This window comes from Phalacrocorax aristotelis, chromosome 4 (genome assembly GCF_949628215.1).
Source record: "Phalacrocorax aristotelis chromosome 4, bGulAri2.1, whole genome shotgun sequence".
Taxonomy (NCBI): domain Eukaryota; kingdom Metazoa; phylum Chordata; class Aves; order Suliformes; family Phalacrocoracidae; genus Phalacrocorax; species Phalacrocorax aristotelis.
The window spans coordinates 83,502,984-83,575,072 of record NC_134279.1 but is presented as its reverse complement, the minus strand read 5'-3'; positions in this window follow the sequence as shown (position 1 = coordinate 83,575,072).

The window sequence follows — 72,089 nt, the reverse complement described above, 5'->3', positions numbered from 1 at the left end:
TGTAGTGAAAGTCCTGTAGATATTTCTGGATATTTCCCATATCTTTTTCTATGGTTTCAGAATCCAGTGGCCATGAAAAACATGCAGTCCGAATTGGTCTTCTGAAGACAGACACCACAGAACCTCAACAGCACTTGAGATAACTGTTGGAAATTTAAAGTGATGGGCCTCACTGACACCACCACAGGTCCTCAAACTTTGAGGGTCTTAAAACCAAACCAGCTCTAGGCAAGAAACAAACATGCTGTATGCTTTAGAGCTTTACTGGAAATGGTTTGCCTGTTGGTTGAGTTTCAAAATTACAAGATCATGAAAGAAAGTTAGCAGCTGCGATATGACACTCCAGCAAGATCTCCCTCCAATAAGCAACTATGGTTTGGAAAAACAAAAGTTATGTTGGGTCACAGATGAAATCAAATGGAAAATCATAGGAATATTACTACAACCTCCCACATGAACCTAGGGGAAGGAAAACAGTAGCTGGCAGAAAAAAAAAGGTAGCATGCAGGTAACTCTGTACCCTTAAAATATCACAAACTTTATGATACATTGGGCAAGAATCTGCAGCAGGGAAAAGGCTGATGTAAATTATTTATCTCCTTTCCAGGATGCAGCTGAGAGGAGCAGAAAAACATGAATTAAGTGGAGAGAACATGCCAGGATGGTTGGATATCTTGGCATTTGCTTTAAGCTGAACTCTTGCTAACCCATCCCAAAGAGCTGTTCCCACTGCATGGCAGCTGTGCCCAAGCTCCAGTTAAACTCACTGAAAAAAATTAGTTGGTTCAATGGGCTTCATATTGGAGCAAACACTGCTCAGCACATACATGGGTGTGGGAAAGAAACAAGCCTGTCCTTACCCAGTTGCAGCTCCCAGACCTTTACATCATCAGGTGTGCACTATTTACACCATCGCCTGATTTATACCATGAGGTAATTTGGCCCCCGTAGTTATTGCTAGGAGGATTAAATGTATACCACCTGGGCTTTAATGAGTCTGCACAGGGAAAAAATGATATAATTTGGCTGGGAAGCTCAGTGTATTTATTCTGTAGCTCACTTATGCTTAGGTAGGCTGCTGTCTCTTGTAATCACCGTATTCTCCAGGTGGAACTAGTTCTGTTGTATATTATTCAGTTTGTTCAGGATAGTTTCTGGTTTTTGTTTTTAAAAACTTCAGCATAACTAGTAAGGAGGAAATCTCATTATATGCTAGGCTACTGGTATTACTTCATTTTAGTTCCTTTTCTTCTCTCCCTGTTTCCCCCCTTCTGGGAGAGGGTGTGAAGGTGGTGGTGGTTTTCCTACTTTGGGGTAGGATTTATTTTCCCCTTTAAATTTTCTAGCTGGAACAGTTAATTACTTGTGAGGAAGGAAAATAGAAGGGGAATGTTTGCTTTAAATTCCGAAATCCTGTGTGTAGTGGAGGGTTTTAATTTGTTTTGTTTTAAATCTGAACACTGCTTAATCTTGAATCCTAGGCAGTGAGTTGTGTTGGTCTTTGTCTTACAAAACTAACGTTTGCTATTCCCACAGAAAACCAGCTTGCTTCAGTTAACTAAGAAGCCTTCTGAAGATATAGTTTAACAGTGTAGTGATGGTTTGTTACTGTCTTGTGATGGATGTTCTCGTGGTCACAGGGAGGTTTGTTAACTTGGAAAAACTTTTCCTGCCAAAGGCACTCAGTGTCATCCTTTCATGGCTTCACTAACTCTCCAGACACCCCTTGGCTACGTATTCCATCCCCATCTCTTCTTGGTCCAAAGAGAAGAGGACATCCACTAGCCTCAGCAGCTCTGTTGGATGAAGTAACGGCAACATGTGCAAGAACAAATTAATGGGTTGTTTGCTGCCAAAACAGAAGGCTCTCTTGAGCTGCGTTCTCTAGGGCTTGGGGGCAATTTGATACCTGCATTGGTGACCTGCGTAGAGAAATACAGACTTTATGTATCAGATGTGCAGGTGGCATTGGCCTGGGCTGGAGGGGAAAGGACCTGCCAGCAGACTGGAAGGGAGTCCAAAGCAAACTCCACAAACTGGAGAAGTAGCCCGGAAAAATAGGTTGTGATCCATGGGCGCAAACAGAAATGCCTGTGCTTAGGTGAGGTTAACCAGCCTAAAAAAGGATGGACGGAGGCTGGCTAGGGATAGCACGAGGGGCAGGATCTGGGGTTTATGAGTCACGTTGTGAATATGAGTCAGCAATGTTCTGCTGCTATACTATCCTGGGATGCATAAACAAACTAATACTCTATAAGACATGTAAGCAGCTTTTCCACTCTGGTAGTGGAAGATGTATTAGCTGGCATATTGTACCTTGAAGGATCAGCGTCCTTTCAAAAAGAGATGGAAAGAGAAATGAAAGAAAAGCAATTTGGGTAGCAGAACGTAGTCCATGATGACCAAGGAGAAGACGGGGTAGTTTAGTGCAGTAAAGAGAAAGGCAGTCTAAATTTTGGCTTTTCCTATTGTTTGGGTGGTTGACTCTACAGTCTTGCCAATCTCCTTTTAGCATAGCTTTTGTTTCATTTCTGATGTCAGTGTTTCTGCAATTAAACAAAGTAACTCCAAGAAATACAGAGACTCTGTCCTGTGACATCACATTGGCATTCCTATATCTCATCAGGGTTGGAGCACAGACCTGTTGTAGGAATTGTAAAAATAAGCCTGGAGAGGTCTCTGAGAGGTCACTTGGCACAGCCTCCTTTCTGGAGGCAGGGTCATCTGTGTGTAAAAGGCCTCACAGGTGTTTGGATAATCTATTTTTAAAAAGCACAGGGACTTGGAATTCAATCCATGTAGTGGCATTCATATGTTAGTAAGCTCTTTCTACACCCTTCAGCTGTTTTTGTTGTTTTTTCTCTCTAGAGTCAATAAACTTGGTCTTTAAAATGTCTTTAAAACTTTGGTTTTTTAGACCTCATCTTAATATGAAGCATTAATTTTGTTGTCTATGTACAAGTTAATAACTTCATTCGCGATGCTGTACAGTTGTCCCACTGACAGCCCACAAATGCTGCTCTAGAAAGGCATGAGCCTCTCAAATCTTGTGCGATACAGAATCCTGGACTGGTGGGGGTTGGAAGGGGCCTCTGGAGCTCATCCCATCCCACCCCTGCTGGAGCAGGCACACCCAGAGCAGGGGGCACAGGGCCGCGTCCAGGCGGGGGGTGAATGTCTCCAGGGAAGGGACCCCACAGCCTCTCTGGGCAGCCTGTGCCCCTGCTCTGGCACCCGCACAGCAAAGGGGTTTGTCCTCCTGTTCAGGTGGAACCTCCCGTGTTCCAGCTTGTGCCCGTTGCCCCTTGGCCTGGTGTTGGGCACCGCTGAAAAGAGTCCGGCCCATCCTCCTGACACCCACCCTTCAGCTATTTATAAGCACTGATGAGATTCCCCCCTCAGCCTTCCCTTCTCCAGGCTGAACAAGCCCAGGTCTCTCAGCCTTTCCTCACAAGGGAGATGCTCCAGCCCCTGACTATCTCCGTAGCTCTCCCCTGGACTCTCTCTAACAGTTCCCTGTCCTTCTTGACATGGGGAGCCCAGACCTGGACGCAGCCCCCCAGGTGTGGCCTCACTGGGGCAGAGCAGAGGGGGAGGAGAACCTCCCTCGCCCTGCTGGCCACGCTGCTTTCCATGCCCCCCAGGGCACCGCTGGCCCCCTTGGCCCCAAGGGCCCGGTGCTGGCTCAGGGTCACCTCACTGCCCCCCAGCACCCCCAGGGCCTTCTCAGCAGAGCCGCTCTCCAGCAGGTGCCCCCCAGCCTGTACTGGGCGGGGGGTTGTTCCTCCCCAGGGGCAGGACCCGGCACTGGCTCTTGTTGAATTCCCTGAGGTTCCCCTGGGCCCAGCTCTCCAGCCTGACCAGGGCTCGCTGGGTGTCAGCACAGCCTCTGGTGCATCAGCCGCTCCTCCCAGTTTTGTATCATAAGCAAATTTGCCAAGGGTACACTGTCCCTTCCCCCAGGTCACTGATGAATATGTTGAACAGGACTGGCCCCAGCACAGACCCCTGGGGAACACCACTAGTGACAGGCCTCCATCCAGACCCTACCCCGTTGGTCACGGCCTCTGAGCTCTGCCGTTCAGCCAGTTCTCAGCCCACCTCTCTGTCCTCTCATCTAACCCACACTTCCTAAGCCTGTCTATGAGGGTGTGATGGAAGACAGGGTCAAAAGCCTTGCTGAAGTCTACCTGACAACCTTACGCGCCCTCAAATGGTAGAAGCTGCCTGTGTGTAGTCAACCGAATCATACCTTAGAAGAGCTGTTACCTGCGCACTGTTCACCCCTTGCACCAAGCGGGGCTAGGATTCGGGGAGAGAACGTATGTGATAATGCAGGAGCACATCAGGTTGCATACACACAAGTAGGCTGGCCTGCAATTGCTCAAGTATAGAGCATCTTCTGCAGGGGGTGGGAGGACAGTGTCTGCTTTGGCAGTGCATAGCTGTTATGTCCGTATTGCTTGGCAATGTGATTTCCTTTTCTTTCCTCCTCTGTCAAAGTAACTGTCAAATATTTTGTCTAAGAGACAAAAACTGATGTTGAAACGCAGATTTCCACACTAGCAATAAGCCCTAAATGTGCATGAAATCAGGACTCCAGGTCTGCCAGGAGCACTTGAGACGAGCAGGAGGAAGCCCCAACTGCACTTCTCAGAACATGACATTTCTGATGCCTGTTCTCGTGCAGCCAGCTGTAGGATGAACAGATGCTGACAGTGAGCTAAAAATTGCCACTTCAGCTCCTGACCAAGAGTGTTTCCTTGGAACTGGAAGGAATTCTACTCCCTGTTCTGCCAAGGCGTTTAATGTCACATTTGGACAGACTTCTGCCAGAGACAGGTCAGACAGATCCAGTCTTGTGTATATAATGGAGGCGTCACTCCCAGCCCCACTTTTCTCTCCCCATTTCTCTTTTGCCTCTTTTCCTTCTTTCTTACTATCAATGCATCTGCTTTTCCAGGCTCTGTCCTCTACCTTTCCACTCACCAAGCACCTGTGGCTTTAGTACGCTTGAGCTCAGGATCCAGGAGCCTTTTCCCAGTGATAGCTTGACTCCTCAATGTGGATGCAGATCCCCTGCCAAAAGATGGCTGTCTGGAGCAGGGATGATAGCAGAGAATTGCTTCCTAAACAGCTGTGCAATGAAAAAAACCGAAAAGCATCAAAATCAGAGCCAGTCATATCCAGTAAGGAGCACTTTGGGGTTGTCTGAAGTGTCTTTTCTGAGTGTGCGTGGGTCACTGTTTTTTTCCTCTTTCCTGCCTAAAAAGGAACACGGTAATTTGGATGAAATTATTTCAAAGCCTCAGTGTTAGAGGTTACTGGTTGCTAGCCCAGCTTTCTCCGGGACGGTGACACCATGGGGAATTCCCAGGCACTTCCCCAAAGTTACATGAATACGACATTGCAAGGAACATTTCTTGCATCTGATGAGTCCACCAGGATGCTTTCACCTTGCGTTCCTAATTCTTCCAGTGAATTTAGTCTGCTCAAGTTGGCACTGTGCAGAGAAAGTATCTAAATTCTTTCCCCACTGCTCTCATTCCAGGTTGACTCATCTGACACAAGCATGATGATACCTGTCCTTCCAAAAAAGTGTTAGTTAGCCTAATGAACAGCTTTACTTTCCCAGGTACAAGTGGAAAGGAAACTCTATTTTTTTTCTAAGGAAAAAAAAATCCACAATTTCTTCTTACCAATCCACTTATATTTTCATCGAAAAGCCAGAGAAGCAAATTATATTAATATATATAATCGTCTGTATAATTAAATGTGATCTCTGCCCAATCCTGTTCCCTGTTTATTTTCCCAGATCAGATGAAATGTGTGCTAGTGAACTTGTTCCAGACTGACGCTGGTCTAGCTTCCTGGAGTTTAAGGCGTACTGCAGGGTGGTTAGGCAAGAAAAAGGACAGTAACCTTGCTCAGCAGAGGGGCTGGGGGTGGTCAGAGCTTGCAGAACATTAGCAAAGTGAAAAAGGTTTCCTAAATTGTAAGGTTACTCTCCACTGTGACACAAAACAGAGAGGCATCCCATCTGAATCCATCTCAGCTCGCTGAGCAAGATCACATGTTTAGAGCAACAATAGTATACGATAAATTGCATTGAGTATCAGATTGTTTGAATGATAACGTTTACATTAGAGTGGTTTGCCCAAAATTCCTTTACAGCCAAAAAGTACTAAGTCCTGGACCATTTCATGTTACCTGCTTGCAAATGTATAGAGGCAGAGTTCTCGCAATTAGTGAAGGTCTCTCTATTAATCTAAAAAGGAGTTTAGAGTCACTTATGCAGCTGTGGACATCCACACTGCAATGCCTAAGCCTTCTGAAAATATTCCCAATTTAGTCTTTATTTAAAATTAGGTTGGAGAACCATTAGATGGTGGGAGTGTCTAGACCAATGGTTAAAAATGTATCCTGATACTTTCTGTTTAAAAATTACTATATTTGTCTTTCAAATATTTATTCCTTCAGCTTTTTACATATTTACATCAGACCGAAAACCATGAAAAGGGAAGATGGGGGGTAGCAGTGAGGCAATTCATATAGCGACCATCTGAAGATGGATTTGGTGGTGCTAAGCAGCAGATCACACTGATGGAAGCAAGAGCACTTCAATACCTTCCTTCGGTTTTCCCATCATTATGTGTGTCAACACCTGAAAAAACCCCGAAGGGTCACATTAAAGACATAATTAAAATGAAAATGATCAATTTGGTTTTTTTCTCAATCTATTTATCAAATACATTTAAATTACATCTAAACTTTCAGCCTCTGGGATTTAACTGAGCTGTTAAATCTCTGGCTTTGTTAGAATGCTTGCTGCATAATAAATTATTTCCTTAAATAACAGTATTAACTGTTTCCCCCTGTTTGCATTAGACAGAGGAGCTTTTTTTTCTCTTTCATTGCTCTTTCTACAAGTATTGGGAAAGCAAGTGGAAGAAGAGAAAAATAATTGGTTAGGAGAAGAGAAAGACAGGGCAATTAAGAGTTACATTGTTCAAGCAGATAGCCCGTGCCTTGCTCTACATGTGGCTGCGGGCCAGTGTAATCATTTCAGTCTGGGATGTGATTTTCTCCTGCTTGAGCCAATCCTTAATGTAACTGAAGTTTAACTGGGATCTCTCTTTACTGGTTTTACCAGTTCCACTGGTAATCTGCCCATAAAAACACATCCCCAACCAAAACAGTAACATCGCAGAAAACGAGTGGGATGCTCCTTTCTGGCTGTGGTTTTTGCTCCCTCCCAAGAGCAATGCACCCCTGTGCTTTGTTGTCCTTCCCCCACCACATCTTAACAGATGCAAAAGGTCCTACCTCTGTGACGGCTACAAATTTCCTTATTGTATGGCTGAGCACTGCCTTAGCACCGGCTGCTTCCCATGGCCCTCGATGTCAGCTGCATTACACAGCATGGGGTAGTTTAATATTGTCTTATGCTATACATTGGTTGTTTTCCATCTAGAACAAACCAAAATCCATAAGCAAGTTTAAACTGGTGGCAACAATTCCCAAACATGTGAAGTTTGCTGGGCTGCTGAGGTATCCTCAGCTTGTTGTATTCTCTTTGCCTCCATGAGTGAGTTTGTTGCAAGTTTAGGTGTTTTAACTATTAGGGAGGGAATTTGCCTTTCTTGTCTTACGTACAGACCTTAGAATGGGCAAAGAACACTCTGGAGATGTCTCTCCCTCTGTTGTCTCACAAGGCTTGTCTAGAAGGTGAGCTTTGGTTGGACAACCAACTCGGAGAGGCGTGGTGTTGGCCTTAGTCTCCTACATTGCTAAGAGCGTAAGATCTCAAATGCCAGAGTGGTGCCAAGAGCGTGTCTCCGTGTTGTTCCCTGTGACCTGTGCATTGTTCACATTGCTGTAGGTTCATGGATGGGCTGGAGGGCCCCCTTGGGACAGCCAAGATGGGGGCTGCCATTGCCTTTACTCCTCACCAGGTCTCTGCTGCTTCCACACGACTTGGATTTGGGAAGAGGGAGGAGAGGGAAGAAGCTACATGAAAATGCTCAGAATCCTTCAAAAACAACCTCAAAGATCTTGGGGGAGCTGGACAGTATCCCAGCCCTTTTCCTTGGACTTCTAGCCCTGCAGCCTGCAGAAGAGCCCTTGAGGGAAGAGAGGAGTTTCCTGATAAGAGGGTGATGGGGAAGCAAAAGGATCATGGCTGGCTTCCATTCCCCGCTCCTCTCGTGCACTCAGCTGCACAGCAGAGGAGAGTTTAGGGCAGTCCTGCCTCTCCAGTTCAAGGGGGCACAGAGTATCATCTGAAAGGAGCATGCAGCTCCCCTTTTCTCTTAGTGGGTGGTTGGGTTTTTCAGGATCATGGATGATTATTCTATTTATTTTGCCCCTGTCAAAAAAGGAAACGGGTCGGCTTCTGCCAAGTAACTTTACACCTAAGTATTTCCTTCTGTTTGTCTTAAAAACAGCTTAGTATGGATGTTACCTCCGGGTTGTGGGGTCACTGGGGGATTGGCAGAGGCTTTTCTGGGTTTCTCAGAGCACAGCACACTCCTGGAGGCCTGTTCCTAATTGTCTGGTGGAGACAAGGGAATACGGAGCCAATCCAAAAAACGCAGCACCGCAGAGTGGGGCTTTGTCCCTTAGACAAAGCGTGTAACTAACCAAGCCTGCTTGGGTGCCTTGCTGCAGAGACACGGCGAGGAGCTGTGTATGCATGCGTGCACACACATAACAGGTCATTTTTCACTTTTTGGAACATAAGCTCTGGTGTATGGAATCGCACACAGGGGGGTAATGAAACCATCCGGCCCAACAATGCTGCCTTTCACTGCATTGCAAGATAAAGGATCATTCCTTCCTGCCTGTCCATTTAAAGGATTTTGGGCTGCTGGGAGGTGCTGGATGGATGGGTAGTGAGAGGCATGTTTTATTTATTCATAGCACTAGCACCACATGGGTCCCTGAAACTTTTTTTGTGAAGATATAGCCCATTCTGGGTCCTTCTCACCACTATCTGTGCTTTCATCTGTGCAGTAAGGTTCAGGGAGCCATGTGCTTCCTCCAACTCCAACCTGAGTATGATCAAGACCTCATTTAGGTATGTTATCAGGCACCTCTGCAGTTGATTGTCTTATGAGGAAGGGTAAAATTCCACATAATGTGAACACTCAAGACAAGAGAGATGTGTTTGGAGAAAGTGGGTCTCACTTGGTGCAGTGATTCACTTTGCACAACTCACTGAGTAGCCCTGTTTGCTACAAGCATGTTCACTGATCAACCCCTGCAGGGAAAAGCACTTGTTGACATCCCCTGTCAACTGAAGAACAAGCTCTTCCAGCTCACAAAAGGGTTGGTCTCCACAGGGCTTGTCTTGGTCTAGGGTTTTCTGCATACTTTTTATCTTCCCTATAGTTGATTCCCTAATAATTGAAACTGAGTATGAAATCTGAGCCTTCTCTGTAAAACCCTGGCCACGTCCCCCAAACAACTTGATGAAGCAGAGCAAGTGCAAGATGCTACATTCAAGCATAGTCTCCCTTGACAACACAATGGTCTTCAAGCAGATCCCAAATGCCAAGGGGAACCCTGACATTTGATATAGTGATGACAGTTTGGTGCGTGTGGCTGCATTTCAAGTAATGAGGTGTGAAATGAACCCTCGTTGACCATAGCCTGAGTAAAGCCCAGTGAAATCTCTGCAGGCTAGATCTTCCTCCTCAAAGTGCTGCAAGGATCATTGGGGTAAAGCACAAGTGTGGCTTCTCTGCCTCCCGCCTATTTATTGTGAACACTTCTGCTGTTCTGACCAATATTTACTTGTTTTGTGATAAAACATATCACCAAGTGTGTCGGCAAGAAATAATCCACACCGTGATGAACTGCCATCTAAAGAGAAAAAAGAAGGATCAGAAATAAATCCATGGAAAGGAAAAGTGATGCTATGAAGGTGACAGATTGAAGGACCCACTTTTCTATGCCGTAATCCAGCATTTCATCCAACATAACTGTACACATAGCACATATTTGCTGCTCTCTTTCTCCTGACTGATGCTGAAAGATGCCAAGTTTTCAGTTTTTTGAAATAATTACATTCCTTCTCAAAGTGCCCTGTGGATCTGGAGGAGAAGCAGAAGATGTCACTTGCAACCTCGAAGGACAGCGAGATTAATGTAACAAACGGTCATCTCTGTCCATGGCTGTTATCAAGCTCCTAGGAACAGCTGCAAACAGCCAAGTTCAAAGACATACTGAAAACCCTGATAAGAAAATTGTTTGTTAGAGACCCTGGCTCCAGGCATGGTGCGGAGAGGTCTGTCATTCAGCTCCTAAAGGCGTCAGGATCTGCGTAGCTCACAGAGCGGATACAGATGCTTTACAAATCTGGAGTCTATGTGATGCTTTATCCATGCTGCCCACTCTGTTGCAAACTAGGAGGCCACAAGAGTACAGGGAGGTGATGGGAGGTGAGATTTACCTAGTGAGGTGGTGAAATGTTCCTTTCATGTCTTCTTCCTATCATTTTGCATTGCTTACACAGCACAAGACACCTACACTTTGCAGAGATCTTTTTTAAATCTTTATTTTTCCTTTTAAGCATGAGATGGTGCTGTACCAGGGTTGTACGGTGGGGATGGTTTTGGCTGTGGAAACAGCCATGGGGCAACGTGGCGTCCCCACTGCATCCCCTCCCATCCCCACTGCACTGCCCTGTCACAGCAGAGTGCTTTGACCATTTCTCTGACCCACGGGAAACGATATGAGAGCCACCCTTCAGAGGTGAAGCTTAGCAAGGTTGCCTCTGGTCTCCTGAAAGGTGTGGATGTCTTGTTTCTAAGATGACAGGCAATACTCTTTCTCCTGACACTAGGAGACGAGACACTTGGTGTAGCCCCCAGATACCTTCCAGAGTCCACTCGTGGATTGCGTTGCAAGGTGGCTTCTTTGGGTTAGGCTGGTGGAAGAGCTTTCTTCTGCAAACCAACAAGGACCGTCTCCTCACCTGCCCTTTCCTTCTTGAGGAATGTCATCTTCTCTCAGGTGTCTGTAGAATAACCCAGTAAGAGCCTTCAGAAATGCCAGTGGAGTCCTACCTTTTCTTGGAAAAAGCAGAGGAGATAATTTTTTACATGGACAGAGTAAGATTCAAAAGGTGGATTCAGACCTGCACAGCTGCGGGTCCTGGGCCCTGCACTACCAACAGGACTTTGTTGTTGTTCTGTTTCATTTCATTTGCTCATGAAAGTGTTGGAGCTGCTTGGAGAGAAGGGATCTTACTGAAAGCAGCAGCCAAAGGATGCTAGCAAGAATGAAGTCATAGATGTCAGGACTGAAAACTTTGGCACAGAAAGCTTACAGTGACTTGCCCAAAGGTATTTGAATTGCCCTATAAGGATAGACTGAAAAGGTTGGTACTCTTCAATTTGGAGAAGAGGATGCTGTAGTGGGTATAATTAAACTTTGGAAAAAGTAGATCAGTCAGCTGAATGCAAAGCTGTTGTTCACCAAATCCTGTAATACAAGAGCTACAAGGCAGTCAAGAAAACTAACAGATACTTAAAATAGATGAAAGGAAGTACTTCTGCACTGAGGGCAGTGAATGTCTGGAAGTGGCTGCCAGAGAAGGCAGATGGGATCAGCAAGGGATCAGACAAATTGGTGGACAAAGTAAGAAGTGAATTCTATAGGGACCAGGCAGGGATGGGCACTGTCACCTCCCTAGAACAACAGTTGTGGTTGCTGGGGGATCAGGGGGCAGAAGATGAGGGAAGATGGCCAAAAATAGCCATTGCCTCTGCCCAGAGCATGGGCTAGCTGAATCACAGGTTTGACCCCACAGGGTCTCTCATCTGTTCTTATCCACCAAGCCAAAGGACAAGCCTACAGCAGCAGGTCTGTGGAGTCTTAGCCCAGCAGGTCTGTGCCCGTTGGACCACACTGCCTGAATGAGGACTCCACCACCAGAACACCCCTTTGGCTCTCTCAGGTGTGCTTACACAGCTTCTTTCACCGTATCTTCCAAGCATGACCTGTGCTTAGGTAAGTATACCCACTGTTGTTTGGGCACACCTTGATGACACCCAAGTTGAAGATGCAAACAGAAACCAAAAGAGACTGGTCATTTCCCATGGTGGGTGGACATGGCGTTACTTTCAATAAGAATAAGTGAAGAGCCGAGGGCCATACAGGAAATCTGTAGCAGGGAACTTGACTAAAACCCCATGTTCTTGCTTCCCAACCTTATTCTTGAGTTACATTTATGCACCCCTTTGAACACCAACTACAGAAAGGATGAATCACCCCCTGGGGAGGCCAGCCTCCCTCCAAAAGTGTGGAAGAAATTTAGCTGATGAAGCCAGAATCTGCTCCCTGTAAATCTGGAAATAAACCCAAAGACTCTGTGGACTGAAACACACCGAAAAGCAGCCTCTGGCTCAGAAAGCAAATTCTTCAGCAGTGGCTGTTGCATCACTGTAGGAAAAGGGAGGAAAACAAACAGCTCGATGCCTATAAACAAGGGCTATTGTTAAATGTACTTGAGGATTTTTGTGGAGACAGCATCAAATTTCAGGCTTCCTGCTACTAAGTAAATTCCCTCTGATATGTCGAGGCTGCTGCTGTCTCCGAGTTTGCAAAAACAAAAAAAAAATTGTTACTATGTTAAAAATGTAATAATTATCTTCATTCCCTGCAGTATCTGAACTTCAACTTGCCTTGAACCAGCTCCGAGCTAGAGAACAAGCCCAAGAGAAACACAGATGCAAACTCCATGGCATGAAGAATCCCCCTGTTGCAGGCTGAAAGATGAGTGTATTTATTCTCCCAGCTAGACTCCAGTTCACCTGTGCTGTTTTGACCTGGTGCACTCTGTGTGTGTATAAGCGGGGCTGTTGGATGTGAATGGGTGCTGGTCCAGGTGTTAGGGGCCAGCAAAGTCTTCTCGGCCTACGCTCAATGCCACTGATCTGATGCCCTGTATGATTGCACCAGAGCGTCTTTTTGGATGTATTGGCATATTCATTAGAGGCCAGCTGGCCCAGACATATCCTGCGCCCTGTCATAGGGGATCGAGGGCACCCTCAGTGAGTTGCAGATGACACTAAGCTGGGCAGGAGTGTCGATCTGCTGGAGGGCAGGGAGGCTCTGCAGAGGGACCGGGACAGGCTGGATCCATGGGCCGAGGCCACTTGTGTGAGGTTTCACAAGGCCAAGGGCCGGGTCCTGCCCTTGGGTCACACCAACCCCAGGCAACGCCCCAGGCCTGGGGCAGAGGGGCTGGGAAGTGCCCGGCGGAGAAGGCCCTGGGCGTGCTGGCTGACAGCCGGCTGGGCATGAGCCAGCAGTGCCCAGGTGGCCAAGGAGGCCACCAGCCCCCGGGCTTGTGTCAGCACTGGGGTGACCAGCAGGAGCCGGGCAAGGATGGGGCCCCTGTGCTCGGCCCTGGGGAGGCCCCACCTCGAATGCTGGGCTCAGGTTTGGGCCCCTCGGGACAAGAAGGGCCTTGAGGGGCTGGAGCGCATCCAGAGAAGGGCAGCGGGGCTGGGGCAGGGTCTGGAGCACAAGTGTGCTGGGGGGTGGCTGAGGGGGCTGGCGGGGTTTAGCCTGGAGAAGAGGGGGCTGAGGGGAGCCCTTCTCGCTCTCTGCAGCTGCCTGAGAGGGGCTGGAGTGAGGGGGGGGTCGGTCTCTGCTCCCAAGTCACCAGTGACAGGACGAGAGGGAACGGCCTCAGGCTGCGTCAGGGGAGGTTTAGGTTGGAGATGAGGGAAAATGCCTTCCCTGCCAGAGCGGTCAGGCCCTGGCACAGGCTGCCCAGAGAGGTGGGGGAGTCACCGTCCCTGGGGATATTTAAAAGCCATGTAGATGTCGTGCTTAGGGGCATGATTAGTTGTGAATTTGGCAGTCTGATGATCTTAAAGGTCTTTTCCAACCAAAATTATTCTATGATTCTATGATGATACTGCAGATTTGCTCTGCTTTCTTCTCACCCTCTTCAAAAGATGCTTTAGCTAAACCTTGGCATGTCTGAGACAAAAGACTTAACTGATGGCTCTTTGAAGTTGTTTCCAGCCTTCCAGTAGTTTCATATAGCTCTGTTTTGTGAATTGGTTCATATAGATTCAAAATATAAAGTGAATTAATGTTTTTGTGGAGGGTCTGTAAATGTCCATGGAAGCTTGCATAGCAGAAGCCACCTATAAAGTGATGGTCTGAAAAATATCACTCTGTTTTCAGGCTCTCTGCTGCTGCACTTTGGAAAATCTACACCTCTTTCTCATTAAATGAAAAGCAACACTTTCCTGGGCTAAGAGGTTTCCTCAGATTAAGAGTTTTTTTGGTTTTTTTTTTTATTTTGGGTGGGTGGGAGGTGAGAGAAGGCATGAGAGATTATTGAGAGGAGTGCTGGAATAGAGGAAGGTTTAAAATGTATTTCCTGCACAGAGTGGCAAAATTTCTCAGCTGGCTTCTCCTCTGCCATCATTTCATAGCTGGGTTCAATGGACAGGTCATGGTTTATTCTCAGCTCTCACCTGTGTCCTGATGATCCAGGGATGTGGTGTCATTTTAGATGTAAGGGTTTTATCACAAAAACCACAGAAAAAATGAGATTGGAAGGGGTATCTGGTGGTCTCTGCTCCAAGTCCCAGCTTAAAATATGTGTGTTCCCCCCAGTTGGTGTCATCCACAGCCTTGCTAGGAGTGCAGTCTGTCCCATCACCTGTGTCATGAGACATCATGGAAAATAAGAGGCACAACATGCCTGTGCCAAGTTGCAGGGATCTTTTTTAAGGTTCTAAGTTGAGAATTAAACCAACGTGTCCAGAAAGGGGGACATGGTTTATTCACATTGGTATTTTCCATGAAACAATGTTAATGCCTCAGAGACACTGTGAGACACCAAAATAAAATATTTTTCATGCATTTGTTTTGCAGCCTAAGTATACTGAGGAGGCAAGGAAGGTTCATGGGAAGGCATTTACCAAGGAGGCCATTTGGGCTGCAGTTCACCATGACCACCCAAAGCACTCTAACTGGGGAAACCAGAGCTGTTTCCCCTCCATGGAGAAGAAGTCTCTGGGATGGAGAGTGGCGGCTGCTTTAACGGCCCTTTGCAAAACTCCACAGTAGCAAACTGAATGTAACTGCATCTTCCCCAGATTTATCCTGGGGGCTTTCTGGAGGGGCAGGGGGACAAATAACTTAGCTCTGGGGAATGGCACTTTGGAAACCCAGTGACCTGTAGTCTGGGGACCTCAGATCAGCTGTCTCCTTTGGCCAACCCACACTAGATAAGAGTGCTCCTGTTGGCATGCAATGCAGATCCTTTCTTCCCCTATCTGTTTCCTGAACCCCTTTGCTGGAAACCCAGCCTGACCTCACTTAGCTGGAAGAAGCTTAACACAGGCATCTGAGGGCTTAAAGCAAGACAAAAGCAGTTCCTGTAAAACCTGTCAGGACTGATCGAAACCATATTGGCTGCTTCAACTTGAAAGGCCTTAATCTCCGAGGGACAGTGCGACTGAGGGTTGCAGGATTCTTAGACCGGTTATCTGCCTTTGCAGCCTACATCTGGGTGGATTTAACCTCGATCCTGCTTGTTGAACCAGCCACTGGATGTGTGCAGCCCATCTCTAGATCAGGAGGAGGGGAGGCTTATGTTCCTGGTTGTCTTGAAAGGAGCCATCAATCATCCCCTCAAGAAAACACCCCTTGAATCTGAACAGCATCCATAGCAGCTGCTCGAGCCCTCATCCATTATTCCCCCTGTGCACAGAGATTCTGTTGTATTTAAAAAAAAAAAAAAGAAAAAGGAAGAGAAAGAAAAGCCCTACCAAAACCTGTAGTTCTTAAAGTTCATTCAGAAGACACGTTCAGGCGTATGAGATGCCCATGGCGTGTGGCCAGCTCAGGGTGACCTACGGGCTGCTCCCCCAACGGGACTCGGATTACACTAACCATCCTGTTCCTTCCAGACGGGACCATTAGTGCTCGATGCCTATCGATCATCCCGCTGGCTCTCCCACCAGAGAAGTGCGGTCCCATCTGTGCATCGGCCACGCTGCATGACTGCCGCCTCCCCCGGCCCCGTCTGTCCCTCCCTCTCCCCTGGCCGCCCCTCGCGACGTCGTGCCCCAGCTCCAAGCCTCGCTCCTCCAGGCGCTGAGCTCATCCCTCTTTCGTTACATGGTTTGTTTTTCCTTTTTATTTTTTTTTTTCCCTTCTTTTTTCCCCTTTTCACTCCCAGGCTGCTGACATGTAGATTTATAGCCAAATGTCAAAGCTCTCTGGGTCTTGGACTAGTTCTACTTACTCTGGGAAACTTCTGGAAAAAGAATTCATGGGCTGGAAGGGCTTAAATGCAACTGTGGCAGATTCAGCTCCTTGCTGTTAGCACCCTTCAGAAGAGCTGAACGCAGGCCAGGTGTTGCTTATTTTTCCTCTAGCTGCCCTTCCCCCACCAACTTTTTTTGTCCTCCAGTGGGGAAAAAAAGAGAAGTCTGGTGGAACCTCCACCTCCTTAGTCCATTTCTTCCCCTTTCAGCATCTTATCATGATTGCTTCTGGCTCTGCCGCCTCCCTCCCACAGCACCTCCTCAGCATCCCCATAAAACAGGCTGGGTGGCTGCTGGAATTTCCTTCCCATCATGACGATGACCATGGCAGTTAGCAGGTCCTAATTCACGCTCTCATGCATAGAGACTTGGCTACTGCTGCTCTGTTCTCACCAGTCTCAGGGTGGAAATTCCTTCAGAAGCCGAAGATCTTACTGCTGCCAGCCAGCAGGGTAATGATCCAGAGCTAGAGTCACCACGTTCATGGCTAGTTTAACAACTTATTTTATTTCCAGCACCACGCACTGCTTGCCTAACCCTCAGAGGTATCCAGTTTTAGACTAGAAGCCCCATTTTACCCTGAAAAGGTCAGACTCCTATTCTTCATTATGGTCTCATTTTCGACTGCAAGTCTAGCTCTGAAACCAGGACGAAGTGGGGGCAACTTGAGTTGGAAAGGCCACCAAGACACAGCAGACAGCACAACCTGGCCTTTCACAAAGGTGTGAGTCCTGCAGCTGTCCCTGATATCTTCCCCCAAGACCTGTCCTTCATACACTGACAAAGCAAAATCATGGTCTTCCTCCTGCTCTGTGGACCTATACCTCATATGACTATTCAGAGCAGGTAATTTCCCAGGGACAGACCTTGAGAGGAGGACACCAGAAGATCCCATGTCCCTCAGAAAAGTCATGCAACCACCTGCCATTCTGAGATTCAAAAGAAAAAAACCCAGAGGTTTCCACTTAAAGTGTGTTTTGTAACTCTGCAGACTGCACTGAGCAGGTCTCTGGCAACTCTCTGGGGGCACAGATGTTCAATGCACATATAGATATCTGCATTACACACACCTTAACATAGGGGTCTATGACCGGGAGCTGAATCCTATTCCTTAAGTAAGGTGGGAGGAATCCCAGCGGTCACCCTCACAGGAGTGGGCCACGTAAAATCCACTTCTGTGGCCCTGGGGAGATACAAGATCCACACTTATCTTCCAATTATATTGTATTTTGGTTTTATCTTTTTCATCACGCTAGTTAAGGTCCCAACCCTTTTATTCTGTCCAGTGGTGTTAACATCTCTCCTGCAATAGCTGCCCAGCTGAAGGTGTAACAGGTCCCTTGTTGAGAAGGTTTCAGCCCAAGAATAAATTCTCTCCTAAAATAGTCCAAACCTGCAGATGCTGCCATGCCTGCACTGGCAGGATTTGTTTCTTAGTTTGTATACTTTACCGAAAGGAGACTTATTCTTATTCGATTGCTCCAAGAGCTTCACTGAGCTCTGAGCCAGTCTGTGTGTGTTCAGCTCATATCAGACCTGGAGGCAATGATGGGATATGGGGAGAAACCAAAGGAATGTGGACGTGGGAGGGACTGGAAAGGATCTGGACTTCAATGCATTGTAACTCTCACCCCAAATTCAGCCCAAACTGAATTTTTTCTACTTCTGCTCTGAAGCACTTCACCCTGCAGAGCCCAAGGAGGAGCCAGCCCTGCAGGACCAAGGGGTTGGATGGAACAGGCTGGAAGATCCCATGATGAGCCACAGCCGAGACTGGGAAACCCAGGTGAAGGGAGAACCAGCTTGAGGGACAAACAACTCCACCATCGTCTTTTCTGCACGTATTACCGCCGATTCATCACTGCAGAAAGGGCTACTGTACACCGGTCCAGTCGCCTTGGCATTTTCCTCCTCCTCTTCTTTCTCCTCTGCTGCTTGACAGCCCTGGTCCTGGTGGTGTGCAAGCAGAAGCAGAGATTATCCTTTCCCCACAGCACTTATCCTGTTAACGTATGACATTATCCTGTTAACGTTATCATGTTAACGTATGATCATGGGCTGGAAGTTCAAGGAAACAATGTCCACTCTTAGCCAGCGTGACAAATGCTGTCTTAGCAGCCCAGCAGCCTTGTTATTGCCAAGGGTCTGCACCAAAAGATCTTTAGAGGGGACTTAAACCAGGGTCTGAGGAGGAATCTTTCTGGAAGTGGGGAGTAGCATGTGCTAAAGGTTTGAGAAGTTTGTGAGAAGTTCCACCATGAGCTACAGTGACACTGGCCAGGAAAGACCTTGGAAAAGGAGGAAGAAAGATGGGCTGGGCAGAGAAGAGGGAACCAGAGGGAGAGCAGATGCAGGTGTGGATAATGTAGCATGAAAGTGGCACAGGTCACCTCTGTCTTTGCTTGCCAGGGGAATATACATCGAATCCTTTAGATGACTCCTCATCTTGTCTTGCCCTGGCAAGCTACTTAAATGTTAGTTGGGCTTTCCCACACAAGAGACTGCTGTTTCTGAGGCGGACAGAAAGCTGTGCATTAGTCACCCTTACCTGGAAATCGTGCTTCTACCCAGCCCAGCTGATGAGGTGAATAAAATTACTTCATTCTATCCAAACACAGGTCAAACTGAGATTGTAAAGGACAACCGACAAAGTCACAACAGAAAACAAAGGAATGTCTTGTTCATGCCACCCAAAGGCAAACCACAGATGGTGCAGGTGTCGTTGTCCGAAAGTCTCCCCAGCAGTGACAGTGCGAGCACTCAGGCAGCACGATGCATAAGGCTGCAAACCTCACCACTGCCAAACAGGCTGCAGAACCTGTGTTGGCCTCCCTGCAACCAACACTAGATGTATCTTAAATCCTGAGACTTCTTAATGATAGTGAATATCAATACGCTGGTAAATTATCCCTTCCTGAGGAACGTGGATTCCTCGGTCTCCATCTCTTCCCATTTGCAGTAGCTGCCTCATGAAGGTCTTTGGCGGCTGTGCATGCTACTAAACATTTCAGCTTCAGTGTTCTACCAGCCCCTCAACATAGAGCCCAAAATCACACATTCGTCTGAGCAACCTCGCAGGGCATGATTTGTAACCTGGTTCACGCCAGTGGGAACTCATCTCATCCGAGCATAGGCATCGACAGCGTGGGTTTCCCTGCCTGTCATCTAGATTGCCATGGCAGAATCAGGAATTCAGAGGCTGAGATTAATCCAACTAATTTTAGGTATCTACATCAGAATGAGGTGAATCATGCCTTAAAGTTACTTTTTGTTTTCCCATTAACTATAAAAAAATCCCAGTCCATACTAGATTTGGGCTGCTGGCAAGATATCTTTGAGGAAAAGCCAGAAGAACAGGTCAACATTTCAGTCCGGACAGAAAGAGAGATGTATTGGAAGACAGAAGTGTATTTGTGAGTCATCAGTACAGATGGTGTGTTTGTGGATGAGGCTCCCAGAGAGACGGAGAGAGGGAGAAAAAAACCATGTGCAAAGCCCTATAAGAGTCCCGCAGGCAGCGAGTGGGGAGAGAAGGAGAATCCTGCAAAGGACATCAAGTAGGTGTCTAGAAAGGTAGAAGGAGAACCAAGAGGGGGAAAAGTAGTAAAAATTAAAAGGAACAAGATCTCAAAGAGAAGAATATGTCCATTGAACACGTGGATGGGGCTGGCAGGTCCACGCCGTCCATGCATCCAACGTGGGCTTGAAGCTTGGCTGGGAGGAGACTGATAAAGAGTGATGGGAGCAGTTTCAGAGATAGGCAGAAGATGGATGTTGGACTGGAAAAGATGTGTAGGAGAAGAGATGGGGAGAGCTGGGTTAGCCTGCAGGTTTGGGAGAAACCAAAGCATATTTGCACTGACAGGAAAGGGGCAGAAGAGATGAAAGTGTTGACAGAGGGCTGGAGAACTGGATGAAAGGGAGGGGAATAGGAATGGGGCACTGGGAAGGTGTCAGTGGAGAAGGCAAGGCCAGAGGGGATGAAAAAGCCGATGGCGAATGTTTATGCATGCAAAAAAAAAAAGGGTAAAAAGCCATGACCTGTGTCTAGTGACAGTCTCCGCTTTCACCATGGTTTGGCTATGCTGTGGAGCACTCGGGTATTTCCAGGACTGTGCAGTTAAGGTTTCAAGAGTAGCATCACCTTTGGGTTGCAGTATGAAACACTGCTGAAAGCTGGTCTCTAAAAGAAGTAGCACAAAATTGTTTTCCTCACAGAGAGGTTATTCCATAGAAGTGAGTTTCTCACACTTTCTCTGCACGTCTAGTGCTGCCCACTCTCAGAGATGGGGTAAAAGGCTTCAATTCTGACCTGATGCACTTGAGCAATCTTCCCGTTTCTCAGTGCTCATAACAAAAGTGTAAATTTATAGCTGAGACAACAGGGCAAGATTGAATACTAACCTTAGACTCCTCTTACTGTCACAGAAGCCTCACTCAATGGTCTTTATAGCCAAATCAAGAAGCAACAAAGCAAAATACCCCTATTCCTTTGTGTTTTTCCTTTCTTCACAAGATAAATACACCCACCTGCAGAAGGCAGGGTATTCCTTGTAGTAGTCTAAAAAAAAAAGAAAAAGGAAAAAACCCCATAACATTTACAAAGATTAATAAAATAGGCCAAATGTTCATGACTTCTGCAGGATCACATACAGAGGGCCTCAGCTCTCAGGGAGATGCTCTGCCTCTGTACAAATCGCATGCAGTGTCCTCTGCCCAGATCTGCCTGCTCTGTGCCACTGAGAGGGGCCTGAGCATGGCATGAGTCGACCAGGGCTGGACAGTGACGCTGGGGAACAGCCCAGTCACACGTCCCACCTCAGTATTAGCTGCCTCTCAGCACAGAATGAGGGAGAGCTCTGGGAAAGCACCAACATAGAGGAGAGAGCCCTCCCAGGACAAGTCTAGTCTCTGGCTATGGTGCCAGGGCTCTGATAAACTCAAGGTGATTCATTTGCTCTGCATGATCACAAGCAGGCTGATCTTTCTGCTCTCTTCTGCAGGTGAGCTATTCAGGTCTGCCTGGCAATTCTTGGTCATGGCAGCTGTGGTTGTTTGCATGCATCCCCTCTTCACCTTCCGTCTTCCCTGAGCAGGAGTGATGGCTCTGTGCATGTGTCTGAAACTGCAGACACCCGCCACTCACTGCTAGCCAGCGGCTAGCCAGAAAGCAGAGGGGGGGATGAAGCCACAAAAGTTGTTTGGGGTCATACATATATTTTCATGCATTTAATAGGAGGTTATTTCCTCCCCTCTCCCCCTCAGCAACAGACGTGATTGTTCTGAGAAGGGATTTATAGGACAATTCTGCCCTGCCTTCATCAAGCTCTGATCTGACCCTGGAAATAGCTCCCCGGCAGGCAGACTCCAAAATGCCAGATGCAGAAGCTGTTCACGTATCCCAAGGAGTGAGCGCAGCCCAAGTGTGAACAGATCACCGTCCCAATGACAGCCTGGCAGAATCCTCCCTGCTGCCCAGCGAGCCACCGGCCGCCCCGGGAGCTGCTGCCCGGAGAAGGGCTGCTCCTGGGGCTGTGTATGCTGGTGTGCTGCTGCTGCTGCGTGCGCCTGTTTGGGGATGCAATTTTTTATTTATTTGTTTAAAGGGGAGTATAACCAAGGTGATTTGGCTGCCCTCAGCCTCAGTAACCCACTTTCCTCCACATCTGAATCCTCCTTTCACTCTGCTGACATCCAGATGCTAATTTGTTCTCCCCCTGACCCTGCTCCTTCCCCTCCTGATTTGAAATTAGCTTACTAAAACATGTTTTCTTTTAAGAATCCACTGCCTAATCCAGAACAAACAAAACACATTTTCGCAAACCACCAACTGCATGAACTTCTGCCCTGGCCTTGACCGCACTCTCTCCGCCCCTCGCCTCCCAGCCCCCCCACTCCCACCATCACCATGAGTGAGGTTTCCAGGAAATTTTTTTTCACTGACGAATACAGTTGCAACAGCTCAGAAACTGTGGAATTTTCTGGCAGCTGCCGGAGATGTTATTTTATTTACTTTCCTTCTGCATGCACAGATTTGGAGCGGGTGGGTTTGGAGATGTGCGTGGAGAAGACGGATTTGCACACGTTGGCTTTCTTCGGCAGACGGTGGTGTAGGTGGAGAAAAGCCCTGAGAAGGAGAGATCTTCATTCTTATTAATCTTAGGGGAGGAGCTCTTAACGCTTATTAACTTTAAGGTTTCAGAGAACAGATGGTTTGGGACTTGAAGAATTGAAAAGAGACTGAGATGAGGCTGTTTGGACAAAAAAGTCAATTATTTCACCAGCACACAGGTCAACAGTTGCCTTTTTTTCAACATTTCCTATGAATAGCTGGGCTGTTTTGTTGTTTATATTTTTATTAAGAACTTCCCCACCCCCCTCCAGAACACACAAATTCAGTCCCAAAGAAAGAGGTTGAATGCCAGTGCTCTGCACCTCGATCCCCTCTTAAAAAACTTGTGACTTGCAAAAGAGGGGGTGAGTGGGGGAACGGTCCCCCTTCCTGCTAGGATTGTGTCTTCTGTGTATCCCAGCTGTGACTGAGGCCAGAGCAGTCTTGCAGTGGATGTTATCAGCTCCTCCATCTCTAGCCAGGTAAACACTGAGCATCGAGGATGTCCCTGTGCTCAGAGGAGAACCCTCTGCACACTCAAAGGTGAGGGGCCCCGGCTGCCCACCGCACACTGCTGCTGCACGAGCAGCTTCCATCCCTGCATCGCCTGCACCCTCCTGTGCATTGCCACAGCTTAGGTCACACAATCCCAGAATCCCAGACTGGTGGGGGTTGGAAGGGCCCTCTGGAGCTCATCCCGTCCCACCCCTGCTGGAGCAGGCACACCCAGAGCAGGGGCACAGGGCCGCGTCCAGGCGGGGGGTGAATGTCTCCAGGGAAGGGACCCCACAGCCTCTCTGGGCAGCCTGTGCCCCTGCTCTGGCACCCGCACAGCAAAGGGGTTTGTCCTCATGTTCAGGTGGAACTTCCCGTGTTCCAGCTTGTGCCCGTTGCCCCTTGGCCTGGCGTTGGGCACCGCTGAAAAGAGTCCGGCCCCATCCCCCTGACACCCGCCCTTCAGATATTTATAGGCATTGATGAGATCCCCCCTCAGCCTTCTCTTCTCCAGGCTGAACAAGCCCAGGTCTCTCAGCCTTTCCTCACAAGGGAGATGCTCCAGTCACTGATCACCTTGGCAGCTCTGCGCTGGCCTTGCTCCAACAGTTCCCTGTCCTTCTTGAACTGCGGGGCCCAGAACTTGACACAATCAGGTCATCAGATCCTGTTTTTCTTCCTAATACAAGTCATTCCCTGCCCTCTATAGCAGCCTGTATGGTGAGCTGGGAACAGCAGCCTGCCGTGGTGTGGTGCTAGGTGGGTGATATTTGCTTGCAATGTGGGTAGCTAGGTCCACAGCTATGATGAACTGAAATGAAATCTTTCCTTTGTAATGGATCTTAATGGATCTGTCTGAAATGGGGTAAAGTCAGGAAGAGCCAGAAAATCTGGTGTAATGCCTTCAAATCACAGACAGACTGATGGCAATTCCTGAGTTATGAAGTTGGCATTTGAATAATTGATATATTTTTCCTTCTTTCTTTCTTTCCTCCCTCCCTCCTTCCTTTCTTTCCACCTCTCTTTTTCTCAGTTTGTATCCCCTGTCCCTAAACTGCAGCAGTAGAACATTTCACTTCTGTGATGAAGTGTTGACTTTTCAGTGGCACTGTATGAAGCCGGCCGGTCCCACTGGAGACGCGCTGCTCGACCACAACAATAGATAGGTACAGAGGAGGCTTAAATGTTGTTTTTCTGTGGTAGCTGTGGCAAAGGGAGTGTGGTATTAGCTGTGTCATGGGAAGAGTGACAGGCTTAGCTCATCTAAGCCGGTATTACGATGGGAGGAAGGAAAGAGGGAAGATTACAGACGGGCGGGATTGAATTACTCTCTGAAACTTTTACCGCATTGTTAAAATAAGCATCTCCAAGGAGACACTTTCGTGGCCTAGAGATCTCAGTGTCTCTGCTCTTTGGCAGTGACCAATACCTCTGTTAATGATTAATACAAGTCAGGAATCATAGGTTATTAAATTCCTTCCTATGGCTCCTCTACCCTTCTGTAGAAGGGTACACCGAAAGTATCTGCAGAGTATTTCAACTCATCATAAAATATGACTTGGAAACAATTAACCCAAAGCCAGAGGTTTCTCCCTACCTGAGAGTCTGTAGCATACCTGCCTGCAATAGGCTTCATCCAAACCCAGGTTGTGGAGCACAACACAGAGTCAACAGATTATATTATTCAGCTTCAGTTAGAATCAACGAATAACATTAAAATGCTGAAAGAGAAAATTCTCACCTTTTAATCTATACATCTATAAAAAAACCAAAAGCAGAAATACAGCCAGGTTGTCAGGGAAAGCAAATATTGTTTTGCTAAATGTTTTCATATTCTAGAAATCCAATTTTCCAATGAAAAACAACTTCAAGGGAATGTTTTCTGCCTGTCCTGTTGTCACCCCCCCATTCAGAACAGCACACACCCTTGAGAAAGGGGATTTCGGGGGGGGTGACAAGGCACTCTGCCTGCCCCACTTGCTCCTAGCTGACCCTGCTCCATTTGTTTCAAATTTCATGCCTGCCAGGTTACTTTTCAGAGCTGAAGAGCTGTTTCAGATCATCTTCCTCCAGCAGCCTTAACTTCTATTTTCCAAGTGGAAGATTTTGTGTATTCATTTCCTGACTGCGCTACTGATCTCTCCAGAACATTTTCCTTTTTTTTTCCCCCTATCTATATCCTTGTCTCACTTTGAATTTCATTACTGGGATTTATTCCCCTTTCATCTCGATCCTTAATGAAGGTATTTAATAGTAACAGGTCAAATAGGTCAACCTCTTTCTGAGAACCCTTGATTGACAGGTCAAATGCAACCACTGCTCTTTATATAGGTAAATGCATATGTACATAAATACAGAGAGACTGAGCCGGTGGCACAAGAGGCTGGAGGGTGTGGGGTAAACTAATTAAATGCCGTGCTTTTGTGCAGGGAAGGTGACAGCAGAATAAATAGATCGATGCACAATAGTTTTGGCATTTTGTACAGATGTAGAAAACAATGCTCACAGCCCCTGGAAGGGAGAGGATTCAGGTAGACTGTCCTGAAATCTCAGCCTCTCTTTCCTTGCCATGGAGGAGAGAGAAATCACAGTGGTTGTAAAGAGCTCAGAGTGCTGTGAAAAGCCTCCCTAATGTAAATCCTAATAGCTTGGGTCCCTTTGCAGTGTCATAAGGCTGTATAAGAAAAATATCACTGGAGAAGCTCTGACTGCTGTGTATATCTGATGCAGGAGCAACCAGGGAGGTTTGCAGAGCCCCAGGTCATGGGGAACATCCCTCACCAGAGGTCTCACACCAGCACCAACGTTATTGCTTCTTGTGGCAGCAAGGACATAGGAGGGAGAAACCAGGCTCGCGTTGCAGGCTGGGCAGCCAGGGGAAGCCCTTTGGAGAGATCCTCTGGAACGTGATTTGTCCCAGCCCTTGGCAAGCACTGAGGAAGAGTGAAGCTGGTCCAAGTCAGTCTGGTCTGGCTGGCAGTGGGCACCTCCGGGAGGAAATGTTCTCTGTACGACAGCTCAGCCTGCTCCGAACCAGCACATTGCCAACATGCCGACTCAAGCACTCTTGGATCATCAGGATGGTAACTCATCCAGAGCATCCCGAGTAGACTTTGCCTGGAACTTAACAACATCAAAGCATCTGCTTTGCATGAACTGCATGGATAAACATTAAAAAGAAAAAAAAAAAAGGACCCAAAAAAAAAACAGGAAAGAAGAAATAAAAAAAAGTAAGATATGTCGCTTAAATCTTACATAATTAGATGTGATCTCTAAGGCTGTAGAAGGAAATGAGCTTCTGCATATCAATCCCAAGTTTTGCTGTCAGAGGTCCTGTGTCCTTCTGACCCAGGGCCCAGCCACCTTGTATCATCAAGTTACATTCATCACCTCTCTCCCCCTCTGTTTATTCACAAACCTCTGAATCACTGAATCAAGTGTCCATCGGTCAGCAGCTGGTGCATGAAGATTGCTCCCTGGGAAACTTCAAACCTGAGTGATGTTTGGGGGATGATAGCATTTCTGTCCTTGTACTTGTTCCCAGAAACAGCCCCACCAAGCTGCAAACTCTTTTGCAGATCCTGGGGCAGTGCAGAGCCTCTCTCCTCCCTTCATCCCACCATCAGATGCGGGAATCAGATGTGGCATCCCCCACATGTGATTCATCCCTGCCTCTTCTTCCTTTGGCTACAATTATTTTTCTGCTGGTACTTGGGGTTCAACCTCTGCCCTGAAACTCATGCTCTGAGGCACAGTGCCAGCCAAAAACAATATGCTTCTGTAACCTAGGGATGGCAGCATTTACCAGACCAGGATTTCTAGCTCTAGGAGCTGCTAGCTGCTGTCTGCTGGGAATGCTGGCATCCCTAAGGTAGCTCCAGCACTGGGGCTTTGTCCCTGGAGGGAGAAAAAACATCAGATAACTGAGATCTCAGTGTGGCACCTCCAGAGCAGTGTTTCTGCTGGCATCATGGTCATGTCAGAGCTGGCTACGGCAATTGCTCACCCACTTAAGGAGGAAATGGAGGTAGGCAGGAGGGGGTAGATTTTGCCATCATCAAACACAATCCGACCGTGGCATCGCCACCCCATCAACTGTCAGAAGCTTTCCAGCCGTTCCCTGCGAGAGATCTTTTCGACCTCCATTTTTTCCAAAATCACAACCAGATGGGCCCTGCCTCTACGGCCACTCAGCCCGGAGGAGCTCTGACTCAGTCTCATGCATCACTATCCAGAAATCTGGGCTCCCTGCAGGACTTTTCCCGGTGACTCCACGACAGGCGACACATGGGCTGGGTGAGCACTGGCTGCAGCAGGACCTTGTCCCGCATCCATAAGCAGGGTGACTAATAGTACTTGATGATCAATATGTCCAGCCCTATTACTGATCCTGCCGTCAGATGGGGTGAGACCAGAGGTCCAGAGGACCTCCAGAAGTCTCTTACAGTGGAAATTATTCTATGCTTCTATGAAATCCATATGCTTGGAAAAACAGGGGAATGTTACTTGGTAGCGGTTGGATTTGTCATCCCAAGAACGGCTTGTTGTTTGCTTGTTTGTTTTAAAGAATTTTAAAAGTTCTATTCTATTCTACTCATCTTTTTTTCCCCTTTTCCTTCCCCCCACCCTTTTTTCATTTTTTTTTTTAAACAATTACTGCTAGTTCCTACTTGGACACACCTTCCATTAAATAAAGCTTGGTGAATTTTTCCTGCTTCTAAAGACCAGCTCCCTGGCTCCCCAGTCTTGACAGCTCAGGGAATGTGCTGCAGGCTGCTGATCCTTTTAGCATATAGCCTTTTACCAGCAAAGCCCTGACTTACTTCCAGTAATTTGGCCCCAGCTGCTGATCCAAGTCAACAGACCAAACACGATGTGCCTTCACCAAATTCCTTTGGCACAAGCATCAAGGCTGCAAACCTCCCTGTAGTGTTGTGTGGCTGCTTTGCTGACTTAGCCGAGGCAAAGGGTCACTAATAAAAGGTTTTACCTCTGCAGGTGCTGATGATGGAGGCAGCTTTGCCCTATGGCTGCAGCACTAAGCAGAAGCTCACCTATTGCATCTCCTTGTGCCTGGGAACGCTTCTGCAGCCAGAAGTCTCCTGCCTTCCGCACACAGAGGTTTCGGTCCTAGAGGCTGCGCTTGCACGGGACAGGCTTTCCCAGCATCACGTCAACACATGGCCAGGCTCAGGCCTGGAGGGCTCTGTGTTGTCTCCTACCGGCATGGGAATCCCTTCCTGTGCTCCTCCGCTAGAGGGAAAACCCTCCTCGAGCAGCCTGCCTTGCAGCTGAGCTCCTCACGGGCAGGGATTAGCATGGCTCTGCAGAGAAAACAACCCAACTCATTCCTGCGCTCCGCTCAGAAATGTGAGCGGTGCAGCCTCTGCTCTGGGGAAAGCCAGATGGATTTCCCAGGCACCTCTGAAGCGTCTGACCTTGGGCTGCTTTGCTTTGTTCAGTGTCCTCTCCTTTTCATTCTCTGCTTGGATAAATCCCCTCCTGACTGTATTCCCTTGACAGGGGAGGTACCAGGGCCCGGGTCCAGGTGCTCAGAGCTGCATCAAGGAGTTTCTGAGAGCTGCATCCCTGCACAGGATGGCCGGCATCAACCTGTGGCCCATCAACTGGACAGGCACAAAGAGACCACTGGAGGGCAAGCAGATCCCAGAGGGAATGAGGGCCTTAGGACCAAGCAGACCTGGACCAGAGGTGTTTTCCTTTAGATAGGAAAACCTGCTAGCTTAAACTCAGCAAGACCCCCTTCTGCTCCTCAGGGACTAACTCCACCTGTGGCCTTCGCGTTTCTCAGGAAAGCAGTGCGCGGGTCTGCGGGTGGCCCAGGGGAGGTTCCTTGCTGCTCCATGGCTTTGCAACATGGGTGTTGTTCCCTCGGGGGGCACTGCTGACATTTTGCACCAGTGGCATTTTCACAGACATTTCCATAAAGGAAAGCATCTGCTCCAAGCTACAGAGGCTGTGTTTGGTCCAAAATATTCCCTGTTTGGAGAAGAGTTAGGCTGGTGAAACTGCTATTATCGCCTTGCCTATACAAAATGCCCCGTGATGCCTGTGTGACCACAAGTGGCTGGGGACTGTGTCCCACATCTCATTCCAGGGATGCCCCACTAACAACAGCTGCCTTTTCCGCACTGTCCTGGGTCACTGCTCCCATCCCACAGGCACCAGGGCTGCTGGGCTGGCCCCTGTGGTATCTCCTGTGGTCAGAGAGATGCTGTTAAGGTACAGACTGTGTCAGTGTGTCAGCAAACAGCTGTGTGGGAACCCCTGCGTGTGTGCACACTGTTTATGTGAGTGGGTAAGCTTTCACATGTCATCCTGAACTGTATAGGAGCATTCCTGGATTAGCCTTGGTCAGCGTATCTCAGTCATGGCTTCAGCTTGGAAGGAAACCCACAGCCTGCTGCAGTTTGATCCAAGCAGTCAGCTTTGCCTTTAGCATTAGGAAAGCTTCATTTTCTCTACGGCTTGGGCAGCCCTGAAGTGTTTTCTCCTCTCTGGGAGGCTCTCAGCTATGCATGGCTGTGCTATATGCGCGCATGGGCAGCGAGTCGTGTGCGAGCATTGGTGTGTACATGCCTGGGGTGGGCTTTTGAAAGCAACTCTGTCCCCTTGGGCTCGCAATCTTTTCTGCATTAGGTTTCCTCTGATGTTGCAGCCAATGGGTTTTCTTGGCACAGGCGTTCAAGGAATAAGCGTGCGCTCAAAGGGTTTCAAAGAAATCCCTCTGGAAGAGGGAAATTTTGCGTTCCCAGACTTGGAGCTCGTCCTGCTGACGCACCCTTCTCCGAACCCTTGTCCCAAGAACTGCCCTTGCCCAGCTAGGGCTGGCCTTGTCCCACCCTCTCCACTTCTCACCCAGGAGAAATTTCCCGCAAAAGGTTTTCTGCAAATGAGCTTAGTCAGGGTTAGAAACAGCTTTTTCAGACGTTGGGGGCTGATGGCTCCTTGCTGTAAGAAATAAGAGGGTTGGGGGACAGTGGTTTGGATGGGGCTTCAGAAAATCGTAGTTTACCTGGCCTTCCCCCCTGTGGTCTTGACGAGTGCCCATAGGGGAGCTTGTCTTCCCTGGGACAGGCTACCAGCTGTGGCATCCAGGGCCAGCCCCACCAACCTTGAGCAACACCTTGGTGGGTTGCTCTTGAGTGGGTGGTGGCTGCCCTTTTAAACTAGCAGGAGAAGGAAAGCTAGGGAAGCGGGACAAGGCTTGGGATTTGGTGTTTCTGGGCTCCTATTTGCTGTATGCTAAATGATGAGGGAGCGTCAGGTTGATAGGCTCAGGTAGGAAGCTGCGGGGCAGATGGTCTCTGAAGCATCACTCCCACAGCTTGATTTTCTGTAAATTTAATGTCCAATATACTTTTTTCTCCCCCTTATATGTCCCCTGAGGGTAACAACCCTACAAAGATTCACCCCAACCAGGTGAGAAAGTAACTTTTCAGATTTTTAGGCTGGTTCATTATGGAAGGTTGCTTTTAAATCCCTTGTGCAAGCCTTTTTTCACCTGGTTGTGATTGTGCCACCTGGGTAATGCGATACTGCCATATATTCAGTTCACTGTATCTGCTCCATGCCATCCTTTCATCATCTGTGATTTTTACACCTTCCTCATGCTTTTTTTTTTCTCCTTGAGTGGGTATTTTTGTAGCCTAGTTGTGAGTGCTTTCTCTCCTTGTTAACTGGGAAATTTTTCTAATGGAAGGCAATGTTTTCAATGTTTTTTGTTTTTTGTTATTTAAGAGGGAGGAATTGGCACAGGCTCCAGATTATTCATGACCAGACTGATTGCATTCCCTGCTCTTACAGACCCACTCAGAAGAGAAGTGGAAGAAGAAGAGGCTGGGGTGCTGAGAGGCTCTCCAGCCAACTTGACTTTTCCATCAGTGCCTTGTTAATATAGCAGATAATTTTCTCCGGAAAATAACCAGAAAAAAATCTACTTGTGCTAAAACAGTTCAAGAGTTCAGAAAAATGAGGAAGGAGAGGGCAGCAGCTCTGCTGTGAGCATGTGGTCCTGGTATCAGCCCTTGGCATCTTCCATCCCTATGGGGAAAGGAAAATGTTTGGGCATAATAAAGAAAATAGAATAACTTGAAAAACAAACCAGAGCAGTGTGAAGTGCAAGAACCAAAGAAAGCAATGGCAACGCTCCCACTGCTGCAAGCAGGCCTGGCTTTACAGCCTTTCTCCTCAGGCACCACCAGCCATGGGGCCTTTCTGAAGCACTGATTAAGAAAAGCCCTAATTTCCCAGGACGAGTCAGTCCCAGAGCAGGATGTGAAGTGGGTAGGGCTGGATGCTTGCCACCAGCAGAGCCCAGTGGGTCCCGTGGAGAGGGAGAGGGAGAGGGAGAGGAGAGGAGGCATGGAAAGTCCCTGCCCTGCAGGGTCACAGTCACTGTGACTGTCCCCTGCTACTCTGAGTGGAAGCAGGGTCAGGGACCCATGCCTGAAGTTCTCCATGTCTTTATCCTCCTAACACTTCTGCAGGAAAGGGGTTTCCTATCTGAATCCCCGGTGACCAAGGTACGGCAGGCCCAAAGGAAAGCCTTTTTCTTGCCTCTGCATCCTTCTGCTATCAGTTGTGGTTGGATGGAGTCTAGTCACCTGCAGGAGGACCAACAGGTCTGTCACAAGCTGGGGCAGCCCCTTACATGACTTGCCCATCCCAGCTTACCACCTGGTGGTCTGAAACCTTGGCAGCTCTCAGACACCAGGTGGGAACTATCACAGACATTTCTGTAACCCATGTGCTCTATCACATGTGATTGATTCAGGTGACTGAGAGAATTCAGTGCAAATCATATGCAATTTCCAAGCTTAGTCCAGAAGTAACTAAATAGTATAGCACAGCCTGTGTCAAGATGGAAGATGTAATCATCCCCCCTGGTGTTCAAGTGCGTAATTCCTTAGCATCTCTCCAGTGCATGCAGGTTGTCATCTTCCCACTGTGCATATATACAGTTCAAGCATATAGGAAATTTATGGGTACATTAACGTGCAGATTCACAGATGAACATTCACTTTGCAGATGAACGTTCACGTCCTTGTGTCTGATGAATTTCAGCCAGAGCTGGTAGCAAGCCAAGTGTTTGCTCTGTGAAACTTTTAATCCGTGATTTCTTGCAACTATTCTCCATTGGGGGGGTGTGGGGGGGAATAAAACAAGCAACAACAAAAAAGTGTAACTGAATTTGGGTTTATTTCTAATTAGCTCTTTCTGAACCCGTGTCTGACACTATCAGCTGTCAACAGCCTATCACTGCAGGCACCAAAGGAGAAGAATAGAATACTTGTGCATTTAAAGCGTATAACCTTTCTCCAGTCCTACCACAATGTTGGAAGCAGCCTCACACGCTGCAGACCACGGGGCTCCGGGACATCATGTGGAGAGAACGGGAATACTTTGCCCTAGCATAAGGTTTGCCCTTTTATTAATTTTTTTTTTTTTTTTGCTTTTCTGCTTGGATTCTGTGGATTACCAGCTTTGTCTGGGTCAAGTCTCAAGGTAACAATAACGCCATCAGTAAGAATTTTTCTTGTGGGATTTCTGGTTCCTCAGTCTCAGGAAGTGCTGGACACTGCAAAAAATTTCCTGCCTAATTTTCTCAGTCAAGGATGTTTGAAGCAAATGCAACCGTGATAAGCAGTCAGGGTCTGACAGTTGTCCAAACCTAAACCTCTAAAATTTATGAGATTTACCAGTTGTATGAAAAACCCTTAACTTGATCTTCCCATTTCTTAATCTCTGGAAAAAAGGACTTTCTGACTTCCAGCTTATGCTGTAGGATGGTTAGCTACTTTGTATTTTCTATAGCTGGAGTTCAGCCAAAATATCAGAATTTGAATCCAAACTCCTTCTAAGTTCCAAACATTGAGGATTTTAATTTTTTTTTAATGAACAGATTTGTAAAGGGCCAGTATGATCATCCAGCAGTAACTTTCCTCTTAACTCCAGGATTTCATCCATTGATTCCTACCTTGTGGTCACTGCTTTCTGGCTGAGCAGCTCTGCTTCAGAGATGTGTGATCCAACCTGGGGAGAGATGGTTATTTTAAAGCCAAGGCCCAGTCATGAAGGTTAGATCCAAACATAAGCATTCTCCTGGTTTTGGAGTGTTTAAATTTATATATTGTGGGTTTTCCAGCACTTTTGTTTAGGAAACCTTCCCATGGTTGAATGGGAAGTGCCAATTCTCTTTGTATCCAGACTCCATGTGTCATCCATTCCACCCTCCATAAACGATTCCCCCTCTTGACTCCCCATTGTGGCTCCTGGTGCTCATGTAGACCAAGCTTTCCAGGAACACTGGGATTGTTGATGGTTTTGTCCTGATTCCCTGATAATGGGCCATGTAGACTTTTGTCTGCATCATCTGGCAGCCATCTCAAGTCTTGGACACTCAGCAGAGGCTGAGCAATCTGCTGGCTGCTCTATCTGGCTTGAATTGTAGGTGGAGGTTTTGCAGGGACCAGGGTGATATGAAGCCCCTCAAAGCCAATAGGTCTTATATGCATGGTCCTGGTTTTCATGTGCATTTATTTTTGCAGCGCTGCTGGGGACGGCAGTATTCAGACAGGACTGAGGTCCAAGCTGAGGGGGAGCTCCTAATTCAGTGGGAGACGTTCAGCTTACTCTCTTTTGCATAGAATGTTTGGTACTGAGGTATCCAGGGAGGAAATTAATTCAATATGAGTTCAGATTTTGGTTGATGTTCATAAAGGGGAAAACAGAGGGGAGAGTAGAAACTGCAAGCAGTGTGGGCAGCAAAAGGCCTTTTCAGTCTAACGCACTGTAGTGAAAAATAAGACAAAATGAAATAAAAACCTCAATGCAGTTTTGTGTGGAAATGCCAGCCTGGGAATCTGTGTCCTCAAACACTGCCTCTGAAGAAGACCTATGGAATAAGGAAAAGCCATTGCAAGCTCCCACAAACTATATCCTAGTGCGCTAAGACCATGCTGTGAGGACTTTGCAAGGACTCTTGCATTAGGATGGTTCTTTTTCTGTTCCATCCCTGACTGCTTGCGTGATGAAGCCATGCCATGGTTTGGAGCAACCTTAGTGATTTAATTTAGCAGACAGTGCCCTTCCTCACTGTTTCTTCAACAGGGACAACAGGAAGGAAGCAGAAATCCAGTGGTCACAGAGCCCTTGAGCATCAATGCTCGTGTCCCTTGGTAGTGTGCTCTACAGGAGGAGTGTCTTGCCCATGACAGCCTCCTAGGCTGGGCTCAACCAGCAAGTGGTGGGCTTAGATAGAGCCACAGATCAAATGGAAACATGACACCACCATTTTTTCTGAAATAACCCAGGCAAGGAAGGGGTGCTTTGAACTGCTAATTTTTCACATGGATTGAACACCAGAGTGGCTGGAGATATGCTGGGAGGAGACATGGGGGCAAAAAATACAATTGTATGCATTTATATCAGGGCTGTAAGAGAGCATCAGCTTTCCTAGGGCAGCCTCAGGTTTTTTTCCATGTTATTACTGGCTAATGCTAAGGTGTGTCTCAAAGTGCTTCCAGGCAAAAGTGTTCAATGTTTCTATCCAGGTCTTAGTAAATAAAACTCTTCCCATTGCAGATTTGTCTGGTATTACAGGAAAGCCCCCGGCTCTGCAGAAGTCAGTATTTCTCCCATTGGACAAGAAATTCTGTAAAAAGTACGTCTCAGCCACCACATCTGCATCTGAGCACAGCCTCTTCTGTGCTAGAAAATGCTTCTGCCTTCAAGCTGAGTGTTTTAAGGGAAAAGAGGAACTTCTTGATTCAAGTCAAAATTTAAGTATTGAAATGGCTTTATTTTGATATTTTATATTGTATGGATATAATATTTTAAATGGCCATATTATGTGGATTTCTGTTTGATATTAAGACTTATTGCAATAAAAGTGTAAACATAAATCAAAATGTTTGAAATAAAAATGAAAGCTTTTAAGCTTTCTTTAAAAATTTCAAACCCAGACAATTTCAGTAAAGCCCACAATCCTCCTTTCCACATCACTAGATTTTTGGGTGTCAGCACTTTGAATATTTCAGCTTTTTATCACAATTTATGATTGGGAGCTTGCTGAGATTTTAAAATAAAATTCACAGAATAGGAAAACCGTTTCACACCCAAGTGTAACACCCCGCAGACAGCCTGTGTTCAGTTAAAGATGCTAATGTTGTGAAAAACAGATTTCTTCACTGCCTTTGACTTTTGTAAAGCAGACAGAAGTGTGGGATTTGGAAGGATCTGGAGTCAGGTCGCTCTCCTACATCACCAACAGAATTGTTTACTGAGTTGGCTTTACATGAATACCTTGTTCACATCTGCTAATAGCCCAAAGGTAATGGGCTTACATCAAGCCAAAGTCTGAAGAAAGTGATGTCTCCCAGGTGTCCTTAGTATTTGTAAGGAGGCCAAAAATGAGAGAAGCAGAATCTACTGAGAAAGTGAACGTAACTTCTCTGAAAACTTCCATGGAAAATGTAACTGTTTCCTGCCACCATTGTTGTGCCACGAGAAATGTCATCCGATTCTGAAAGTGCTGTCCCCAGCTCACTGAGCAGCTCGTTGAAGAAAGAGCGTTAAAAATGCTGCTTGTTTTGGTTATCACCACTGGGAAACACTCATGAAAACAGTCTGTCTCAGAAAAAAAGAGGAAAAAAATCAAAATCTCACAAATGAAAACTGACTGTGGTAGGAAGCTGATTTGCCCAAAAGATGGTGTATCCTGATATGGAAAAGCAGAGCACATTTAAATGGATTTTCATCTCCCCTTTAGAAATCCATACTTTGAAAAGGATGGATAAACAGGGATACCAGTAAAAGGACTTGTTTGGCCAACATTGTCAGAACAACTCTTCCTCCAAAATCCAGAGTCAGAATGAGAACTTTATTCAGTGCAGCCTGAAGCAAACTCCTCATTAGCAGGATGAGGTAATTGCTTGAGGATTGGGACCCCAGACAGTCGGCTTGATGCCTCCACAAATGGCTTTTTGAAGCTTTCCATCTTTCAGGGGAAATGTGGAGCCTCTATCTCCTTTTACTAGAGGTTTTTAGATGAACTCCAAACAAGCTGCAAGTTGGCCTGATGCCACTGTATTACTAACGAAATCTGGCAGGAGGGCAAATAAGCTAACTTTAAAAAAAAAAAAAAAAAGAAAAAAAAAAGTCCTTGTGTTATAACAACTTGATTCTGTTGGAAAATTGCAGTCTATTGTCCTGTGCCAAGAACATCCAAATCAGGTAGATCATTGGCTTTATTTTGCGGACAGCTTTGATTGTATAAGAATTTAATACTAATGTGTTTGGAGCCCTCAGTACGGAGCTGAACTTCCCCCGTCGTCTTATAACGTCTGGGATCTTGCAGCAAAACACCACAAGACTGTGTCAGGTAGGGGGAAGAGGAACAATAGGATTACCTGGCGTGACATCTTTTCCACCACGCGGGCCAAGGAGGCCCAGGGCTTATCCCTTTGGCCTTTCCAAAGAGAAGAGATCAAATGCTTTGCTGTCTTAGGGTTTACGGAAGGAAAGGAGAGCGGCGGAGGACTTTCGGCAATGGATGAGTTAGTCCTGGAAGTAGAGCTGGGGAGCAGGGGGAAGTTTATGATGGAACATAAGAAAGGAAGGTGATACGGCTGACGGCTGGAGTCTGAGATGTTTGGTCTGAGGGCCTCCTCAGGTCAGAAGTGAAAGCAGCACGCTCACATCACAAGATCCTCTTGGGTGCCTTAGCAAAACTCTGGAAAGCCCCAGGGTGAAGAGCAGAGGCAGAAGAGCAGGAGGCACGTGGTCAGGGTACGATGGCTTAGCAAGACGCTGCCCATGACCCGAATGCGGTGTGAACTCATTACGTGTTAAGTGAAACCAACTTAACCCGCATTTGCTGTATGTTGAGGGAAAGACATGGTGAATAAGGTAAGGCATGCAAAAGAGCAGCCAAGTATTCCTGCCTTTTGGGAGGGAGGAGGTGTGTGGGACACGTACCTCCATGCCAGCAGGTCTGGTTGGTTATCTATTACCTATCTATGCTATTGCAGGTTATCTGCTGTTATTACCACTGAGAACTGGGTGGCATCACCCTGCAGATGGTGAAGGGGTGGCTGAGCTTTACAATTTACGGGGTCATGGGATAGGTCAGGCTGGAAGGGACCTCAGGAGGTGTCTAGTCCAACCTCTTGCTCAAAGCAGGTCAACTAAGAGACCAGACCAGGTTGCTCAGGGCTTTATCCAGTCTGATCTGGAAAACCTCAAATGACTGAGATGGCACAGCCTCTCTGGGCAATTTCTGGCCTACCTGAGTACCAAAATAATTAACACTTCAGTGGTGAGTTCAGTGGTGAGTTCACTTTGCCTGTGTTGTAACATCCTTAATCTCTTCTGCTGTGTATGGAGGAGAATGCATGGGATGCTCAGGGCAGGGGGTGGACCCTCCCCAGATATCTCCTGTGGACCTGTGCAGGGCTGGGTGAATGCTCCAGCCAGCAGACCTGAAAAGCCTGAGCAGCTTCTGCTTTCTGCCAAATTGGGAGGCGCGTGTGACTCTTGCACCCTGCCAAACTCCATCGGCATCTTTCCCTGGTTGTTACCTCATCTGGCCAACCGCTCCAGAGCGCAGTTTGGCTCTCCTCTCTCTGACGCTTTTATCTGATTGGGTTCTGTTCCTGGCACAGCTGTGGGGCTGCTGGGTGACCTGGGGTAAGTCATTCCTTCTTGGTAAAATGGGGGTGGTGCTCGCTGCTGCCTTGGGAGCACACCGGGAGATGGACTGAGAAATGCATTGGGATAATGGGGTAAGGCATCGGGACCTCTATTTCTGGCAGGTGGCATGAAACATGTTGAAAAGGCAGGGGACAAGTGAGTGGATGGCGATTGTGCTAGGAAGAGTCCAGAGTTGATGAACGAGAGTTTCTCATAGCTAACCTACCCTTTGAGCAGAATATGTCTGCTATGTCTTGATCTCCTGAATCAAGTCTTCTCTTCTTCCTCGTCTCCACTTAAATCTGATTATCACCAACTGCTCTTGGGCTGCCAGGCTCAGATCTGCTCTGTCTTATAAACTTCCCTCTGATGTGTAATACTGACAATATTTTACCCCATCCCAACCTTATCCTGTAATGGGTGTAGCTGAGCCATTAAGACTTAACAGCTGATTTCCTTGTGGAGTGGGAACATGAGCTGTGAGGGATCACTTCTACAGGCTGACTGGGACTCTGTTCCCATCTCATCTACACCCTAAAAGACTCATCTTTAGGGAACACGAGCACCTTGGGTATCTTTCTTAACAAGGGGATGTGGGACTGAACAGGAGGACACAAAAACTGCCCACTCTATCTAGCTCTCCCTCTCTATCTCTGGCATTACTCATTCTTCAGCTGTTTTATTACTGGGAGTTATTAATGTACCAAATCGTCTCTACTGCTGCGGTGAGTAGGATTCCTATTTGTGATTTGAGATGCCATTATACAAAGAGCTGTGTAGATGCATTTACCCTGTAGCATCTCAGCATCAGTCCTTGTGCACCCTGGTCTCCATATGTTTGTGTCTGCACTTTTCTCAAGCCATGAAAGGAAAGCGAAGTGAAGTGAATATAGCTGTTCCTGCAGCTCCCTCTTTTGCTGTCGGTCCCTTGTGTCTGGTAAGGCTTGAGCTCTTTTGACCTCTCCCCTAATTTCTTAACTAACTGGATTTTAATTTTTTTACCTGGATGCTTTGATGCAGGAACATTTGTTTTTTTAAATGCAGTCCAACTATAAAATTGAATTGAAATTGGTCAAAAGACTCAGAAGTTATTAACTGAAGAGAGGGAGAACGGTTTGGCAGACAGGCAGATATACACAACTGTGCACAAGGTGGGTGCTCACAAAACCCTTCTTTTGTTGGGAAACCTTGTCACAGAGCAGCCAGCAGCTTCACCCAGTAACTGGGGAAGCCCACGGGGAGAAGATGCATCAGGATTTGATTAGTTTTCTGTCAAAACCCCATATTCCTACAGGTGTGAAAGTTCCCTCTTCCCAGAAATCCTGACGAATGGAAAGTCTCTCCTCAGCCAGGCTGATGCTCTTTAAATATAAATATCACTTGAAGGGTACGAATGGAGAGACAGCCTGAATGTCAATGAGTGGAAATGACCTTTCCCTGCTGAGGCTCGGTGTATCCATTCAAATTTGTGGATGCAAGAAAAGATCTGAAGTCTTGTCCTGCTGAGGCAGGGAAGGCAAAGTGTGTGCGTATGTGCGTAGGTGAGTCCAAATATGTGTCCAAAATATCTAGGTGGCACAGAGTCCTGGCTGCAGCCTCCAGTCTGGATTTTCTTGATGAGACATTAAGGCACCAGGATTATGTGTTTGTGTAAGAAAAAGAAATGGAGAAAGGGTGCTTTGTTTTATTATTGTTATTTTTATTAAAATAAAAGGGAAAAACATATTATGTTAGGAAATTAGGAAAGCGTTTAAGTTTATTTCTGGAATGTAGCACCTTGCCCAGTATTCTTTCTCAATGTGGAAAGCGCAGCTTTCACTGCAGAGCTTGCAAATGAGAAAGCGGAGGGGAAAAATGAGCCGTACCACGATGGTGTAACTCACCCCAGGGAATTTACCTTGCCCTGAACAAGCAGGAGGAGATCCCAGAGTGACATGTCCCAGAGTAATGCCAGAGAGACCAAAGAATGTCAGAGGCTGCCTTCACCGCAGGGTTGTTCTGGGCTGTGGGGTTGTTGTAGGCATCTCCATGGGCAAGGCAATTCACCTTCGGGGGGGGACCACTCACTGATGTGCACTCGACCCCAGTGTCCCTGGTTAGCCATAGTTGCAGCCTTCTGCAGGAGTTGTCCCCTGGTTCAGCCCTGAAAGCAGCTTTTCCAGCAAGGATTGGGAGGAGGTTACAATTCCAGTCTCACTGCTGTGGACACCTTTGCTTTTACTGGGCTCTTTCAGCCGTAGAGTATAATCAGAATCCTGGTAAGCCGTTTCTTATAATGATTCCTAAAGAAATCCATCTCTCTATCAGTGCGTTTTAACGTGTGTGTCTGTTCCCCTTCCTCCTCCCAACTTTCAAGCCTTCCAAAAATTAAATAGAGAGGTAGAGTACAGCAGTGTTCAGACCATTGAGCAAAGCAGCTGGAAGCGTCAACGATGGTGAGTGTGGGATTGATGCCTCCAGGGCGCAGATGCCTCCACCTATGGTAAGTGAGAGAAATGATGACTTCTACAATGTGTTCATCTCATCAGAAAGCAGACAAAGTGGTTCAGAGGAGTCACAAGCTATTTCTCTGACTGCACAGCCAATGGAGCATGGGTCATTAGCACAAGAAAGGACCAGCATCGGCAGTGCGGGTGTCTACATGCTGCCAACACCGCTTGAAGTTCTTACAAGCGCTGTGAAAATTAGAGGCCAGGCAAAGGAGAGAAAGAAAGACCCAGATTAATGTCTCTGTGGAGTCAAGGGCATCTTGTGAGCCCAGCCACATTACCAACGTCCAGTGGGTCTGTGTGAGAGATGCTCCACTGCATGCTTTGATCTGAGTTAGCATTTATCTGGAAACCAGGGAAGAAAATGGCAAGACCTAAAGGAGGATGTGGGGTCCCAGGGACAATTGATTTTCCTCTCTTGTTCTGAAATTGTTTTCACCCCATTACAGGGCCCAGCCCCAGGCTGCACACTAACATTGCAACTCATCTAGGGACAGAAAAGCAAATGTGAAAGAAAAAAACAGTAATTAAAATAGAAAATAAAAAAGAAAGGATGTTTTTTTCAGAGATTTGCTCTGTCCTCATGCTCCAGCAGAGCTGTGCTTGGCATAAAGCTGGGCAAAGGTGGCTTTGTGCCTGCTCCTCTGGCCAACTCAAGTTGGTCTGGCACTCAGAGGGCCTCCAGACTGGCCTCTAGGGAGCTCTAAATTATGCTCACAGCTGTCTTTGGCTCCCTCAAGGGTTGCTGCAGCAGCCAGGCCTCCACAGAGCACAGTGATTCACAACTTCATGGACATGAAGGAACCCTTGGATCACAGAGCTCAGTGTCCTGGACAAGGCCATTCGCTTTCTCTTCTTCCTTGTGCCTGCTTCAGGCAGTCTCTGAAGTCATTGATGAACTGCAGGGAATATAAGCGTGGGTGTGAAAATTGGGAGCTGTTGACAGCCTTTTGGCAGCAAAGTGGGATGGCCTGAAGTGGCCATGAAAATGATGCCACTTGCACTTGAGAGGACGACAAGCAAGGAAGTGGTCCTTTTTACAGTGTGCCATGAAAATGTGGGCCTCCCTCAACAAAGATGTCACAGAAATTAATAATTTACATGCTTAAATAAAAAAACTGGAGAAGAAATTCCCATGCCAGGTTATTGAACAAAAAAGAAAACGGTTCCTTTGGTACAAGAAGGCCTAAGACAGAACAGATTGGTGGCTGGGAGATTATTCTGGAGAAGTATCACCTCGTGTTTCACATTTTTTATTCCTTCTGAAGCATCTGCTCTTGGCCAGAGCTGCAGACAACATATGGTATAATGGAACGTTTCATCCAACTCCATACTGACCCTCTTGTAGCCTTGTATCCAAAAGCCCATAAGCCCAGAGGCCACCACTGCAGAAGCTGGGACATATGGAGGATGACTATGTGGGAAATAGAGCTCAGAGGACACCCTGCTCGTTGCAGGGGGGTTTGACTAGATGACCTTTGAAGGTTTCTTCCAACCCAAACCATTCTGTGATTCTATGACATGGGCAGAGTCATAAGCCCCATCAGCCCACAACCATTTGCTGGAGGAACGTGGGAAATGATGGTGCAGCCTTGCAGAGACAGAGACAGGGAGGTCGGGGCACATGTGAGGCTGCTGTGGCTGGAGCAGAGCTTTCCCCCCCTCAGGCTGCCTGTGCAGCGGCGAGGGGGAGCTGGGGAGGCTCAGCAGTGTGACCCAGATGGCTTCCAGATGTGGGGGAGACAAACAGGAGGGCTGGGCAGGGGTGAGTCATGTTTTGCGCTAAGCGGGGATTGGAAAGAGGGTATGGAGAAGCACACAAGGCTTTGCAGAGGACATAAGGAGTACAGTGAAGAGGTGCTGGAGACAGGAGAGAGCCCTCTGAATGCACCTTGTGTCTGTGCAGGAAATGTTGCTTTATCTCTATGCCCCTCAACACCATTGAGAAATCAAGTGCAAATGGAAATCTTAATTTTAAAACGGCCTAGACTGTCTAAAATGCAAGACTTTGGCTTGTTTTCCTGGGGATCACATGGCCTGATACCCACCTCCTCAGAGATGGACCGCAGCTTGCTCAGACGCCCCGCTTCCCCAGGAGCGGCAGTGGCATGCTCCTGCAGGAAGCGGGGCAGGGGAGTCACTCATTCCTCTCCAGGTTCTTGCGCCATTTTAAGCCAATTTCTTCCACCCTACTGAGAGAAGCAGGTGCCTTGGCTCGGGGCAGGAGCCAGCAACAGGAGAGCAAACATCCAGCAGTGACACTGGACTCCTCTCCAGGAGGGCTGGGAATGCCTCGTGGCTCTGAATGCCAACCGTAGGGTGTCTAAGTAGAAACACCATCATGGTTCTTCTCCCAGATCCATCATTTACCTTCTCCAAACACGACTTTCTAGACCTTCCTCTACTTACTGGATTCTGCCTTCCAGTCTTCTAGGTATGCCTTTGGTGGTTATTAAAGAAAAGTCTTTGTAGCCTATTTTTTGCCCCCTTTAAAAGCCATTACTCAGCCTTTGGGTTGGTGAGGATGTGCACACAGAGATAAAGTAATTCCAGGAAAAAAGGTGTTTTCTTAAGGCCAACCTGAAAGTAACATGCTTCAGGATATAGCCACATCTGGTGTTAATTCTTCCAGCGACTTGCAGTGAGAGCCGAGTGACTTATTTTTTCAGCAATAACAGGACTAAAATGATACAGAAATTCAGGGAATTGTTTCCTCTGGGAGAAAAACAGTGCAGAGGATTTTTTTAAAAAAATAACAATAATAATGAAGCGTTTGGAATTCTCTATTTCAAAATGATTCCTTGTCTCAGCATGGAATTTAAACAATTCTTTGCAAGGATTAAATAAGCAGAAAACAAAACAAAGCACCTTGGAGTGAAACAAAACATTCAGAGTTGCTCTGAAATAAAAATACAGTATTCTTTGTTCCGCACAAAAATAGAAACAAATCTCTGTTTTGGTTTGTTGCTAAAGTGGTCCACTTTTATAGAAGTTCAGCTATAGCTCTGCTTGCTGCTTTTTGGAAAAGATGTGGAATATTAAGAATAAAGATACCCTCTGATAGCACAGAAAGGATGGGGCAGTGGGTTTGAGGGGGCTGTGCAGAAGAGCTCTCATCTCAAGCTCAGAGCACTCCTATAAAGACCTACTGATGGATGAGTACAGGCGGGGAAAGTTTTGCATGTCAGATCTGTACGACAGATAAATGGATTTTCACTCTTGAGGCAGCAGAATAAATTTCTCCAAGTCCCCGTGTTTCCTGTGGAATTGCAAGAGGGAGCAGTGCAGACCCAGTGGAAATAGGTGTTAGAGGCTACAGACTGGTTTTTCTTCACAAAGCTGTGTAGTTAGACCTTACTGGGAACCACATCCCTTCACCTTTTGCTTTATCAAATGACTTCTGTCTTTGGGACCAGCCGCTGAGTGTGCAGAATTTGTTGTGACACAGAAGTCTTATTTTCTTATTTTTCTCCTCTCTTGAATTGGGATAAGCAACTTTCTTTGAGTACTTTATCTACAAACACTGTCAGGTCTCCTGTGAAGTGATGATCTTTTACAACCTTCCCAGAGCAGCCAGTCTGATGAATAAGATCCAGTCCGTACCCCCAGAAAGCTGTGTTTTCAGCGGCCAGGTCTGAAACGCTATTCTCTCTGTTTTACAGATATGGAAGGGAGAGTTATAGAAAGTCCAGTTGAGCTAAAAATCTATCCAAGCTCTGATGTGCAATTTTTCCCACAGGCCAGGCACTTTGGAAAGCCTAAAGTTAGTCTCCAAAAAACTTCAGACATCAGGCCTTAAAATGGACTTGGGCTGGGCATGTTTGGGTTAAAGAAATTAGGCTGAGATGGTGACAGAGACTGGAGAGTCATTAGGACTTGCGCTAGATCTCCCAGCAATTTTAACACCAGCTGCACAATGTGCCCTTTCTCCCTCTGCAATGTTTCTAAATCCTAAGTAAAAGGGATGCCGCATAAGACCTCATCACAACTGCCTTCCTCTTTGAGCCGTACTTGTGTAACAGGGTGCTCATCACTGCAGAAAAGGGGATGCAGGAGGGGAGGCTTCTAACCTGCTTGCAAACCCATCCCTGAATGAGCGCTCACCCACCACCAAGATAAAATGGTTAACAGTGATGAAGCCTTTCCCACTCCCAGGAAGGAGGATGCTCTAGGAATGCAAAGTATTCTTGAACTTAGAATTGTACTTTCCCATCCATGCGTAATTTCAATTTCTGAGCCTGTGGAGAGATGGAGTGAGTACGTATTTTCTGGCCCGAAAAAAATTTCTGTGCCTGTTGATGTGCTCTGAGCAATTCACAAGCGTCTGGGAAAATGCACTCAGCTCTAGTGGAACAAGAACAACTGTAGGGTTGGTTTGAACTCTCTGGCAAGAAACAAGATGAGAAGTGAAGAGCCCAAGGGTGTGATTCTCTGCTGAATACAGAGTAACTTCTAAGAAGGAGCTGGAAGCAATTCAGACCTTCAGCAGAGCTCTGGAGGCCTAGGAGCCCGGCTTGTAGCCCAGTGCTCATATCCCGTTCATGTTCGAGCAGGCTGTAATGGAAAAATATCAGCCACCGATAAGTAACGATGGCCATGCTAGCTCTGAGCTTGAATAGCAAGGTTCGCACAAGCTACTGCTCTGGCAAGTCCTCACTCCCAGGGGCACCGGCTACACAGCAGTTTCACTGGCAGCAGAAGCAGAGCATCTGAAATGTTCATTAAGAGGCAGTGGATACATGAACGGTGAGATGCTGCAAGATCTAAAGGGTATTGAAGGGCTCATGGGACCCTTCCCCTTGGTCGAGGGGAGAGAACAAAGGCATGGTCTGCAGCCACTAACAGTGACAGGGAACAGGGTGAGAAGCCAAGACTGATGGCAGTGTCCACCAGGCACTTCAGCAGCATTATAATCCAGACCTCTGACCTCTCCTATCAGGGATACCTCCCCATAGATATGGGGCTGTTGTCTAACCAAGCTGTGACGGGGCAGGTCTACAGAAGGGGCTGGTGGAACTAGAGAGGCATGGGCCATCAGACCAAAAATCGTAATTTTGCACAGCCCAGCCCAGATAAAATCACCAAGTGCCCCCTGCATTAACCCCATGCCTCGTGGTTGTGCATCCTTTGGACTATTGCAGTCTCCACACCCCTTCAGAGCCCACCTTTTATGTGCAGCAAAAGGCTTGACCACCAACTCCATGTAAACACAGACACGTGGTACAAACACAGGGTTGGAGATGTAGTTGCAAGACCCTGACCAAATCTGTGTCCATCCTTTTTTCCAGACAGAGGCAACTGAAGATGATTTTTCATATGCTCTATGTCTTTGAATTCAGGGGTTTTCATTACCTGGTTTTGAAATACAGCTAACAGTGATGCTGAGCAGCTTCTGAAAGGAAAAATGTGTCCCTCTGTCACTTACCTACAGGCCAGTTCATTTCTGTACAGAAAGTGGCCAAAAAAAACAACTTTAAACTGAAGTCTTACTCCATACCTATGGAGCAGTTTTGCCTGGGAGTGAATCTCCAGCTTGGGGGGATTAATTTTCTGGCAGGAGTTTCTCACATGGCTGGATGATAGAATCATAGAAAATCGTAGATTTGTTAGGTTGGAAAAGACCTTTAAGATCATCGAGTCCAACCGTTAATCCAGCACTGCCAAGCCCACCACTAAACCATGTCCCTCAGCGCCATGTCTACACGTCTTTTAAACACCTCCAGGGATGGTGACTCAACCACTTCCCTGGGCAGCCTGTTCCAGGGCTCGACAACCCTTTTGGTGAAGAAGATGCAAGAAACATTTCAAGAGGAAGACTGATTTCGTAAACTTTAGAGTGCAGATTAACAGAGGATTTGGTTGGCATTCCTGGCCTAATCCTAGAAGTGCTTGGTTGGGCTTTGTGCTGGCTGCTTGCACTGGGTTTGGAATATTGGGTTGGGCTCAGAAGTACGACATATTATTCCAGCTCTGGCCTGCTGAAAGGACTGTGCAGAAACTTGCTCACTGTGCCTCAGTTTCCCCTATGCAGAAAAGCCTCATTTGGAAAGCTGATTCATGATTTCCAGATTAAACAAAATTAAACAAAATTAAACAAAAAATCTGGATTAAAATCTACTTCCTTAACTGGCGGGTCAGCAAAATCTACCATACTACTATTCCTAAATTAAATGAGGGTCGGCTGCTGAGTGTGCGTGATGAGCTGAGCCCCTACTTGACCAATTTGGGTTTTTTACCTAAGCCTCCCAGTGTGCTGTTGCTTACAGCTAAAGCCGGGGAGCGATCCCCTTCAACGAAGAGCACAGAGCCCTTCGCTAGGTTTCCCAGCCGGTAGTGATCTGTGCTCGGCCCTTGGCTGCAGAGGGATCTCTCAGCGTGCGATGCGTGCGGCTCCCTGCTCCGATTTACTGGAGCGGTAGTGGGGGAAAGGTATTACAGCAACAGACAACCTTTCTGATCTTTCCTCCAGGGAAAGTGAGAAAATAGAACAGCAAAGAGACTAAATATACGCCTGGAATGACTGGCCTTTTCCCTACCAATGCCTCTAGCACTCAGTGGAAGCACGTATATGCATTTAAAAATGTTTCTTATTGGCACCGTTGGCTGAAGAACCGCTGAGCTTTCCATCCACTGGGGATTGTCTTCCATTTCAGCCTCCTGCTCTGGAAACATGGTCAGACTTCCTGAGAGTCTGTCTCCATGGCAGGTCACGGCCCATTATAGGATCGTGGGGCTGCCAGAGCAGATTCAGACCAAATCTTGAAGGTCCTGGGACCAGCTGCTTTGATGCTGGTGAAGGATCCTTCCTCCAGGCGTTGCAAGCCTTGCCGCTTTCCACCTGCAGCATGGTGCAGAGGCTGCCGCGTGCAGCCGGAGAGGGGCTGGCAGGCAGTGAGAGGTGCATCAGCAGCACGGGGATCCCGATCAAGGATGCCATCAGGGATAGCAGAGATAGCAGCCTTTTGCATTTCACGTTAATCACCTGCTGATGCCCTCACAATGTGAAGCTTCTTCGCCCTGCTTTCTGCTGCTGAGGGCAGCTCCAGGCGCTCTTTGTGCCCACTGGGAAGAGCCTGCACAGCAATCTGTTTAGACAGCAGCACAGGACCTTAATCTGGGACACTGGGGAAAACAGACATGCGTGAGGGTTGCAGTCCTCTGGAGAGGATTGCTTGCATGGTTGTTCCCCCCGTGGTCCCCTCCAGCGGCCGTGACACTAAGACTTCAAGAGGGCGTTTAGCACATCTTTGCACCTTTCAGCTCTCCACCTTTCCACTCCCTGCAGAGAGATGCTTTGGAAATTAATCAAACATGGAACCAGGAGTACGGGACCCTCTACGGCCACTGGGTCCCTTGCCCATCCCCAAAGGGCAGGATCAGCTCTACCCAAGACAGCCCTAGGCATGAACCATCTGGCCCTAAATGACTTGTTGACAGGGGAAATCCAGGCCGGGCTGGAGATCTGAGGCGAGACCCGTGCATTGTTCAAGCCTGGCAGTTAAACAACACGCTGGCTTTTTGCTGGCATCCTTCACAGGGTGGGTTTTTTTTTCCCCCAAGTGAGTTTATGGCTCAGCCAGAGGCAGTAACACTGTGCCAGCATTTTAACAAGGCTTTCCTATAAATATTTCTCTTTTAGCTTATGATAAAGGCAGTGTCTACTCAGATGGAGGGGAAGAGAAAGGCTGGGGAAATCTATTTGTTTTCCCATTTAAGCAAAACCACACATCCTTGTAATTATAACCAGGGAGGGAAGCAGCATCCTCTGGCAACCATGTTCCTCTTAATGTGCTTTTTTGCTGGAATTATTTATGTCCTGTTAGTGGGAAATATACAGAGTATGGTGATAGTAGAGAACAGCCTTCAACTTCTGTAATGTGAAATGGTTCCCATTTGTGGCTAGAAAGAAAAGCCCTGGAGAAACAAATAGAAAACAATTGGTCTTATAGTTTGTCTGAACATCTGTAGGATTACATTAGAACTGCTGATTGGAAAAAAAAATCTTTACTTTTTTCCAAATATTTTACTTATTTTTCCAAATCCCTGTGTTATGTGCATTTCTTGGGGACAGGGGTTGGGTTTGGGGATTTTTTCCTGAAAACTTAATTTAGTTGCATAGGTCGTTATGGGAAAGCTAAAAAAAAAGATGTGATGGTGATTATTGTCAGTATTTCCCAAGGTGGGTAATGTCTGCAAAGAGTTCAGAGAGGAAAAATCAACTGAAGGTCAGAAATACCTACAGTGATTTCACATAGGTCATGAGTCTGCAGCTCTGTGACTGGCTACAGGGGCATCTCATGGTATTTGGCATGATCTGCCTTCTAGCATCTCCAGGAGATGGAAGAATGACCTCATCTCCCTTACAGACCACTGGGGTCCAAAGAAAGGCAAAGCTGGACTTTCAAAAGTTGTTTGCACAGTTAAGGGATGAGGCAAAGCACCTGGTGGACATTTACGTTGTACAGATGTGCAGCTCCTGACAGCCCATGAGTTCAGGAAGGTAGGCACAAGGAGGATTAGAAAAAGCCCACCAGGTCTTTGCTTCCATTTTTAGATACTGAGGTGAAATTACGCTTCCCTAACATCACCTCTAAAAGTTCAAAGTCCATCTGAATCTACTCTTCAGTGTTCCCTCCATGCTCCAGGAGAGGCACCTTTGGCAGGTGTGTCCCCACACCTGGATTACTCCTGGTTTAGGGCAGGTGATGAACAGCTGTAGGGGGCTGTTGGTATCCCTTAATGTATAAAAAAGGGGCTTCTACACAGCTGGCTTAGAGCTGGCTATAAGCAGGTCCCCTCCTGGGATTCTTTTTTCCTTCATATAGAGAACTGTATTCTTGTTAATGACTTATACAAGGACTTCTTTATTAAACTCTCAAGTCCTAAGATTCATTTCCATAGAGTCCTGGTAATTTCTGGTATCATCAGACCGATTTTATCCTAGTTCCATTTTATGGGAATTTTCCACACTGGAAAAAACCAAACAACTAGAACCAACGATGACAAGAGAAACTGTGCAGACAGCTGATGGCATGTTTCCGACAGCCCGGTCCTTCTGAAGCATCTGGCTGCGACTTCGAGAAGCACTTCAATAGTTTAACTCTTTTCAAGTACATACACTTCCTATGCTAAACAAAAATGCAAAATTCTGTCCCTCTTCTGGTGGAGAGGCAACCTAAAACTCCAGATTCCTTTTGCAGTTCTTAATGAATCTGCAAAAGGGATTCATAGAGTGAACTGTGTGTTTTATGAATTTATTACCAATGGATCAAGGCTCCAAAATCCCAAAAGTCTGTGTGCTTGCATCCAAATTTTATGCTGTTCTTTTTATAGCAGAAGGGCTGGTTTTAGGCAACTTCTATGTAGCTTTGAAAGCATTGTCTCTGGAGCGCCCACGACCGCAGGACAGACAGCTTCCTGCCCCTCTCTGGTGCGTATGATGGCTCGGCAGCCTGCCGGCAAGTCCCAGGCAGCCCCGGTGGGTGCGAGGGGCCGAAGCTCACTGCGTGGGAACGCTGGGTCCTGGGGCTGGGATCCCCACCTCGAGTCGAACATTCTTATCTTCCAGGCCCTATAGATTTGGGTTGGTGCAGCGATTATGATGTGAGAAAGCAAACACCTCTTCACTTGTTTATTTATTTTCAACGCTGCTGTCAGAGCCTCTTCCCTGGTATTTCCCAGTCGTGCTGCACCATGGCATTTATAGCATTGCAATAGGTCTGATGGATTCTCCCAGTCTCCCGTCCGCAGCCTGGCAGAGGTGGTGGAGAGGAGGACTGTTGGGACCATTGGAAGGAAATCCAGCCTCCTCTAAAAGTGCGTTCAGTGGCTGCTTGGCAGCAGGTTTAATAAAGGGCAAAATCCCCCCGAAGACTGTCTGGCTGTTGGAACATTCATAATGTTCCTCATGTACCTTCTCCAGCGTGGTGGTTGAGGTCGCAGCGCAACCTTCTCCTGGTTGCTTGCTTTCATCAGCCTTGTTTGGAACAATATCTTTGAGACCTCTGCTCCCCGTCTCTGTTGAAAAGGGGCTGAAGGTTTATAATTACTGGGGAGTGACTGGACAGGAGGTCAAACACAAACACGCTTACCCCCCACAGGCATCCCTTCAAACACACACAGCATGGCTGCCGCAGTAGAAATTACTCGTGGCCCTGGTAATTTACTTTCTATGGGTGTGAATGAATTTTGAGATCTGGCAAGTAATCATATTATTATTTGTATGTTGCAAAATACTTATTTGTCTATATCAATATTTTTTCCCAGAATGTGTTGGCCTTGCGAAAGATGTCCGCGTGAACATTACTTGCAAAAGAATATCGATATTTTTCCCGCAAGAAAAAGAGAAATGTTATTTCTCTGGTTGTAAATATCTCATTGTTTTGGAACATAAAGAAACTATGTATGGTGGTCTAAACTGCAACAGGGTGTTTCCTAATTATTAAAATTAAATTACTGAGATTCAAATTCGTTTTCCTCACTGGGTGTGGTTTGAGATGACTTTGGAGATTCTGCTTTCCCTCCCCTTCATTTCAAGTGGGGAAAATGTTTCAATATCTCAAAAACTTTCAGGATCTGGGAAAGTCACATCTTCCTCTGCGCCTATTTCCCACAGATGAGCAATGTACGGAGGCACAGTGAGAAAAAAATTGAGTCACCCAGAGACTCACAACAAGAAACACAGGTTATGTGCTCACAGACCCATGCTCCTCCATCCCCATTTGCTGAACCCCATTACCACAAAGAGCTGTAAAAGCTCTTGTAGTCATCTGGATGATTAGTTGTAGATTTTGACAACTTGCTGTAACTGTTGAATGTTATGTTAATCTTACAGGAAAGGGCCCTGAGTTTAGAGGACAGATGTTTGTAATATGTATGTATTGATTACAAAGAACTCTTGGGCCCCACCCCATAGGCAGCTGCATTTCATTGTAAGGAAAGTCTTTTTTTTTTCCCTCCAAATCCACGCTGTGAACTATTATTGAAGGAAAGTTGTACATGTGGTGCAGCTCTGCGAAGAAGCCATTGCGTGAGTCGCTTCACCTCTCTGTCCTTCAGCTTCCTCACCTGTAAAATGGATCCAATGCTATTAAAGGCCTTTCGCAAGGTGTTCGGAGTATCTCCTGCTCAAGTGATAAGATTTGGGTTTCTAATCAATGACCGTGAGAAAGAACAGAGAGCACAAACTCCAGCCTGGAATAAATAACTCCAACATACCAGCACTAGGCATGGACAATGTGAGAAATACACTTCAAATGAAGTCACCTCAACGTCAGTTAACACCATTCTCCTGTGTATCATTGCCCAGATTGGACATGATGGGAAAACATTCCCCGCCCTCGCTCTCACGGGCTGGTCAGAGATAACGCTCTCATATCCCAAGGCTTTCTGGTAATATCATATCGGTGTGACTGGGTTGGTGCTGTTGTTCTCAAAGGGCTGAGAGAAGATGACCACATCTGTTATTCTTACTGCATCCAGGCCACGCTGCAGAGCCTAGCATGGAGAGTTGGCTCTTTGAAACCATCTCTGTTCATGATTAGAACTATTTTCTTTAGAAAATACTTAATGGCCAGCGTGGATTAATTTTTCCTTCCCTATAATTGAGGTTAGTTAACATTTGCATGTGGTAATCTTTTTCATAAGTTCCTGGACATAAATCACTCATCAAAGAGAGTCTGGTGGCTTGGGAACAGAGAACAGCTGTCCAAAACACCATTGTGTGGGCCAAAGGTTGTGTGTGCTCCTCTCGCCCCAACTGTAAATACCAGAACAATTAGTCCAGCCGTGGTGGATGGCTGGGTAACGTGCAGATGAATGGCATTTCTGAAGAGGTGGTGTTGGAACTGGAGAGTTGCTGCAAGGGGCTTTGGGGTCACTCTGATTTTCTGTGCTCTTGAGTAAAGTAAACCCTATTCTGATGGAAGGAGCAGTCTGGGGAGAGTGAGAAACCATGGTGAAAGTCACTGGGATTGTGCTAGGCTGGGAATTACAGCCTGTGTCTTGTCCAAATGCAAACTGAGCACGAAGCAGGTGTTGGACACCACGGCTCTGATCTAGTCACCGGGTACAAAGTTTATGTTTGAAAACCAAACAGCAAAAAACCGACATCATCCATCTAGGCTGTTTGGCAATATTGTTAAGCCGTAACAACAAACGGATGTGCTTCCTCAGACTAAGGTTTGTGTGCACTGGGACATGCAGGAACGTTATTCCAAATTCACCAGAAGCATGGCTTTGAAACAAATTCACTGAAGATCTTCAAGGCCTTTCCTGCACAAAGGGTTAGGGGGGCACACTGGATTACCTAACCCAGTTTATACTTTCACCTTGAGCTGTATCACACAACTTTTCCCTGTGCTCTCAACAGGCAACTCAAACTTATGCTACTCTGGTGTAAGCTTGTGTCCAAAGGAACAGACCACAGATAACCAGTCCCTTATATGATTAAGGAAGAGGACAAGAAATCTGGGGCTTGGTTCTGCTCGCAGAGTTGGGAGCCTCTGACCGCACAGGAAAAAGGGATAATGGAGCCTTGAGGACCATGTACTGGCAGCATGGCAGAGCATGAGGGACACTTTAGGCCACGGCAAAGTCTTCAACAAATGCCAGCTGATGAAGGAACCTTGGTCTGATCATGTTCAACCTGCATATTTGCCATGTTTTCCTTGCTGAGTTCCACCCAAGCACTAATAAGCTTCGAAATACTCATAATAATTGCAGGACATACAACAACACTTGTGGGGCCTCCCAAGCAAGTATGGACCGTATCTGAAGTCTGCTTTGCTCACAGGATCGTAGCATCTCGTGGGGGCCTAGGCAGGTGGCTCATATCCCACGAGATCAAGTTCACATCCATTATTTTAAGCCCTGTAAGCATCGCAGAAGAATAACTCTTTCTTGATGGATGTTGCCTTCACCTGGTCAAAAACTTGAGCAAGTCCAGCAAAAACCTGTTCAGCAGCAACTCAAGGAGCGATAAAACATGTTACTGAGTCATGAGACCTAGTCCTGGCCTAGCATGCTGTGCCTATTACAGTTCCACTCCACTCCACTAACTAGGCAGAGAGCTACTAAAACATAACCCCAAGTTTATTATGTTAAATCTGTAGTAAATCTGTCATGGCCATTCAGGCACTAACATACGACTGTGGAAAATATGTTGGCTTATGATTTGATAGCAGCAGATGGGCACTTTGCTATTGTTTCATCATCGTAAACTACAGGGAAACGCTTAGTTACAAGGATCCGAACTCTGCGGGACAGATCTTTGGCTGGTGTAAGGTGGCCCAGAGCCAGAGGAATCCATGGAGCTCTGTCAATATAAACCAGCTGAGGACCTCGTCCTCCTCTTCCAATTGCCATCTCGCAAGGTGGTAAGAAGGGCCATCCTGGCTCAGGTTGCAGGTTCATCTAGCTCAGTGTCCTGTCCCTGCCAGACATAAGTTTTAGCCAAAAGTGGAAGAATGGAGCAACACTGGCCCTTCTTCTAGACACAAGTTTCCAGCTTTTGGCCACTGCTCGGTTAGGGACATCCTATGCCAAATGGTCACATCTAATAGCCACTGATGGCTTTATCACCATAATTTCTTCTCTTCTCTTTGGAAAAGTCATTTATAGCTACTACCCTAAAATGTCATGTGAGAATGTATTTAACAGCAAAATCATGCAGTTTATGCAAAAATAATCCTTTCGTGTGCTTTATAATTATTACCTTTAAATTCTTCACTGTCCCTTATTACTTGATTTGTGAGAAGGGGTGGCTAACACTCTACTCTTCATGTCACCCATGGTTTTGTGAACTTCTAGGATATCCATCTATCTATCATCGTCTGCCAGGTAGATATCTATCATGGTCAGTCATCCCTTTTCCAGGGTGGACAGTCCCTGTCTACCTAGATCTTATTTTTCCCTGCCACATAAACTCTTAAGAGGATAGATTGAGCAAATCTTCCAAAGATGTAAAGGGCATAAGGTGATTAGGCTGTGGCCTGAAATTCACTTTATATTTTAAGGCTACGATTAAACTAATTGGAGGGGAAATGGAAAGACTTGAGAGTCTGGGTGGGAATGCTGGATATTCAGTTACAGTAGGTTTCACTGTGGTAAGAGCTGAGGAGCTGCATCTAATGAGCCCTTGTACCAATGGGGCTCATGGGTGTGGGCGGGGTGAACGAGGACCCAGCTGTCACAGCTCAGCCAGGTTTGGAGGGCTCCGAGACATCCCCAGCACTGGGCTAGCACAAGGGTGCAGCCAGACATAACTGAGCTCTCAGCTGAGCCGTGTGTGCGTGAATGACCTGGCATGTATGAGCAGAGGCCTGATGACCAAAACATCAGGGAACTGTGGGTTTTTGGTGCTCTCCTGTCTTGCAGTTCAGTTATTTACAGAGTGGGCGTAACATGCAATGGGAATGTCGGAGGGGTGATATTGTCACCTAAGCCAGTGGCTCGGCAGAGTCATAAGGAAGCATCTGGGGGTCATCTCTGACCAACCCCTCTGAAAGCAAGGTTCATCCAACATCAGACCAGGTTGTTCAGGAGCTTGTTCAACTGAGTTGTGAGTATTTCCAAGGATGGTGATCCATAAGCTCTCCAAATGCCTGCCTCAATGCTTTAACCACCCTCATCGTCAAACTTTTTCCTTCTTTTTATCCATTGCCTCTTATTTACCTTGCACCTCTAAGAAGAGCTTGCCTCACCCTTTCTCTGAATCCCGTTGAGGTATTTCATTAAAAATAGTAGATCCTACTTTAAACCTCTCTTCTCCAGGCTCCAGCCCCTTGAATGTCTTTGTGGTCTCTGCTGAACTGCCCTGGTTTCACAACTTTTTTGACAGGGCCAGAAATGGGGCCCAACAAGTGGTGGACAGCAGAGTACATCTCTGATTGTCCTCCATGTAACAGAAAAGTCCCTTCCTTTCTGATTTTTTGCCAATGATTTTTAACAGCCAATGTGCACAAAATCCCTGGGGACAAGAATGTTTTATTCTATACTTGCACACAGCTCCTAGCAAAAGCATCTCCTAGTCATGACTAGGCTCAGCAGTAGTAGCAGTAATGATGATAATATTATTGGTAATAATAATAATAATAGAACATTGCCACCTGTACTAGCTAATAATAATATTAACTGGTAATAATATAATACAGTCTTCTAGGAGCAGTGGGAATATGCCATTTCAGTGACGGATATTTGCTCTTGCTGCTGCTAGTCCAGAAAATATGTAGGGTTTTGGCCTCTGATGCTTATTAAATCCCTGAAAAACATTGTGGCAAAAACCTCATGATGCTGTCTATGTTTTACTAAGATTTTCAGGGCCCCATTTCTGGTGAACTCAGTTCTTTACAAGGGGGTAAAACTTATTCTGAACTCACTGAATTGTTTTAATAATAAAAAAGAGGGAAAAAAAGTAGTGATATTTTCCATTAACTTGCCCTTGTTTATAGCTGGTAGGAGGAGGGCTCCGTAGCTGGCTAAGATTTCTAGATATCAAATTTTAAGAAAAAAGAACAATAAAAATAATCTGTCTTTTTTAACAAAATGAGTGTCCTCACAAGCCCACCTCAGCTTCCCCAGTGAACTGAGGTTCCAGCTGGACACCTTCATCCAGATCCTCTGTGCTAAACCCATGTACCATCACTCCACAGTGAGCTCTTTTTGAATGACCTACAAAAAACAGCCAGGTTGTCCTTCAAGAGTTTGCTTTGAGTCTTTTCCCCATGTGTAAAGCTGGGATATAGGCAGTGGTAGAAGCAACCTCAAGGGAGAAAGGAGACCAGATTTTGGCTGGAGGAGCCAGAAGGACTCCAGTTTTATCTAAGTGAGGCTTAAGTTGAATTTCTTCATTGCTGGTCCCAAAACCACTCCCACAAAAAAGAAAACTGCCATTCATCCCTGCTCTTCAGTCCCATCTCTTTCCCAGAAGCAGGGGACCAATGTGTTATATTTCACTGGAAGAGGATGCTGACTTATTCCTGGGTAAAAAACTGGCTGGTGGCTGAGCCCAGAGAGTTGTGGTGACGGAGCTGAATCCAGCTGGTGGCCGGTCACGAGTGGGGTTCCCCAGGGCTCAGTGTTGGGGCCACTTCTGTTAAATATCTTTATCAATAATCTGGATGAGGCTATCAAGTGCACCCTCAGGGAGTTGCAGATGACACCAAGTTGGGCAGGAATGTCGATCTGCTGGAGGGCAGGGAGGCTCTGCAGAGGGACCTGCACAGGCTGGACCCATGGGCCGAGGCCACTTGTGTGAGGTTTCACAAGGCCAAGGGCCGGGTCCTGCCCTTGGGTCACACCAACCCCAGGCAACGCCCCAGGCCTGGGGCAGAGGGGCTGGGAAGTGCCCGGCGGAGAAGGCCCTGGGGGTGCTGGCTGACAGCCGGCTGGGCATGAGCCAGCAGTGCCCGGGTGGCCAAGGAGGCCACCAGCCCCCGGGCTTGTGTCAGCCCTGGTGTGGCCAGCAGGAGCCGGGCAGGGATGGGGCCCCTGTGCTCGGCCCTGGGGAGGCCCCACCTCGAATGCTGGGCTCAGGTTTGGGCCCCTCGGGACAAGAAGGGCCTTGAGGGGCTGGAGCGTGTCCAGAGAAGGGCAGCGGGGCTGGGGCAGGGTCTGGAGCACAAGTGTGCTGGGGGGCGGCTGAGGGGACCGGGGGGGTTTAGCCTGGAGAAGAGGGGGCTGAGGGGAGCCCTTCTCGCTCTCTGCAGCTGCCTGAGAGGGGCTGGAGTGAGGGGGGGGTCGGTCTCTGCTCCCAAGTCACCAGTGACAGGACGAGAGGGAACGGCCTCAGGCTGCGTCAGGGGAGGTTTAGGTTGGAGATGAGGGAAAATGCCTTCCCTGCCAGAGCGGTTAGGCCCCGGCACAGGCTGCCCAGAGAGGTGGGGGACACCATCCCTGGTGGTGTTTAAAAGAGACGTAGACTTGGCACTTGGGGCCATGGTTTAGGAGGCATGGTATTATTGGGTTGGCAGTTGGCCTTGATGATCCTAGAAGTCTTTGCCAATCTTAATGATTCTATGATTCTATGATTCTATGACTTACCTTTTACATCTCACTACCTGTGTGTGGGCACAGCTCATTTAAAACCACTGTAATGTCTTCAGAAACCCAAATATTTCTACTGATCTGGGGGAAGTCAGCTCCATAGTTTCCTTTTCTTTAATGTAAGAAAAATTTTCTGTGGACACAGTCATCCCTTCCATGTTGACATGTGACTCAATTTTTTTTTAAAGCATTAGAGGATCCTTACCATAATGACATAAAAACCCCACCACCCCCAAAAATACTCTCCTAATAAATTTTGCTCTCTCCATCCCTCCCCTTTTCTTTTAACAGAACCAGATGCTGAAATAGAGAGCAGAACTCCCATGGACATCTGAGTGTGTAGAACTGAGCCATAGAGAAGTTGCAAGGCCTGGATATAACCACAGCCAGAAGCTTGGGGAAGAGACTGAAAGAAAGCTCAATCTGTACATGTCGTGCCCTTATGCTGTGCTAAGCATCCACCAAGACCACTGCTTGAAATGGGATGACAGGCTAGATGGACCTCTCCTCTAAGCTAGGACATATCTATATTTTTATGAGCTGGCTTCTGTCTGGGCAGGCTGAGACTCCTGCTCTTTGTAGGGTTATCCATAGTGTCCCACCAGAATGGAAAAGTCTACGCATCCGTTTGCAGGCCTGATGACAAGGATGGTCCAGAATGATAATAATTCTGACTTTCTGAATAGTCCAGCCTGGCATATTTTACATGACAGATCCTACATCCAGAACATTTCTTGCTCTAACTCAAAACAAGGCACAGGGCAGGCAAAAGGGAGTTCTTCCTAAGGCGACCCTGACCTTTGTTGTGAAACCCACTCACCATCACCTGTATTAGAGGTGAGAAAAAAAGGAAGCATGGGAATGCTGCTGAACTGATTAAATCTGCACACAAATCCATATGTTACGTTATTGAAAAGGGAGAGAAGGAAGAAGAAAACAAGCATTTGTAACAGGATGAAATCTGGGAAAATGGGACCAAAAACTCTTCGTAATTCAAAGCAGTTGTGGGAGTTCTGAGCCCATAAGCCATAAATGACTAAAACATGTCCCTGCATTTTGGATTATGAAAAAGATATTAGGGTGGGTTTTTCTCTCTTTTTAATGGGATTTGATGGCATGCCAAAATATCAGTTTGGGTCTTTCTTTTTTTTTAATGTATTTTTTCAAATGGCTGAACTTGCCAAACGTGCTCATGAATACAGTTTTTCTCTAAAAACACGCCGGCTTAGGAGGGAAAACACACAGACTCACACAAATTGTCTCATGTTACTTGACGTGTAAATCTTTTTTTTACTCGTATTTGAAAAAAAATGAAATAAAATGTAAGCCCTCCAGCAACCCAGTAGGTTTTGCTTGGAGCTGATGCTGGGGCCTCCTGGAAGCTGGGAACAACTCTTTGTACATCCACGAGTCCTGCTTTTGAATGAAGAGCGTCTCCTCTCTCCCCCTGAAATGTTCTGGTTTCTGATTCCATGTCACCAGTTCCCATCCTGACCCCAAGCTGTGGCATGTTCCCAGAGCTACTGATTTCTGATGGTTTTGTATTAGATGACTTCCACCTGCTCTCAAAGACTGGTGGGGACTGCTGTCTGCCTGCAACTCATGGCCTTTTTTGGAAATGTATGAAATAAGAGGGGCTGATTTATTTGCAAAGGCAACATTTTTTGAATGCAAACTGACAATACGCACAGATAGTGCACAGTCCTGCCACGAACAAGAGTAGTAATAAATTTTCACGAGCTACAAATTTCATCCATGTATCAGGCTTGTATATTCCAGCTGTCAGCCTGTATTGAGAGTCCAATACTGTGTCTGTCAAAGAAACATTCACCCTCTAGAGAGTGGAGCAGTCATTATTACTGCAATATTAGTTACAGTAGCTACAGAGAAGTTCTGGGCAAGTGATGTCAAGATACAGAATCATAGAATCATTAAGGTTGGAAAAGACCCTTAAGATCATTGAGTCCAACCACTAACCTATCACTGCCAAGTCCACCACTAAACCGTATCCTCAAGCACCACATGTAACAGACAATCTCTGTCTTTAAGAAGGTTTGGGGTGTCCTGTGCAGGGACAGGAGTTGGACTTGATGATCCTTATGGGTTCCTTCCAACTGAGGACATTCTATGAAGGTAGTTTCCAAGCTGTGGTTGGCAGATATCTGGAAATCCTTGGAGTACTCCAAAGGTGTATGTGCAAGGTAACCAAGGAGAGTTAACTTATTTTCAGCAAGCTTCAGGTCACTCAGTGGGGATGGCACATCCCCTGGAAGTATCTGGAGTTCTGAAAATTAAAAACCAACAGCATTGGAAACCGCTACTGTAGGAAATACCTGGGGTCTCTGGGGTGATGCTGTGAGGAGTACCACAATCCTGACTCTGCCCTGACAGGGTTTTTCTGTGGCTTTCCCACAGGCAACTCTTTATTTGTAATAAACTGGTTATACTCTTTTTTAAGACTTTGTTCAGGGACAGTTTGTGGAGGATGAATAAATGACCAGCAGAAGTGATGAACATGTCCACATTATGGGTCTGAGGATCACGTGCTGCAGACAACAATAAGAGTGTCAGTAGAAAGCACTAAAAGTACTTAAATTTCCTGCGCTGTTGGATTGTATAATATTCTCTAGCTCTTTGCGAACAGTTTACTAATTCTTTATAGACCAGGCATGACTGAAATCATACATTTTTGTGGGACCAATAAGTTGCTACAGGCCTGGAGAATCGCCCAGGATGAGATTTTGCTGGGTTGTTTTTCTATGAAATTATTTGTCTTCTGCTAAAACAGAAGGCTTCCTAAAGCTTGGGTATACAGCCACAAAGGAAAAGGAACATGTTTGAAAAGGACTCAGCAGTCCCTTTCCTGGCTGAGCAAACTGAAAGCTGAATATTTATTTACTTATTTATTCATTTATTTATTTATTCATTCATTTATTTATCTTGGGCCTCTTTAACAAAGCCAGTATCTAATCCAAGACCTTTGGGCACCCTCACACATCATTAAAAACATACTAGTGCCCCAGAAGTGATAAAGTCATTATTTGGCATGAGCTCAGGAGGCAGAAAATGTCTTCAGCCTTACGACAACCATCCTCTGAGCCTCTCCAAGCATCTTATGGAAGTAGCTGGGGTGTTTCGGTATCTGTTCCACCACCATCCATTGGTTTCTGAAATGTCAGCCACTTGCAAGACCTCTCCTCCAGCTCTCTGAATCATTTTCTTGGGAAGACGCTCCAAGAAATGGAAATATTCCTATTCTGTGAACACAGCACACAAGGGACCTAGTTAAGCTATGAGTGGCTTGCCTGGTTATTTGCAGTAGCACAAGGGGTTGCTCTTCTGTAGGGTAATTGTTTAAAGGAAAAGACTGCAATTCCTGCAGAGACGGTGCTCATTTGTTCATCAGGACAATGATTAAAAACACAAGTTGGCTGTGTTGGCTCATGGCTTTTGGAAAAGTTCATCTGAGAGATATTCTGCAGGGAAAGAAGTTGCCCAGCAAGTTGGGGAGTTCTGGCAAGCACCCTGAGATGCAGGAAATGAGAGCAGAGAGAGATTGCAAAGCTGCAGAGAGGCTGCTCTTCTGCCAAGCGTGCAAAAGAAAGCCAAGCATGGCTGAACATCAGGGAAAAAGAATTGCCCCTGTGTTTCTGACCAACACGGTGACAGAAATGGCAACCTGGCAACAAAAGGTTCCCCCACGTTCTGGAGCAGGGGTTGACAACTCCTATGGAAAGGGCGGATTTCCAGCTTTAGTGCTCTTTTGCTCAACATGTACCCTGGCTGATGAACTGGGATAAAAATGGGAGGCTGTAAACACCCTTTGATCAGCTGCAAGGCTCCCATTGCCATCACTGTGATGAGTGCACAGAGATCAGGGATGAAGTATGGGCTTTTTGGAGTACAGATTATGAATTTGTTATTATTTATGATTTCTTGCCTACAGCCTTGCTCATTTGGAAAGTCATCCGCCTTTGATGACTGCCCTCATCTTTCCCTTTGTTTTCCTCTCGGCTTTTCCTTGGTCCCTTTCTCCAGCTCTCCCCTTCTCCTTTCCTGCATCTCACCTCCCTTTCTGGAGGTTTCCCACCTGCTCATCAGTGGAACAGTCAATTCTTCAGATGTCTTCACTGGGCAGTAAGTCAACACTTCCCTTGCCTAAAAGCCACCTGGAAATGTTCTTCTTCTCCACTCCCCTCTCACTTCCAAGACTTTGATTGAGTCATTTCAATGGTGTCATTGAATATGAGTCATTGAATGGTGGTTTGGTGACGTCTCCAGAAAATGCTTCTGTCTCAGCACCCCGATGATAATGCTTTGAAATTTCTCTGTGCGCTTTCTCTGGGGGATAGAAACTCACACCCTGTTTCGCACATGCAACTTGAAATGAGGTACAGTATGAACACGTTGCATGAGCCAGCTGTAAGTGCCAGGCGCCTGGAGGCAGCTGCTATGAGTCGTATGGCACAAAAACTGTTGTTGTGTGAAGCTGTTGGGTGAGGTTTGGAGGGTAAAAGGTTATTCTGCGCAGAGAAACAAAAGCCTGAATGTTTTGTGTCACTGGTTCCAAATGCTCAGAAGTCATGAAGCAGCACACTCTTCCTCTTCCCGTGGCGCACGTCTTCCAGCTGGCTTAAAAATCATGAGTGTAGGAAAAAAGGAGATAATTATGGATTGGTTTTATTTCTTCTCTGGCTTTTGAAAGCAGAGCATTTTCTACCAACAGACGGGCTAGATTCTCACTTCTGTTTTGAAAAGAAAACTGAGATTCTCCAATGTCATATCACTCTGGCTTTGGATTTAATATATCATGAGAGTCAGAAGACATTCTTAAACAAGCACAAAGTTTTCTAATCAGAACTCAAACCAGCTGGCTGCAATAGGGTTTGAACTTTGTACCATCAAATGTGAATTAAAATTATCAGTGAAGAAATATATTGATTCTACCGCAGTCCGCCTAACATAAATGTGTGGAAGAGAATGAGTTTTACTGATCAGTTCCTTGATCCCAGGAGACAGGACACCTGCATCCTATTTGGAGCTCTGCCGTTATTTGAAAATTTGCCCATCAACGTCCAAAACAATGTTATAATAACAAGTCCTTTCCTCATCTCTAATTTCTGTGATTTTATGAGTACAGCCCTACGCTGTCTAAACTTCTTGGGAAAACATACAGGGCATGCCCATGACCGTGCTTTCGAAAGAATTTGTGGGATTATGTCAGACAGTTCCCAGTGAGCCAACATCAAAGATATTGGGTTGCAGTTTTTAATAAAGCTTAACTGATCGTGACAGCTAGTTCATTCAATATTTTTGAGCTGACAGGATGGATTGGAGGAAATACCCAATTGCAGGAGATTATGTATGTACGAGGACAATGGATGCCGCTGTGTATTATCTTTAGTGAGCATTAGAAAAATAATAAATTGAAATAGAATGAAAGATGGCGCTGTGAAGGAAATCAGATCTGAACGTGGCGTTGATACCTACAGTTTCAGACTATCAAGGAACACTTTGGTTACACAAACAGCATGAGATGCACAGGTAGAAGTTAGACTGAAAGATAGATCACTACATAGAACATGCAGTCATCTAGGGTGGAACTGACACTTACTACCTCAGCGACAATTTAGAGTTTAGGTCAAAAAAAGGCTATTTAAACAGCTACTGCATAGGGCTGCCTGAGTCTCAAAATACTTTAGGTTGCAGTGATGTCTTCTAAATTCAGGAGGTCTACAGTGAAGCAAAAATTCAGCGGCAATCTGAACCTTTACAGCATTTGAAAAGAAAGGATTTTTTTTCTTTTTTCTATATTTCCCCCCACCCCAGACCCACCCCAGACCTACAGGACACCAGCATTACTGGGCCCCAGCAGAGAAGGACTTGGGGATACTGGTGAATGAAAAGTTAGGCACGAGCTGGCGATGTGCGCTCGCAGCCCAGAAAGCCAACCGTGCCCTGGGCTGCATCCCCAGCAGCGCGGGCAGCAGGGCGAGGGAGGGGGTCCTGCCCCTCTGCCCCGCTCTGTGAGACCCCCCTGCAGCGCCGCCTCCAGCTCGGGGCTCCTCAGCACGGGAAGGACATGGGGCTGTTGGAGCGGGGCCAGAGGGGGCACAGAAATGCTCCGGGGGCTGGAGCCCCTCTGCTGCGAGGCCAGGCTGGGAGAGCTGGGGTTGTTCAGCCCTGGGCTCCAGGGACACCTTTTGGCAGCTTTTCAGCATATAAAGGGGGTTTACAAGAAAGATGGGGAGAGACTTTTTACTGGGGCCTGTAATGATAGGAAAAAGGGCAATGGTTTTAAACTGAAAGAGGGTAGGTTTAGGTTGGCCATAAGGAAGACATGTTTTATGAGGGTGGTGCGGCACAGGAGCAGGTTGCCCAGAAAATCTGTGGATGTTTCATCCCTGGAAGTGTTTGTGGTCAGGTTGGAAGGGGCTTTGAACAACCCGACCTAGTGAAAGATGTCCCTGCCCATGGCAGAGGGGTTGGACTAGATAATCTTTAAAGGTCCCTTCCAACCCAAACCGTGCCATGATTCTGTGATCACGGACTGCCTCCTGCCCTGCCCTGATGTAAGCTGAGCTCTGACCCAACCTGCCAGCGCTCAGCAGCACTGTCCTCGGGAGACCTAACCTCCGGGCTTCGGGGACACCCTTCTCACTGAGCTGTAGGCAAGACTGTAGGGATGCATTTCAAACTGTTGCTGGAAGGGAGTTGTATTTTCAAGTGTTTGTTTTATTTTGTTGTTTCAATGATCATTGTTTGCAACCTTCCCCTCGGCTCCCTTTAAAACAATTTTGCCAAAAAAATGGTGCTTCTCCCAAAAGCTGTTTCTGCAGCCCCTTTATCATGTTCTTTTTGGTGTCTTTATTATACCCTTTGTATTAGATTTATATTCTGGGACCATATTTTATTTCCAATGCTTTTATGAAAAGTCTTATAATCACACACAATTTATGTCAGTAATGCAGTCATAATCCATACCTTTTGGGGGGCATTTCTTTTATTTTCCTCTTTTTTTTTCCCTGTGTGTTTCATTTGTGATGATACAAGAGCTAATTTGGGGTGCTTTGTGTTTATGGCAAATATTTTAGGAGGTCATGAGCCTAGTGTTTCTTAAATGTGCTCCAAAACTCACTCTCTTTCCTCTCTTCCTCCATCTTTATCCTCCTCCCCAATTACTAGTTAGTAGCAGACTTTGCCAATCCAACAAATTTTTTTCTCATTTCTTTCTGCAGCCATTTTTTTAATCACTTTTTCCATTAATATGCACCCACCTCACTTTGTACTCCTTTGTTTTGTGAAAATTTATTGCTACTTCTTTTTCTTGGAGATATTTTTTTAGCTTTATTTTATATTTCCTTTGATTTCTCATCTTGCTTTTTTGCAGTGCCACAAATCCTTACTAATCCAGATGTTAGGTATGCCGTTCATGAACCCAACCAACCACAGTTACTGCAGTGCAAAGACCAGAATATGCCCATGTTGACTTCCTGTGGTGGATCTTAAGCCTCATAGAGTGTGAAATCTGTTCTTTAGCTTGGTTCAAAAATGCTGCTTCAATGCTTTTTTTTTTTTCTGTTTTGACAAGGTTCAGTTCGACCTGGGAAGATCGTGTGTCAAACAGATTTTTCACCCTCAGAATAACCATCAAATTAAGTATCAAATGGCAAAATCCACACTGAACAGATTTTGAAAAGGGATTTGACAGACTTCCTTATGATTCATTTTGGGACACCCTGAAGTGTTGGGGTATTCCAAGAAAAATAATCAACATCATCAAGGCTTTTTTTGGTCAGAGGGCAGCTTTCACGGGTCAAGAAAAGCAGTCCTGGGCCTGTTAAGTCAGATAAGGACTGACTTATCATCCTTATCTCCTTATGTGCGAAGAGGATAAACTATATGACCTGTTCTGTTTGGTACCACCCCTGACTTCTTTAAGGGAAAGCAGAGTCAGTTCTGGAGTACATGATCAAAAGATGTCATTTTTGCTGATGGCAGCTCTCTTGAGCACAGCTCAGCTGTTCCGCAGGCAGGAACCAAACCATCACCCAGGATTACAAAATTCAACGTGAGGCTAATAGCTTGTGATGAAAATAAGATGACAGTGAGATTCCCAGCCGTTTCCAGCTCAAAGATTGTCTTTTGGGGGGAAAAAGGTTACAAAAGGTGAACTTATTCATGTGCCTTGGCAGAATCATGATTGGCGAGGAAATTCAACAGGAAATAATATCATGAATTGGCAAGGCAGCAGCTGATATTCAGGTGCCTGGATGACTGAAAACCTACAACCAACAGATCAAACTCTGGCTCTTCAGCCTAGACGTTCTTTCCACCTTTACACACAGATGTTAGTGCTGGAAACCTACCAAAGGTATAAACAAGATATTTCAATGCTTTGGAAAGAAAATGCCCTAGGAAAACAAAACAAACCCCTGAGGATTAAATGGAATGAGTTTGTAAAAAATACTGGGATTCCTCAAGCTTTTGACAGCCCCTTATCTCCAGCAGGATGTATTCAAGCTATGTGAAAAACGCGAAGCTGGAGTGTCTGCCACAGCAGGTGGGACAGTAAGCAGCAGGAGAAACATATGAAAGAGGTTGGCTGAAAGAACAGAAATATGAAAACCCAGTCAACTGGGGAAAAAATAGGTGATTAAATTATGAGGAGGGCATGCAGAGAACAACAGATGGTAGAGAAAAATGGAGAAGCTGTTTTGAACTTTCAAGTTTCATCTATACTAGCAAACAACCATGGCCAAGACCCAGATTAGGGCAATGGTCTGATGACTTGTCAATATGGTTATAGGATAATGAATGTTGGAGGGGACCTCTGGAGGTCTGATCCAACCCCCTGCTCAAATCAGGGTCAACCTAGATTAGGATGGGGTTTTGACAAACTCTCTGGATCCCAGCCCAGTGTTTGGTCATCCTTATGGCAAGAAATATTTTTCTCTGTAATAAGTAATCAGAGTTTCCCTTATTGCAACTTCTGCCATTGCCTCTTTCCCTTCTCCTGTGTGTTTTCGAGAAGAGTTTGTCTCCACCTACTCCCTATCTTCCTGTCAGGTAGCTGAAGAGATCAATAAGATCTCCCCTTAGACCTCTCTTCTCTTTTCCTGGATAGGTTTAGCCAAGTCCAACCAACAGTCCCCAGAAAATGTCCAGACCCTGTTCAGAAATTAATTTCAGTCAAGGACTTTTCCTAGTAGAAGATGGGCAAGACCACCTTCCTTTTTAAGGAAAGTTAATGTAGCTATTTGGATGTGAGGCTTCTCCTGTTTCAGTTACCTATGTGCACAAAGCCAGCTTAGCTCTTGGTAATGTGATGGTGGGATTGAACTCAAAGTGAATTGAACAAATTCCCATGGAGTGAAGGAGAGGGAGGGAGAAATCCCACCACGAAGTCTATAGGACAGCTGCACCCTTGAGAAGAGGATCTCAGGTAAAGCACTTGGCTGCCAAATCTCCAAGAAACACACCATGAAGCAGCGAAGGGAAACAATCTAAGAACTATAGTGCCATGGAGAGTTGAGCCATGGCTACCTTGGAAGATCTGGGCTTGTTTTGGAGCTGGATTCTCTGACACCCTATAGCAACTGAGTCAGTTGGCCCAGGCGACACCTTGCCGTGCATGTGAGATGAGCACACAGCTCATCAGAGAAAGTTTCAGGCCAGTGAGGCTTCCAGAGCCTCTTGCTTCAGTCTTCAATGTGAGAGAGAAGAAAAAGTGAAACATGGCCTACTATTAGCTTTTCCTCTTTATGGTGAGTAACACCAGAGGAACCCTGAGGAGCTTGAAGGATGCGTTAAATGACGTTTGCAGATAATTGTTTCTGAAGTTCCACAACAGCATATTTAAAATGGAGGCAATGCATTTCTGTGTTTTGGAATACCTTTGACCTTTTAGAGTAACTTCTGAGCACAAGAAATGCACCACATCAGCATCTACATACTTTGATCCAGCTAGATGAATGCACATGCAGAAACAAGCTTTTAAAAAAAGGCCTCCAGACTATGTGTTCAGCAGTATGAACAGGAACAAACTGTTAGCCAAACCTGAAGAACAGGATACAGTCCTCCAGCTACAGCAGCTGAACTTGCAGCAGTCACCAGCTGGCATAAATTGAAATAGCTCAGCCTCAGTCTCCAGGTGATATAAATCAGCTGAGTTCCAGCACAGCTGATCTTGGTGTAAGGGATAAATCTGTGTAGTGCTCACACAGGCTCTTTCAGTGCTGGGGGTAGGTGGATCTGATGCTCTAGGCTAGGGAAGGTCTTGGCAAGCATGGCTCTTCCTCCTTGTCTGCTTTTGGGGAGAAGCCAGGTTGTTCAACAGGGCCTGAACATGCCAACGTAAAGCATTGCTATAACATAAGGAGGGAGGAAAAGCAGGAGGAATGGGAAAGGCAGAGGAGAGCTAGGAAAAAATGAGCAAAAAAATATGTGAGGTGGGGAAAGGGAAAGAAGAGATGGCAAAGAAGAAATGACAAAAGAGAGAATATATGAAGCAAGAAAAATGAAATATGGACAGTAAAAAGAGGACAGTAGCTGGTATGGGGGAGTTTTAAGGTTTCAAAATAGGGTGACTTGAAGAAGGGCATATGAAAGAAAGAGAAGGAGGATGGCATGATGAATGACTGGGAGGAGGAGAGAGCCTGCATCCTTCCCCAGGTTGGAGGAGGAGAGGGGTGTTTTTTTTGTTAGTTTTCCTTCTAAAAGGCTATTTACTGAGCTAATGGTATCCCCAGCCAGAACTCGGCTAAGTAATTTGTCTATGTCCCCCAGCCCCTCCCAGGCAAGCCCGTCTGCCATCCACGTGCAATCTGTTTTGACAAAAAACAAAGCCAAAGTCTCGGCGACCCTCTCTGCGGCCCCCCACGCTCCCTCCCACACGTGTGCACGAACACGTTAATTCCTAACCAAACAATTCAGGGGCTGTTGGCTGGGTGCGTGTCCTTTGGCTGCCCTGGTGTAACCCCCAGAAGCAACGGAATTAAGCCCTTCTCTTTAAATATTTTTGAATGATTCGCTCCAGTGAAAAGTGAAATCTGGAAAAATCCTGCCATGTGCAGGAGCTGTCTGAGGCCTCCCCTGAAGCCCCAAACCCCACTAGAACCTTCACCTCCCCTGGGACCAGTGGCTGAGACCAAAAAAACTCCTCCTGGGCTCCCTTCCAGCTTTAAAAATATATTATTTATAGTACACAAATAGCCAAGGGGAGCTTTTGTTTGTTCTTTCCATCTGTCCCTTGCAGCACTGAAATCCAGCCTGCAAAGGGATGCTCAGGGTGCCAAAGGTGACAGATATCTGTGGTAAAAGCAAGGGAAGGGGAACTTCTTTTTATGTGGGACACAGCGCTGCAAGTGGATGCAGAGACGTAGGAACTGTTTTCAAACAGTCTAGCCCAGTCACTGCTCATTGCGTCTATCTGGAAAAGGACTTTTTTTTTGACCTTTTCTTTTTCCCAGAAGCTGGATAAAAGCATGCCTTTCAGAAAGCTATAAAATCTTATCGTCAAGTGAGGCTAAATTCATCTGTGTTCCTCACCATGGCCTTCCCTTCTTGGGAAACTCATAGAAAAAGGTAAGAAGACCCAGGTTGTAAGATAATCTGTCTTTCTTCCTTTGCCCTGCCTTGGAAAAGTCCTCCCTGACTCACATTTGTTAGAAGCTAGCACGTGCCCTGAAGCACGCAATTTTGCATGAAAATGTTGCAAGTACCAAAAGAGATCTAAATAAGCCAGGTCTGAATATTTCACTGATTATCTATCAATGAACCTCCTCTCTCCTCCGTGCTCTGGACAAAGCTCACTCCCGTTCGTTCTCCTCTGAGTGATTCTCATGTAATTCACCTCTTTTTGTACCTGGCTTTTGCTTTCGTTCTTTGTAAGAATAACAGCCCTAAGACTGGAGGCTTCTCAGGACTATTACCTTCTAAAGAAGTGTGTCGGTCCCCTAAATACCCTTTTCTACCTTCTCTAACTTTGCTCTCTCTGGGTTTGGGGGATTGTGGGGAGTGGAGGTAAGTCTGAATTTCATGCCTTGACATTTGCAAGCCATAGGAAAAAACAAACCTTGAATCCAGCCTGTCAAATACGGGGCCAGTCAAGTCAGTGGTAGCAGAGCATTTCAGGCAACTCCCAACTGTGCAATGGAAGGAACCAAAAACCATGATTTAAGAGCAACTTTGCTTCAAAGCCTCCTTTGGCTCTGGGGCAGAGGTGTGGGTTAAAACAAGCCTTGCCTACAACGCAAAGACCATACACCTGAGGGCGCTATGCCCAATTCATTGATGTTTTCTGCAGTTCAGAGTGCCTGAAATGACGTGCATCCAGCTCACTAGCATGGTGTTTTCATCTGTATGCATATCTGAGGGCTGTATTGCCCATCCTGTGGCATGGCATGAGGTCTTGTGGCTGACCATGCAAGGTGCAGGAACAGGACGGGCATACAGATCCAGAAAGGCCCCTGTCTCATACTTGCTGCCAGTAGGAAGATGTCTGTGGTGAGAACCACCGTTAGTCATGTACCACAGACTGTCCTGGAGGAAATTACCTCATTAAATGCAATGGAGTGAAAGAATAGTAAGTGCAGCGTGCATGGTCAGTGGAACAGGACCAGGCAAGGAAATAAGGAATCAAATATTTTGACCGTGCAGAGGACTGCCTCTGTTCTTCAGATGCATGCAAACATAGGCCATGTGCTGCTCTCAGAATGCAGCCATCCCAGAGGAGACTTCTGCTCTGTTAAATGCAGACTCTGCCTCTGTGTTCAGCCAAAAATTGTTGCACCTGTATGAACACTGGTTTTGACCTTCCAAAACACCATCCATATTTGTATTAAGCTTGCTGCCCTTTGGCCATGTTCCCCACTCTTCCCTGACCTCCCCTTCTGCACCTGGGTCTTCTGAAGACTCTTGCACTGGTGATTTCTTCAGCGGAACAAGGGGTGTGTTAGATGCTTCCTGGCCCTGGGCTTATCTTGCACTTCTTGAAAGAAAAAGAGGAGAGTTTTGTAAGTTTTGGTACTGGATCCTATCTATCACTATATTGCAGAGCCAGACCAGCTCACTCTCCTGTGGGTGTATCTCTCCCTTGTGACCATGTCCTCTCAAACTGTGGTTCACCTAAGCACACTCTGACCCCAGCTGTTGTGTATTTACCCTTCTCTTTTCCTCAGCCTTTGAATGGGGGGTATCATCATAATGCTTTTGACACCCCCTTCTCTTCCCTCCAAAGTCCCTTGAGAGGGAATGAACACCTAACACTGACTCAGAGGCTGGGGGTGCTGTTGATTTTAGGTTGGAAAGATTGCTAAAATTAAATAAACAATATACCAGGCCAAAAAGAAATGTTCCTCAGTTCATAACTCCCTGGATCTATTTGCAAAAATATAAGCTCACTAGAAATCAGATCTTTGTTTGGAGAGGGAAATGCGGAAGGGAAACACTAAGATGTTAGTCGACACGTACAGAAAAAAAAGTAAAATAAAAGGGAATTGAAGAACGTGGAACCAGAAAGACCTTTATGGGCCAGTGAATCCACCCCAGGCAAACCCAGGCAACCACAACATATCACTGCTTTCCTAAAGTGATCAAGCCTGTATTTAAAATGTTGAGGTTATTTGCTCCAAATAGCCTTCTCAGAGGATAACAGCAGAATCCCCCTGCTCCCGTGGTCACAAACTTCCATGTCCAACCTAAATTTATCCACAGCAAGCTTATAGCCCCTTTGCCAGCACTGCGTCTCCCTTCACTGTTTCATCACCCATGTCTGCGACTAGAAAACATCACAACTTTGTCAGCTCTTATTTTGCCAAGTGAGAAAAATCAAATCTTCCTGGAAGACAATTTCTCTTTTTCCTGATCCTCCATCTAGTGTCAGTTCCTCCCGTTTGGATGACCAAAAATCTCCAAGACTCAATGCAAGGTCTTGAGCATACCTACAAGAAAGGCATGAAGACTGCCTCCTCGCTGTTGGAAGTACCTTGCTTGATACCTCCCTCTTGAATAACTTTTTGCTAAAAAGGCATCGCTTTTTCAAATGTAATTATTATGCAGAGGGCTTTTTTGCATTTTGTCCAACCAAAAAACCAAGAAATTTGGCTATAAATCCTCAACCACAGGGCTTTGGGTTGCTGTTTTCATTATGCCACTTGCCAAGGCCATGTGTTTCTTACTTCCTATACAATATTGCAGACTTTCTGCCATGAAAGTGCTTCCCACCTCTCTCAGTAGCAGATTTCATCAGAGCACACCCACTTTTCTGAGGGAGGTTTTATTCAATAAGTTTGGTTCCAAAATCTGTCCTCAAACTGCTCTATTATACTGATCTCTTTCAAGTATTACAGAATCTCTTTTGACAATACCTATTCTCACCTCCTTTTTAGACAGTTTTGATGTGATTTCTATCTATTTAAATCCCTGTGTTGTTCTTAACTAAGACATGCAATGGGGCACCCTTTCAAAGTCTTCACTGAACTCTGGACATACAAGGTTAGCTTCATTTCCTTTATCTGTAAAATATTTCACTTTTGTCTTGCTGAGATAAGAGCAGTAGACACTTAAATTTCCCAGAAAATCAGTTTTTCTACTTTTAAAGCTAGGAGTTACCTTTGCTATAGTGCAGTCAAACAGTTCTAGTCCCACCTTGATAAAGGTTTCTAAAAACCATGTTATCAGATTTGCAGAATCAGGTGCCAGTTCCTTTTGCATTCAGGGATGGAGAATACCTTTTCTTCCCCCTCCAGTTCTAATAGTTGCCTGGATCTTGCTTCACCTCCACCTCATACTCTATCTTCACCTAATCTCAGAAAGATTGAGTTTGGAAGGGACCTCTGGAGATCATCTAGACCAAGGTCCCTGCACAAAACAGGGTCAGCTAGAGCAGGTTGCTCAAGATGTTGTCCATTAGGGTTTTGAATA